Source organism: Lichenostomus cassidix, unplaced genomic scaffold (genome assembly GCF_008360975.1).
Source record: "Lichenostomus cassidix isolate B80296 unplaced genomic scaffold, HeHo_3.0 HiC_scaffold_751, whole genome shotgun sequence".
NCBI classification, from domain to species: Eukaryota; Metazoa; Chordata; class Aves; order Passeriformes; family Meliphagidae; genus Lichenostomus; species Lichenostomus cassidix.
In genome coordinates this window covers 7,363-74,904 of record NW_028147950.1, presented here as the reverse complement: position 1 = coordinate 74,904, position 67,542 = coordinate 7,363, and the positions used below count along the sequence as shown (strand labels likewise).

At 51.2% G+C, this 67,542-nt stretch overlaps 2 protein-coding genes across 2 annotated transcripts; one reads left to right on the top strand and one right to left on the bottom strand.

The window, feature by feature from the left end:
• The first annotated feature begins 8,329 nt into the window (after window positions 1-8,329).
• LOC146420520 (uncharacterized) lies at window positions 8,330-14,723 on the top strand. Its single transcript, XM_085048181.1, has 6 exons — window positions 8,330-8,337; window positions 9,308-9,510; window positions 10,412-10,653; window positions 13,190-13,268; window positions 13,456-14,272; window positions 14,439-14,723. The coding sequence occupies exons 1-6, from the start codon at window positions 8,330-8,332 to the stop codon at window positions 14,551-14,553; spliced, it is 1,464 nt and encodes a 487-aa protein (XP_084904307.1). The 3' UTR covers window positions 14,554-14,723.
• Window positions 14,724-28,226: 13,503 nt separating this feature from the next.
• On the bottom strand, window positions 28,227-44,311 carry LOC146420519 (PDZ domain-containing protein GIPC1-like). Its single transcript, XM_085048180.1, has 7 exons — window positions 44,256-44,311; window positions 39,339-39,516; window positions 37,478-37,663; window positions 34,345-34,525; window positions 31,811-31,920; window positions 31,611-31,692; window positions 28,227-28,459 (listed from the first exon to the last, which is right to left on the bottom strand). The coding sequence occupies exons 1-7, from the start codon at window positions 44,309-44,311 to the stop codon at window positions 28,308-28,310; spliced, it is 945 nt and encodes a 314-aa protein (XP_084904306.1). The 3' UTR covers window positions 28,227-28,307.
• Between the last annotated feature and the right edge of the window lie 23,231 nt (window positions 44,312-67,542).

Genomic DNA, 67,542 nt, shown 5'->3' with positions numbered 1-67,542 from the left:
CCACGTGTCTCCATGCTGCTAAGGAGCTGGCAGGTCACAGGCACTCACAGGGGCTCCATGGCGACATCCCTGCACTCTCCATCCTCCTAAAGAGCTGGGAAGTCACTGACAGTCACAGCTGCCCCCAGGCGTGTTCCAGCCACCTCCAGGCTGCCAAAGAGCCAAGAGATCACATGTCGGGGTTTGACCCTGACTAAATGCCAGGCACCCGTGCTCTCTCCTGCCGCAGGCATGCAGGAGAGGGGAAAGGAAAAAAAACTGTTAAACACACACCAAATTCATGAGTTAAGTGAGATAGGACATTGACAAGGGGATGCACGGAAGAAAAGGGCAAGCAGGCTTCAAACTTAAAGTTGCAAAGTGAGTTAATTACCTAACTGAGTCGGAGGATAAATGAGAGGTAAAAATAAGAACCCTCTTAAGAACCAATTTTCTATTCACTCCCCTCCCTCGTTCCAACCAACAGCTTGGGTAAGGGGCAGGGTTTGGGGTATTTTCTTAGTCCATAGAGCAAATCCATAAATCTGTTCTTTACCACAATTCTTCTACTAAGAATACTGTTTATCTCTGCTCATTCTCACTTAAGACAGTTTCTCCACTCTCAGCCCTTCCCTCTTAGGAAGCAGTTTCTCTGCTCACCCCCCTCCCTCTTTCCAAACCAATAGCACAGGCAGGGGGCAGGGGGCAGGGTAAGGGGTTTGTTCTCTGCTCAGTCCATCAGGGAGAGGGGTCCTCTCCTTAGCCACGGGGTCCTCCCATGAGAGACAGTCCTCTGGGAACTTCTTTGGCGTGGGTCTGATCTCACGAGCAACATCTCGCCCGAATTCTGCTGCAATATGAGTCTCTTTGTCCATAAGATGCAGATTTTCCCGAGCCGAGGCCAGGCTGCTTCCATCCCAGGAGCAAGAAAAAGGCCTTTCTCTCCCTTGCAAGGCCTTTGTAGCTTTAACTTTTTAAATGAGACTTTCTCTGGATCACATCTTCCTCCAGGCATCCACCTGCTCCTCTGGCATGGGCTGTGGGTGGATTTCTCCACTCCTGTGGACTCCATGGGCTGCCAGGGGGACAACCTGCTCCTCCCATGGCCTTCACCACAGCTAGCAGAGGGTTTTCAGCTCCTCCCTCACCTCCTCCACTGACCTAGGTGTCTCCTTGTTTTCTCCTCACATATTTTTACCTCCTCCTCCTCCTCCTCTAGCTAAAAAGAAGTGTGTGACTACTTTGTTTTAATTTTTTTCTTAAATATGTTTTCACAGAGGCATAACTAGCATCTTTAATTGGCCCAAACTTGGCCAGCAGCATGTCCATCACTTTCAGAGCTATCAGAGATTGGCTCTGCTGGACTTGGTGAAAAACTTCCAGAACTTTCACTCAGGACACACAGGAGCCATCTTTGTGCCTCTCCCCACCCCTCAGACACTTCTTCAGGCCTACTACAACAGCTTTTAGAGGGTTTAAATTTCTCCTAGGTGTTAAAGATACCTTGCTGATGTTCTGTTTTTTGATATTTGGCCAAATAGTCTAATATGATGTAAATTACCATTTATGAGACACAGAAAATGACAGACATAAAAACTGAGGACAAATTTACATACATACATACACAGTAGTAACATAATTGCATAAGCTATAAAATAGGTAAAATCTGCAATTATGGAATAAATGCTTGCAAAAAAAATTTAATAGCTAAAATTGCAATTTATAGAAAAGTACTTCTTCTTATTATTAATAGCTAGCAAGAATAATAAAAACTTAAGAATTCTGTGTATCTTACTTGCCAATTGGTGGTGGAAAATATGTCAAAATTCTTACACTCAGTTCCCAGGAAAGTAACCACAGAGTCTGTGTTCACACTCTGAGAAGTTCTCCACACATCTTCAGAGTGTGTGTAAGAAACTTCTACCTCTGGTGTATTTCCATGAATCTTTATAGTTGTAAAGGTGTGCCTTGTGTGGTCAGAAAGCATTGTTTTCCCACATTCTCTCTTCATCCCAACATATGGGCTGCATCTGGAATGTGCCTTGGCTTTTCCAGGTGGAGCTCAATATCTGGGTTCTTTCAGCTGTGTTAATATAGAGTAAGCTAGAACTGGACAAAGTCAATTTTGATAGACCTTTACTTGCCATGAATTTCAAAAACAAAATGTGAATTTGAATGCTCAAGTACTTCTAATGAATTTTTAAAGCTTTGATGCCTACATAACTTGGGTCAAAGTGACAAGATGCTTATAGAGCTTGATTTATAAGATATCAATATAACCTGAACCATAAGTTTCTATACTAATATAACCCAAATCATAACTTTCTATACAATGTAATAACTAGTATATGGTTAACTAGTTGCTTAATGCTTGGATAGACAAAAAAAAGAAAACCAAAAAACCAAACTTGCTAAGTGGATAGTTTCAAAAATGGACAAGTATAGTTTCAAAAATACATGTATAGCTATATTGGTAAGCAGCAGGATGTACTAATGAGAAATTGGCATATGTAAAGCAAATTAGCCACAAAATAAATAATTGAGACTGGTTAGATCCAGAAAGACCAAGAAACACCATAACTGCTCATGCTCTGAAAACAAAGTTGGAAAGTTCAGATGTGAGGAAGACCTTGAGCCTTCATCGAGAAAGACCCCCAAGACGACCTAAATTGGGAAGGTGCAAGAACAGTGCAAAAGAACTATTTATAACCATGAGATAGCATTATGTAAATTAGTTCCAGCACGTATATGACGATGTCATAATGACAGAGCAATATTAGGAAATACTTACTGTAGAAATATAGCAATTGACAAGGGTGGGTGAGTTAGGGGGAGAGATCCCTCTCACCTCAGGCGCTGCAATAAACAAATACCTGCTCTGTTTACTGCTGTATCATTTACAGCTCAAGCTCGACAACTTTTCCCAGCAGTGTCATCGAAAATCGGTTAGAAAATAAAAACCCTCTAACACTCATTTGAAGTGATTGAGAATCAGGCATTACTTTATTTTCTGGCCAGGATGTGCCCAGGAAAATATTCCAAGAACACATCCTTTCAGAGGATTTTTCCCCAAACTTTATACAGTCAAAACCCCATAGAGATGCACTGTTTCAAAGTTCATTGGACCAGAGCTGAGTAACCTCTGGTATTCAGTTTCCCATTGGATTGAATCTGCTCTAATTAATCAGGATTAATTAGATTTAATCTAATTAGATTTTTCATTCTCCAGTTTTCCTATCAGTCCTTTCCGGACCAGATGTCTTCACCCCTGCTGGAGGTGATCTGGTGTAGACGTTTGTAGATAGCCACTGATGTCCCTGCAGATAGCCACTGATGTCCCTGCAGATAGCCACTGATGTCCCTGCAGATAGCCACTGATGTCCCGCTGATGTTCTGCTGATGGCATTTTATCTCTCTGGTTGTCTTTGCAGTTGCTCCCAGTCTGTCAATTATGTTAATCCCATCTCCTTAGGGTGATATTATATCTCCTAAAAAACTATAGAAAATTCCTTTCCCCAAGGCAAAGTCAAGTCAAGCCTAACTAGAGAGACAAAATAGAAATTTAAAAGTTAATATTGTTTCCAACACCAGGATTCCAGGTGGAGTCTCACCTGTGTGAGAGACAGGGAGACAATCCCTGCCCTGATCCTGCTGGACACAGCATTCCTGATCCAAACCAGGAGCCACTGACCACCCGGACATTCCTGGAGATGTGCATACATGTGTGACACACCTGGGCACACCTGGAGATGTGCATACATGTGTGACACACCTGGGCACACCTGGAGATGTGCAGACACATGTGACACACCTGGACACTCCTGGAGATGTGCAGACACATGTGACACACCTGTGCACACCTGGAGATGTGCAGACACATGTGACACACCTGGGCACACCTGGAGATGTGCAGACACATGTGACACACCTGGGCACACCTGGCTGGCAGCCAGCCACTGTCCCCAGCACCCCAGCTCCTTTCCCAGTTTTCCAGCCGCTCTTCCCCCACCCTGGAACATCCCATGGGGTTATTGTGACCCTCACACTGTCCTCAGGTCATCCCATGCCATCATTCCCACAGATCGCCAGCCTGTCCCAATCCCTCTGCAGAGCTTCCTGCCCTCCAGCAGATCCTCATCCCACCCAGCCTGGTCTCATCTATGAATACACTGAGGCAGCCCTCAATCCCCTCATCCAGACCATCAGCAGAGGCAAGGAACAGGATCATCCTGGAGGATTCCAGGCGTTCCATGGAGCCAAATTTCAGGCTTATGGCTCTTTCATCTCTGGGTGTCCCAGAGACCATGGGTGTCCCGATGGATCTGATTTTCTCCCTGACCCCAAATTCTCCTGTTCTGGATTCTGTTCATGGGTAAATGGGCTCCTCTGGCTGATTCCTGTGGCTGTGTGTGGTGTGATGATCCTGGCTGGCTCCCTGGTGTCCCCAAATCTGTCACATCTCTCTCCCCTCCACCCCTGGGTGGGGAAAAATACAAGGAACTGCTCCTGAGTTGGGATAAGGGCAGGGAGAGATCCTTGATGGATTCTGGGCGAAGGGGACTTAACTGGGGATAATAATTGGATTTATTCCCAGTCAGAATCAGAGCAGGAAAAACAAGAAGTAAAACAAATCCTAAACCACCTTTTCCCAACGCCTCCCTCCCTGCTGGGTCTCACTTTATTCCTGATTCTCTTCCCTCCCAGTGGCTCAGGGAGACAGGAATGGGGATCATGGTCCACCTCAGACAAAGCTCCTCACAGAAGGTTTTGTTGAGTCACAAGGTGCAGAAATGACCCTCAACACCCCACAGATCCCCAAACCCACCAGAACCCCCCAGACTTTCCAAACTCCTCCAAGAGGAGCCTGGGAGGGGCTGGATCCAATCCCAACCCCTGACTTTGTCAAGATGTAAAGGATTGTAAAAGTGTAATTGAACCTTTATCTAACTTTGTCCCACAGGGTTAAGGATGGAAAACACAATATATTTATATAAATGTATGTAATAATGCCTAGACATAGAGATCTTAATGAGAATTATTTACTACACACCATAGGAGCTATAACAACTATTACAATATACATACTGTGCAGCAATATTGAAGCAATTGTGTTAAAGCAATTAGAGTAAAGCAAACCCAATTATTAAGCAGATGGATGTCACTCCCCCAGAACAACGACCATGGGAAAATCTCTGGCTCAGCCTCAAGGAGTGACCTTGAGGGGTGCCCCAATGCAAGGAGGACTCTCCACACTCCCCAAGAAGGGAAATGTCACTTTTACAGCCTGAAGTGCTGCCCTGTCAGTCGGATGTGCCCAGGCTGTGCCAGCTCAGCAGCTCTGGAGAAGTTCCCAGTGGTGTCACTTGGTTGTTCCTTTCTCCAGGGATTCTTCCAGCTCTGCCACAGCTTCAGCTCCCTCTCAGGATGTTGAACTTTGGGATGGAGGAGTCAGGCTGCTTTCAGCATTACTCACCCCAAAAGCAGTGTGACTCCCTTTCTTCATTTCCAACTGGGAGCTTTGCAAACAGGGAATTGCTGGAGTTGTTTGACCTCATTCCAGGCTCAGCATCTTTCCACAGGACACCCTCAGGAGATGTCCCTGCCAGCTCTCCCACCCCTTTTCCTCCCTCTCTCACCTCCTTCCCATTGTCCCCACAACCCCTGCTTCCCCCACAGCTTGTTTGGAAGTGTCCCCCCCACCACGCTGCTGATTTTGGGGTCTCAGCCCTTTCCTGCTCAGTTTGAGGGTCCAAAGCCCTCTCTTTTCCCCCCTCTCCTCCACCTTTCCCACTGTGACCTGAATCCCCAGCCTGAACCCCCTGATCTTGGTTTGGGGGATCCCAACCCTCTTTTCCTCTCTCTCCCCCCATGTTTCCCATCGTGGCCCCCATCCCATGCTCCCTGCTCACCCAAGTTCCCTTGGCTCCCAGCAGCACCCTACAGCCCCAGCTACCCCCACAGGCCCCATCCCCAGCTCTGGGCAGCTGCTGACACCCCAAAAGCAGCTGTGCTGTGGTGTGCCGTGGGGCTCCATGGTCATCCAGCGCTGCTTGATGCCATCAGAAGAAATGACTGGACAGAGCAGGTGAGATTTTTTTGAGTCTAAAGTCAGCAAATCTTCCCTCTTCCCAATGAATTTCTGATGTTAGTCTCCATCCTGATGGATGTTCCTGCTCCTGCATTCATCTAGGTGCCCATGGGGAAGACACCACCAGCCAGGTGTCTTCCCAACGTGGGCCACCAGGAATGTGAGTCACCAGGTCTCTGCCAAGTGTCGTTCCTCCCATGGGGGACAGAGTTGGAGAAGCCCACAAAGCACTTCCTGCAGTCGGGGCACTCGCAGGGCTTCCCTCACTGGTGGATCTGTTGGTGTCTGGTCAAGTCAGAGCTCCAGGAGAAGCTCTTCCCACACTAGGGACACTCGTAGGGCTTCTCCCCGGTGTGGATGCGCCGGTGGGTGACGAGGTTGCACTTGTGCTTGAAGCGGTTCCCGCAGTCGGGGCAGCGGAAAGACTTCTCCTCCGTGTGTGTCTGCTGGTGGCTGACGAGATCTGAGCTGCTCTGAAGCATCTCCCCACACTCAGAGCACTCGCAGCGCCTCTTCCTGGTGTGGCTGATGGTGGGTGGTGAGGCTGAAGTTGCGGGTGAAGCGGTTCCCGCAGTCGGGGCAGAGGAAATGCTTCTCCCCCGTGTGTGTCCGCTGATGCTTGAGGAGATCTGAACTGCTCCGGAACTTCTTCCCACACTGGGAACACTCATAGGGCCGTTCCCTGGTGTGGATCTTCTGGTGGGAGACCAGAGTGGACCTAATGGTGAAGCTCTTCCCACACTCCAAGCAGGTGAAAGGCCTTTCCCCTGTGTGCACAGGCCGGTGGGTGATGAGGGAGGAGCTGTCTCTGAAGGTTTTCTCACAATCCCCGCAGTTGTGGGGCTGTTGCAGTTCCCCTCTGTGGGCCTTCTGGTGCAAGACCAGGCAGGAATTGATGGTGAAGCTCTTCCCACATTCTGAACACTCATAGGGCCGCTCGCCCGTGTGCACCCACTGGTGGTAGAGGAGATGGGAGGCATGGTTGTAGCTCTTCCCACATTCCCCACACTCAAAGGGCTGTTCCCCCGTGTGCGTCCGACGGTGGGCGAGGAGGCCGGAGAACGACCTGAAGCCCTTCCCACACTCCACACACTTGTAGGGCTTCTCCTCCCCATCCTGAAGCTGCTCATGAACCCCAAGCTTCGGTCCTTGCCTGGATCTCTGTCCACCTTTCCTGCACAGGGTTGGTCTTTCCTTCTCAGAGCAACCTGGGCTGGGTTTGGAGCCTCTCCTTGTATGGGATCTGCAGGGCTTTTCCTCCCCCTTGGATTCCTGCGCTGTGGAGCTGCACAAAACAGCCTCTTCCACAAGGTTCTGCTGCGTAGATTTATCCTCCTTGGTCTCCAACCTCAGCTCACTGCCTGGGGGAGGAAGGACAAGGAGAGGATTTGGGATTTGTCTCCATGCCAGAGGAAAGGGGAAGGAGATCCCCTAGTCTGTCCCTGGCAGGATGGTGGTGGCTGTGGGGTTGTCCTGCAGCTGGGACCAATGCTGGGCTGGGAGATGGAGGAGAAGAGAGGGGGAAAGGGGCAGTGACTTCCTCCTCACCTGCCTGGTTGTCCTGGGGCACCTTCCTCTTCCTCACAGGCCTCTCCTCCATCTGGCCAAGGTTTGGGAGTGAGAAATCCTGTTGTGGGGAAAAGTACAAGGTATGAGCACCTTGGGTTCCTCCTGCCCAAGTCCACATCTGGAAATCACTGGGCATCAGGTGTCCACAAAAACTGCCAAAACACCAAGATTCAGTCGCCCAAAATACACAAATCACCAAGATGCAGCAAAAACACCCAACCAGGAGTTTCCCCTCTCTGGTGTGTCCATGCTGGGCTTTAGGGGGTCCCTCTTCTCTGAGCCACTGCAGGTCAAGCATGTATTGGTGTTCCCCCTTTCTGGGCTGCTGGGGGTCCTGGGAATCCCAGAGATCCCCCTCTTCTGGGCACCCCAGTTTGGTGTAACAGGTCTCCCAGGGGTCACCCCCATCTGGGGTCCTGTTTCAGGGACACAGGGTACCCGTGGGTCTCCTTTGTCCATGATCCCAACATCACCAGGCTGCCAGAGGTCCCTGCTCTGGTCAGGCATCTGACAGTGGTCAAGAATCCTGCTGGGAGTGGTCAAGGACACCCAAAACCTGCTGCTGAGGGGAATTTTGGAGACCCCCAAAGGGAGGAGACCACCTAAGGGGTCATGAGCACTTTTCAAGGGCATCTCCACCCCCTCAAAGGAACTGGGGGACAAAACCTCATCAACCCCAGCAACGGGGGTGCCATGCCGAGGTGAACCAATTCACCAATTGCATGAAATCCATCCCCAGCTGCATTCAAGAGCCCGAGGCAAGTGTTGCCAGTGCCCAGCTCAGCAGCACAGTGATGCCACAGAGAGCTCAGAATCAGCAGGGCTGGAGCTGGCAGGGAGCGGCCGAAGAGCTTGGGCTCTGTGCCCAGGGGCTGCAGGGCCTGTGAGTGACAGAAAGAGCCCAGAGGAAGCTCCTTGTCCCCCACGCAGGGACCCCCACGTCCCCCCCAGCCCACGCTCCTCACTCCCCACTGCGGATCTCATCCAGCGGCTCTATGCTCTGCTCTCTTGGCAGCCACGCCCAGCCCTGGGCAAGAGCTCTGCCAGCTCCTGCTTTTCTCTCTCACAACCCCCCAGCTCCCCCCAGCCCCCAGCTCCACATAAATAGTTTTGGGGTTATTTTTCTTTGGATTGATTGATTTTGCATTTTTGTTTGCTTTTGCTCACGGTGATTTACCCATCCAGTTAGTGGCAGAATGTCCCTTGAGAAGGAACTCTGTCGTGCTGTCCCTTTTTCTGAAGTCTTGAAACACTAGATCCCGAGAGAGGAACAGCTCTGCAGACACCCAGGGCAGTGCAGGAGGAGGGGCTCCAGGCCCCGAGCTGTACTCAGCATCCCAGTCCCTCCCAGTCCACTCCCAGACGTGCCCCCTCTCTCCCAGACCCTCCCAGCAAACACCCAGTCCTCTCCCTTTGCCCTCCAGTCCCTCCCAGTACATTCCCAGTACCTCTCAATGCCACCCCGCGCTCCATCCCAGTGCCTCCCAGTTCATCCCAGTGTCTGCCCGCTCTATCCCAGTGCCTCCCCAGTTCATCCCAGTGTCTGCCCGCTCTATCCCAGTGCCTCCCCAGTTCATCCCAGTGTCTGCTCGCTCTCTCCCAGTGGCTCCCCAGTTCATCCCAGTGTCTGCCCGCTCTATCCTAGTGCCTCCCAGCGTGTCCACCTCGCAGGTGCCATCGAGTTCCCAGCTGGCCCCGGCCACCAGCTCTGCTCCGCGATGATTTCTACCCTGCGCAGCTGCAGCTGAGGTGGTTCCAGGGCCAGCAGGAGCTCTCGGGGCAAGTGGTGGCCACCAGCCTGGTCCCCAGCGAGGACTGGAACCACCAGCTTCTGGTGCTGCTGGAAACACCCCCGGCGTGGGACTGGGGGGACTGTGAGGGGTTTTGGAGGTCTTGGGTTAACTGGGGCGCCACGCTGGTACCCCTTTCTCGCTCTCCCACCTGCCCTTATTCCCCCTCTCCCACCCCTTTCCCATCGCTATCCCCAAACTCAGCTCGGTTTGGGGCTGATCCACCCCTTTCCCATCGTGTCCCTGCCCGGCCCCGCTCTCCCGAGAGCTCTCGCCCGCAGCCGCAGGGATGGAGGAGGAGGAGCGGGAGGAAGAGGAGGGACAGAGGAGGAGGAAGAGGAGGGATGAAGGAGGAGCAGCGGGAAAAGGAAACAAGCAGGGACAGGAGCACCACGTGCGCTCACCTGTATCCGCAGTACCTTCGCCCCAGGAGCATCGCTCTCCCCGCATTCCGCAGGTAGCCGCAGGGAAGGGGGAGCTCGTCCCAAATATCCTGGGCCGTTTTTTTGAAGCGGGCAGGGACATTTGGAGCTCGCACGAAATGTATTTGGGGCTCCCTGTTTCATTCTTTCTGCAGGAGTCAGGCTGTCTGGGTTCTGCCACACACCTGCTGCCCAAAGTCAATAGACACATTAAAACCCATTTTAAAGACCTTAACACCCATACCGTCACCCAGCGAGTTGTTTGTAAAGACTTTAGCTTTCCTCTCACTCCCCGCTCCCTGCTGATGAGGAGCTGCAAACTGCTGCTGCCTTGGCTTCTCCTGCAAAGCAGGGATTCCATCCGAGTGAGTCCGGGAGGGAGCCGGAGGTGCCACCAGCCCCCAGCGAGGCCGGGGCGCTGCAGGAGCGAGGGGCCACCGGGGGATTGTCGGGGTGAGGAGCTTTGCTCTGAGCCAGCGCTGTCCTTGCCCCTCCCTGGCTGTGCCCATGCCCCGCGGTTTAAAGGCGTGTGGGTGAGGAGCGCTGACCTGGCGCTGACCTAGCCCTGGGCGGGCTGGGGGAGCTGGAGCGGCTACCGAGCCCGGAGCCGCTGCCTTTGGCCGGGAGCCCCCCGGGCAAAGCTCTCCGCTCGGGGCCGACATTCCCCGGAGCCCCCCGGGCAGGGGTCAGTGTGGCCGGGCCGGGGCCGTGTCCGCAGCGGCTCCGAGGGGAACAGCCCGGCCCGGCTGATGCTCGGGGAACTGGGCTGAGCCGTGCTCGTGGGGCAAAGGCTGAGGGAGAGAGGGTGAAGCGACGGCAAAGCGGCCTCGGGCTCCCCGTGCCCCCCTGTCCCCGCAGCTGGGCTCGGTGGCCGCCTTGCTCAGAGGCTGTGGGGAATCCCTGGAAAAATCCATCGCGGAGCAGAGCAGGCGGCCCGGACCAGCTGGGAGCTCGATGGCACCAGCGAGATGGACACGCTGGGAGGCACAGGGAGAGAGCGGGCAGACACTGGGATGAACTGAGGAGGCACAGGGAGAGAGCGGGCAGACACTGGGATGAACTGGGGAGGCACAGGGAGAGAGCGGGCAGACACTGGGATGAACTGGGAGGCACTGGGATAGAGCGGGTGGAGGGCGGGGTGGCATTGAGAGGTACTGGGAATGTACTGGGAGGGACTGGAGGGCAAAGGGAGAGGACTGGGGGTTTGCTGGGAGGGTCTGGGAGAGAGGGGGCACGTCTGGGAGTGGACTGGGAGGGACTGGGAGGGACTGGGATGCTGAGTACAGCTCGGGGCCTGGAGCCCCTCCTCCTGCACTGCCCTGGGTGTCTGCAGAGCTGTTCCTCTCTCGGGATCTAGTGTTTCAAGACTTCAGAAAAAGGGACAGCACGACAGAGTTCTTTCTCAAGGGACATTCTGCCACTAACTGGATGGGTAAAGCACCGTGAGCAAAAGCAAACAAAAACGTAAAATCAATCAATCCAAAGGGAAATAACCCCAAAACTATTTATGTGGAGGATGAGGGGTGGGGGGAGCTGGGGGGTTGTGAGAGAGAAAAGCAGGAGCTGGCAGAGCTCTTGCCCAGGGCTGGGCGTGGCTGCCGAGAGAGCAGAGCATAGAGCCGCTGGATGAGATCCGCAGTGGGGAGCGTGGGCTGGGGGGGACGTGGGGGTCCCTGCGTGGGGGACAAGGAGCTTCCTCTTGTTATAAATATATCCTAATATAGTGTTGGCTTTTCACAGATATCCATTGTGTGTATGGTTTTATTCTTTTTACAGAAGTAGTCTTGTCATAAAGATAGAGGCATATAACCAATGTTTTAATTTCTGTTATGAACTAGATTTCGATATTATAGTGAAAACTAACAAAAGTAGTTTATAGAACTTTCCTTTACTAACCCCACCACCTGCTTGACTGGATAACACCCAAAAAGAAGACCTGCCACTGATACCTGACTATCAGCCTGTAACCAGATGCAAGGACTACAGAACCAAGCCCAAGCTGGGAGGCGATAACCAAGACTGGAAGAAACCACAGCTTTGATAACCAAGACTGGAAGAAACCACAGCTTTGATAAACCAAGACTGGTAGAAACCACAGCTTTGATAAACCAAGACTGGTAGAAACCACAGCTTTGATAAACCAAGACTGGAAGAAACCACAGCTTTGATAACCAAGACTGGAAGAAACCACAGCTTTGATAACCAAGACTGGAAGAAACCACAGCCGAAAAAGCGAATGCTCTAAAAAGGCGGGACCAAGGAGGAGCCATGTAAAATAGTTCTTGGAACATGCAAAGTAGTTTTAAGAAAAGTTTGAATATGCATAAGGCTGATACAATACAAAGAGTATTTAAGACGACTCCCTCACTGGCAGGTGTGCTTCTTGGCTTGGAGCCAAGCACCCAGCGCTGTTTCTTTGCTTTATTGGTGTCCCCTATTGTCTTTTATTAAACCCTTTAAATTTCAACAGGAGAGTGAAGCGTGTTTTTCACACTCTGGGCTCTTTCTGTCGCTCACGGCCCTGCAGCCCCTGGGCACAGAGCCCAAGCTCTTCGGCCGCTCCCTGCCAGCTCCAGCCCTGCTGATTCTGAGCTCTCTGTGGCATCACTGTGCTGCCGAGCTGGGCACAGGCAACATTTGCCTCGGGCTCTTGAATGCAGCTGGGGATGGATTTCATGCAATTGGTGAATTGGTTCACCTCGGCATGGCACCCCCGTTGCTGGGGTTGATGAGGTTTTGTCCCCCAGTTCCTTTGAGGGGGTGGAGACGCCCTTGAAAAGTGCTCATGACCCCTTAGGTGGTCTCTTTCCTTTGGGGGTCTCCTAAATCCCCCTCAGCAGCAGGTTTTGGGTGTCCTTGACCACTCCCAGCAGGATTCTTGACCACTGTCAGATGCCTGACCAGAGCAGGGACCTCTGGCAGCCTGGAGATGTTGGGAGCATGGACAAAGGAGACCCATGGGTACCCTGTGTCCCTGAAACAGGACCCCAGATGAGGGTGACCCCTGGGAGACCTGTTACACCAAACTGGGGTGCCCAGAAGAGGGGGATCTCTGGGATTCCCAGGACCCCCAGCAGCCCAGAAAGGGGGAACACCAATACATGCTTGACCTGCAGTGGCTCAGAGAAGAGGGACCCCCTAAAGCCCAGCATGGACACACCAGAGAGGGGAAACTCCAGGTTGGGTGTTTTAGCTGCATCTTGGTGATTTGTGTATTTTGGGCGACTGAATCTTGGTGTTTTGGCAGTTTTTGTGGACACCTGATGCCCAGTGATTTCCAGATGTGGACTTGGGCAGGAGGAACCCAAGGTGCTCATACCTTGTACTTTTCCCCACCACAGGATTTCTCACTTCCAAACCTTGGCCAGATGGAGGAGAGGACTGTGAGGAAGAGGAAGATGCCCCAGGACAGCCAGGCAGGTGAGGAGGAAGTCACTGCCCCTTTCCCCCTCTCTTCTCCTCCATCTCCCAGCCCAGCATTGGTCCCAGCTGCAGGACAACCCCACAGCCACCACCATCCTGCCAGGGACAGACTGGGGGATCTCCTTCCCCTTTCCTCTGGCATGGAGACAAATCCCAAATCCTCTCCTTGTCCTTCCTCCCCCAGGCAGTGAGCTGAGGTTGGAGACCAAGGAGGATAAATCTACGCAGCAGAACCTTGTGGAAGAGGCTGTTTTGAGCAGCTCCACAGCGCAGGAATCCAAGGGGGAGGAAAAGCCCTGCAGATCCCATACAAGGAGAGGCTCCAAACCCAGCCCAGGTTGCTCTGAGAAGGAAAGACCAACCCTGTGCAGGAAAGGCGGACAGAGATCCAGGCAAGGACCGAAGCTTGGGGTTCATGAGCAGCTTCAGGATGGGGAGGAGAAGCCCTACAAGTGTGTGGAGTGTGGGAAGGGCTTCAGGCCGTTCTCCGGCCTCCTCGCCCACCGTCGGACGCACACGGGGGAACAGCCCTTTGAGTGTGGGGAATGTGGGAAGAGCTACAACCATGGCTCCCACCTCCTCTACCACCAGCGGGTGCACACGGGCGAGCAGCCCTATGAGTGTTCAGAATGTGGGAAGAGCTTCACCGTCAATGCCCGCCTGGTCTTGCACCAGAAGGCCCACAGAGGGGAACTGCAACGGCCCTACAACTGCGGGGATTGTGAGAAAACCTTCAGAGACAGCTCCTCCCTCATCGCCCACCGGCGTGTGCACACAGGGGAAAGGCCTTTCACCTGCTTGGAGTGTGGGAAGAGCTTCACCATTAGGTCCACTCTGGTCTCCCACCAGAAGATCCACACCAGGGAACGGCCCTATGAGTGTTCCCAGTGTGGGAAGAAGTTCTGGAGCAGTTCAGATCTCCTCAAGCATCAGCAGACACACACGGGGAAGAAGCATTTCCGCTGCCCCGACTGCGGGAACCGCTTCACCCGCAACTTCAGCCTCACCACCCACCATCAGCCACACCAGGAAGAGGCGCTGCGAGTGCTCTGAGTGTGGGGAGATGCTTCAGAGCAGCTCAGATCTCGTCAGCCACCAGCAGACACACACGGGGAAGAAGCATTTCCGCTGCCCCGACTGCGGGAACCGCTTCAAGCACAAGTGCAACCTCATCACCCACCGGCGCATCCACACCGGGGAGAAGCCCTACAAGTGTCCCCAGTGTGGGAAGAGCTTCTCCTGGAGCTCTAACTTGACCAGACACCAAGAGATCCACCAGTGAGGGAAGCTCTGCGAGTGCCCCGACTGCAGGAAGAGCTTTGTGGGCTTCTCCAACTCCGTCCCACATGGGAGGACCCACACTGGGCAGAGACCTGGTGACTCACATTCCTGGTGGCCCACGTTGGGAAGACACCTGGCTGGTGGTGTCTTCCCCATGGGCACCTAGATGAATGCAGGAGCAGGAACATCCATCAGGATGGAGACTAACATCAGAAATTCATTGGGAAGAGGGAAGATTTGCTGACTTTAAACTCCAAAAAGTCTCACCTGCTCTGTCCAGTCATTTCTTCTGATGGCATCCAGCAGTGCTGGATGACCATGGAGCCCCACGGCACACCACAGCACAGCTGCTTTTGGGGTGTCAGCAGCTGCCCAGAGCTGGGGATGGGGCCTGTGGGGGTAGCTGGGGCTGTAGGGTGCTGCTGGGAGCCAAGGGAACTTGGGTGAGCAGGGAGCATGGGATGGGGGCCACGATGGGAAACATGGGGGGAGAGAGAGGAAAAGAGGGTTGGGATCCCCCAAACCAAGATCAGAGGGTTCAGGCTGGGGATTCAGGTCACAGTGGGAAAGGTGGAGGAGAGGGGGGAAAAGAGAGGGCTTTGGACATTCAAACTGAACAGGAAAGGGCTGAGACCCCAAAATCAGCAGCGTGGTGGGGGGGACACTTCTAAACAAGCTGTGGGGGAAGCAGGGGTTGTGGGGACAATGGGAAGGAGGTGAGAGAGGGAGGAAAAGGGGTGGGAGAGCTGGCAGGGACATCTCCTGAGGGTGTCCTGTGGAAAGATGCTGAGCCTGGAATGAGGTCAAACAACTCCAGCAATTCCCTGTTTGCAAAGCTCCCAGTTGGAAATGAAGAAAGGGAGTCACACTGCTTTTGGGGTGAGTAATGCTGAAAGCAGCCTGACTCCTCCATCCCAAAGTTCAACATCCTGAGAGGGAGCTGAAGCTGTGGCAGAGCTGGAAGAATCCCTGGAGAAAGGAACAACCAAGTGACACCACTGGGAACTTCTCCAGAGCTGCTGAGCTGGCACAGCCTGGGCACATCCGACTGACAGGGCAGCACTTCAGGCTGTAAAAGTGACATTTCCCTTCTTGGGGAGTGTGGAGAGTCCTCTCTGCAGTGGGGACACCCCTCAAGGTCACTCCTTGAGGCTGAGCCAGAGATTTTCCCATGGTCGTTGTTCTGGGGGAGTGACATCCATCTGCTTAATAATTGGGTTTGCTTTACTCTAATTGCTTTAACACAATTGCTTCAATATTGCTGCACAGTATGTATATTGTAATAGTTGTTATAGCTCCTATGGTGTGTAGTAAATAATTCTCATTAAGATCTCTATGTCTAGGCATTATCATATATATTTATATAAATATATTGTGTTTTCCATCCTTAACCCTGTGGGACAAAGTTAGATAAAGGTTCAATTACACTTTTACAATCCTTTACATCGTGACAAAGTCAGGGGTTGGGATTGGATCCAGCCCCTCCCAGGCTCCTCTTGGAGGAGTTTGGAAAGCCTGGGGGGTTCTGGTGGGTTTGGGGGTCTGTGGGGTGTTCAGGGTCATTTCTGCACCTTGTGACTCAACAAGACCTTCTGTGAGGAGCTTTGTCTGAGGTGGACCATGATCCCCATTCCTGTCTCCCTGAGCCACTGGGAGGGAAGAGAATCAGGAATAAAGTGAGACCCAGGAGGGAGGGAGGGGTTGGGAAAAGGTGGTTTAGGATTTGTTTTACTTCTCATTTTTCCTGCTTTGATTCTGACTGGGAATAAATCCAATTAGTATCCCCAGTTAAGTCCCCTTCGCCCAGAATCCATCAAGGATCTCTCCCTGCCCTTATCCCAACTCAGGAGCAGTTCCTTGTATTTTATCCCCACCCAGGGGTGGAGGGGAGAGAGATGTGACAGATTTGGGGACACCAGGGATCCAGCCAGGATCATCACACCACACACAGCCACAGGAATCAGCCAGAGGAGCCCATTTACCCATGAACAGAATCCAGAACAGGAGAATTTGGGGTCAGGGAGAAAATCAGATCCATCGGGACACCCATGGTCTCTGGGACACCCTGAGATGAAACAGCCATAAGCCTGAAATTTGGCTCCATGGAACGCCTGGAATCCTCCAGGATGATCCTGTTCCTTGCCTCTGCTGATGGTCTGGATGAGGGGATTGAGGGCTGCCTCAGTGCATTCATAGATGAGACCAGGCTGGGTGGGATGAGGATCTGCTGGAGGGCAGGAAGCTCTGCAGAGGGATTGGGACAGGCTGGCGATCTGTGGGAATGATGGCATGGGATGGGCTGAGGACAGTGTGAGGGTCACAATAACCCCATGGGATGTTCCAGGCTGGGGGAAGAGCAGCTGGAAAACTGGGAAAGGAGCTGGGGTGCTGGGGACAGTGGCTGGCTGCCAGCCAGGTGTGCCCAGGTGTGTCACATATGTCTGCACATCTCCAGGTGTGCCCAGGTGTGTCACATGTGTATGCACATCTCCAGGTGTGCCCAGGTGTGTCACACGTGTATGCACATCTCCAGGTGTGCCCAGGTGTGTCACATGTGTCTGCACATCTCCAGGTGTGCCCAGGTGTGTCACACGTGTATGCACATCTCCAGGTGTGCCCAGGTGTGTCACATGTGTCTGCACATCTCCAGGTGTGCCCAGGTGTGTCACATGTATGCACATCTCCAGGTGTGCCCAGGTGTGTCACATGGATGCACATCTCCAGGTGTGCCCAGGTGTGTCACACATGTCTGCACATCTCCAGGAATGTCCAGGTGGTCAGTGGCTCCTGGTTTGGATCAGGAATGCTGTGTCCAGCAGGATCAGGGCAGGGATTGTCTCCCTGTCTCTCACACAGGTGAGACTCCACCTGGAATCCTGGTGTTGGAAACAATATTAACTTTTAAATTTCTATTTTGTCTCTCTAGTTAGCCTTGTCTTGACTTTGCCTGGGGGAAAGGAATTTTCTATAGTTTTTTAGGAGATATAATATCACCCTAAGGAGATGGGATTAACATAACCGACAGATTGGGAGCAACTGCAAAGACAACCAGAGAGATAAAATGCCATCAGCAGAACATCAGCGGGACATCAGTGGCTATCTACAGGGACATCAGTGGCTATCTGCAGGGACATCAGTGGCTATCTGCAGGGACATCAGTGGCTATCTGCAGGGACATCAGTGGCTATCTACAGGGACAACAGTGGCTATCTACAAATGTCTACCCCAGATCACCTCCAGCAGGGGTGAAGACATCTGGTCCGGAAAGGACTGATAGGAAAATTGAAGAATGAAAAATCTAATTAGATTAAATCTAATTAATCATAGGCGAGCAGATTCAGATCCAATGGGAAACTGAATACCAGAGGTTACTCAGCTCTGGTCCAATGAACTTTGAAACAGTGCAACTCTATGGGGTTTTGACTGTATAAAGTTTGGGGAAAATCCTCTGAAAGGATGTGTTCTTGGAATATTTTCCTGGGCACATCCTGGCCAGAAAATAAAGTAATGCCTGATTCTCTATCACTTCAAATAGTGTGTTAGAGGGTTTTTATTTTCTAACCAATTTTCAGTGACACTGGGGCCAGCTGTGGGTCCTTCACAAGGACACTGAGGGGCTGGAAGCGTCCAGAGCTGGGGAAAGGCTGGAGAACTTCTGAGGATGCTGAGGGAGGACATCAGGAGGATTTTTTTCCCTATAAAGACTTGCTAAATATTGGGATGGAGCAGGAAGGGGTTGGAGTTCTGAGCCCTGGAGGTGTCCTGGGAACCCCTGGATGTGACACTCGAGGTCTGATGAGGTGGGATGTGGCACAGGGTGGACTCGACGATCTCGGAGGGATTTCCCAGCCTGGCTGGTTTCAGCTGGGATGGAGTTAATTCCTTCCCAGAAGCTGTTCCAGTGCTGTGGTTTGGATTTGGAATGAGAGTGGTGTTGATAACACAGCAGTGGTTTGGTTTTTGCCAGCTCAGCTTTATCCTCACTCAAGGAATTTTTCTCCTTTTCTCCTGCTCTGCCACTGGGAGGTTCCCACAGGAAACTGGGAAGGAGCACAGTAGGTGACCAAAGAATTTCCACACCAGAATGTCCTTTATATAGCTTCTCCCAGTATATAAACTGTGGAAAGTTACTCAGACTGGCAAATCTGATCACGAAGGAGGGTCTGGCATCGATCACTATTAAAAAGTAATAAAATAACTGTATCAGACATGAACCTGACCAGGGAATGGCTTTTCCTTTAAGCTCCCAAACGACTGTTGAGAAATTGCGAGGATGGTCAACTGGTGCTGGCTGATCGTTTGCATATTTGAAAGATCTTCCACTATCCAATTTTTTTCCACTTCCCAACTATTTCTGCCATGAAACCACATTTTCCCTGAAAATCAGAAACCCCTGGCTGTGCCCAGTTCCAGGATGGGGATGTTCAGCCTGTACCTGTTGGAAAATTTACCGGTTTAAAAATGTTTTAATCGGGGTTTTTGTTCTCCTTTGCCCTCGAGGGAGGGAATTAAAGTTTCTTTCCAAGGCGTTGTTCCTCTAGGTGAGGCCTGATGAGCTTAGCAGCTCAACAGACAGAAGATACACAGGAGATAAAAGCTCTCAGTGGTCATTAACAGACCATCGACTCCAAAAACCACCCCTGGCTAGTCGGACACACCTGGTCTGGAAAAAGAGGAATAAGAAAAAACACCTAATTAACATCGAAGGCGAAGAAATCCGGATCCAATAGAAAACCAAATACTAGAAACTGTGCAACTTAGGATCGATGAACGCTGATCCAATTAATTTCTATGAGTTTTGAATGTTTAAAATATCTGAAAAATCTAGTAAAAGCCATTTGTCATGGAATGATTCTCTCTGCACACCTGGGCTAGGTGTGGATGAGATGATTTCTGTGGCAGAACAACATCCTGAGCAGATAATAAAGCAATGCCTTGACTCTAACATTGAAAATATTGCAGAGTTTTTGTTTTTCCCACAATTTCCATTACATTCCACTTGCAATCCACAGATTTGGCATCATTTGGTTTTGAGAGCTCCTCACCCATCGGGGCAGGAAATATCCTTTGCATGAAGAGGAAAGACAAAGTAACTTCCCTTTACAAACACTGCTCGGGATTTGTAACAAATGTGAAAATTGGGGAAAAAACTCTTCACAAATCACTCAAAATCTGGCATCTGAGGTCATCTAAGCACAAAGTTTTCCACTTTTTTTCCTTTTTCACAATGAAATGATTAAACAAAGAATTTTGAATTTTTGCCTAGTTTGGTAGGTTGTTTTTACTTGGTTTTGCAGTTTGCCTAAATTTTGTAACTTTCATTTTATAATTTAGTTTTATTTCCTTGATTTTGCTCAAACTTTGTAACTTTGCAATTCACAGTTCAGTTTTACCACCTAACCGACATTGGTAGCTTTAAATGCTATTTTAGTTCTACTGGCGACTTTTAAAATATTTAATTTAATAATTAATAATTTAAATATGAGCTAGCAGTAGAACGTTGATAACGAGGGACTGAGGAAATGAGCAAAGTCAGCACAGGTGGATTGTGGAGACTTTAAAACCTGCCAGGATGACAAAGAACATGGTGAGGATGATGATGGAATTGTATAAAATGGAAATAAAAGCCCCAAAACCCCAAAATAAACGCTGCTGTTCCAGCGAGCAGCAGATGGCAATCTTGCTCCACGAAAACATAAAGTACCAAAATCCAAGGAATCCTGAAATTACTCATCGATTACATACTGAGGCGGACAAACTTCGGGCATGATTTGGGGATTCCTTTGAACATTAAAATGTATTTTTTGTTCTTTGTGTAAAACAAATGTATTTTAATGTTCTTTGAATATTAAAATAATGAACATTAAAATAATTTAATTAAATCATTAACATTAAAATAATAAGAAATATAATAATAATAATAAAATAATGAACATTAAAATAATTTGAACATTAAAATAATGTTCTTTGAACGTTAAAATGTGTATAAACCCGAGGGAACAATGCCTAATTTAACCTGTTAATGGATGGACAAACCTAACATGTTCCTGATATTGCAATAAATGATATATTTATTTATATATAAATATAAAAATGCAATCCAGCAAATTCTGTTTCTCCAGCCTGTCACAACAAGCTGCTGTCCCGACGGAGTGACAAAAAACCCACAGGAAAATGAGTGCAAAAGGGAAAAAAGTTTTAATTTAATATCACATTGAATGCTAAAGTGGAAGGCATCAGAACAGCTTCAGTCCTTTATACCCTGCAGAGGTTTTATTCGAGCACATTCTAAGAATTTTAATTAGAATTATCCTAAGATATAAAAACTACACAATCACTCACAGCCAAATGGAAAAGGTGAGATAGAAAGACCTGCAGCTGTTCAGTCAAATTTCCACACTGTGTTTTGTCTAACAAACTGGGCTACAGGTAAACATGAATTATCACGATGGGATAAATACCTTGCTGTAAAATTTCATTACACCCCCAGTCAGAGGAAATATCCTCCAGGTCTCCAACGCACTGCAATAAAGAAAGCCTGGTTTCTAATAAATATTTACTTATTTTATTTTATTCTATTTTATTCTATTTTATTCTATTCTATTTTATTCTATTCTATTCTATTCTATTCTATTCTATTCTATCTTATTTTATTTTATTCTTTTCTATTTTATTTTTTAATTTATTATTTTCTATAATAATTTATTTTCTATATAATTCCTGTATTCTAATACATCAATAAAATGGTGTTAGAAAGCTTCTTCCCCAGCCAACTTCAGCGCCAGGAGAAGGGAGTGAGCACACGAGGGGCTGCTGAGTGTCACCCCAGTGTCACTGCTGTCACCAGCTGTGTGTCACCAGCGCAGGAAGGTGGAGAGTGTGATAAATACATATCATAATATTGGCTTTTCACAAACATTAAAATGGATGCTTCGTGTATGATTTTAATTTTTACAAAGGTAGCCTTGCTGTGAAAATACAGTTGTGTGATGATGATTAATGACTCTCTTTTTGTTGCTAGCTAAGCTCAGACATAGCAGTGAAATATCAGCAAAATATCAGTGAAATATCAGTGAAATAGCTGATTTTTAGCTTATTTTAGAATGCTTGGATTTCCTGCTTGATTGCATAACATCCAACAAACACTGACATTCCAACTATCATCCCCTGTCCTCTGCAGAAACTACAGTCTGGGAGTGAAAGCAGGACTAATTAACCTCATTAAAACCTCTAATTAAAACCACAACCAAGAGGAGGCGAATCCAAGGAGGAGCTGGGCTAAGCAGCTCCTGGAAGATGTAAACTCGTTTGGAGAAAAGTTTGAATATGCAGAATTGTTTATGAATATGCATTAGGCTGAAGGGTCTGTAAATGATGTCTCACCAGGAGTGCTTTTGGGCTGAATGTAAAGCACCCAGCGCTGAACTTTTGCTTTATCTCTGCCCCCTGTTGGCTTTTATTAAACTTTTAAATCCTATCAGGAAAGTGAACCTCGTTTTTCACAGCAACAAGGTTAGGGGGAATTGTAACTTCAAAATATTTGTGATATATTAGAAAATCACAGTAGTGAGAAATACATGGTAATAAATGTCTTTTAAGTTGATAAACCACCGAGCCAGGGATCAAGACACCGTAAAGAAATTTAAAAAAATAAACCTCAGGAATCCCAGGAAGTCTGTTATCTCCATTCCCACCTCCCTGAGAAGCTGTCAGCCACAAATTGAATTGGAGCTGAAGAAAAATCAAAAGGAGATTTCTGCCTTCAGTTCTGAGACAATCCAAGATGGCATTGAAGGGGAGAAATGAGTGAAGTGTAAATTATCTTCTGGGCTTAATGAATATGTAACAGCTGGAGAAAGTAATTAAGTTCACAGTAAAATTAATAGAATTGCATCTCTGGCAAAATTGCTGAGTGCCCAGCGCTGTGTTTTCACCTTTGCTCTCCTAATAAATGCTCAATGTTGCTAAAATTTCAGCTTGTGAATTCATTTATTGCACCCCAGACTCCCGAGGAGGGAAGAGCTGCACCCCGGGATAATTCACACTGGAAGGAGGAGAAACAACCAGCAAACTGGGATATCAATTAATCAAAATCGATTAATCAAAAGTTCTGGGGTCTGTAACCAATGAGCACTGATGCCTTTGCTCGTTAAAATGTCCCAGTCGTGCAAAGCTTTGCTGATGGGGAAGTGAGGATCTGACCTTTGGGGGAACCCGAGATCCTGCCCTGACCATCGGGGATCCAAATTTTGGGGGAACCCGCAGATCCTGCTCTGACCATCGGGGATCTGACCTTTGAGGGAACCCGAGATCCTGCTCTGACCATTGGGGATCCAAATTTTGGGGAAGCCCTGCCTCCTGCTCTGCCCCAACGAGAACAAAACCTGGAAATGCCTCTCCTCGGGGTGGGATTTGCCCTTGTCCCCCACCTCTGTCCTCTGAGCGGTTTGGAATGGCCCAGCATTCCCAAAACTTGGGGTTTGCTGGTGAGGAGCGCCCCGGGAGCTGCGGGGGATCCCACGGGAGGAGACTGGGGTCCCGTGGAAGAAGTCTGCTGGTTCTTGGGGTTCCCTTGTGATCAGACAAGGGGATTCCAGGGGAGGCAGGGTAGTGGGGGAAGGTGGTGCAGGAAGCTCCCAGCGCCAGAGGAGAGATTGGGGAGGGTCCCCGTGCCCGGGAATGGGCGGTTCGGGGGGTCCCGGTTCAGGATCTGGGGGTACAGCGGGATCCCGGTTCAGGATCTGGGGGTACAGCGGGGTCCCGGTTCAGGATCTGGGGGTACAGCGGGGTCCCGGTTCAGGATCTGGGGGTGCAGAGGTGTCCCGGTTCAGGATCTGGGGGTACGGGGGTGTCCCGGTTCAGGATCTGGGGGTACAGAGGGGTCCCGGTTCAGGATCTGGGGGTGCAGGGGTGTCCCGATTCAGGATCTGGGGGTACAGAGGGGTCCTGGTTCAGGATATAGGGGTACAGCGGGGTCCCGGCGGCGCACAAGGCAGCTCGGCGGGCCTCCGTGCCCGGGAGCAGAGGTTCAGGAGGGTCCCCGTGCCCGGGAATGGGCGGTTCGGGGTGTCCCGGTTCAGGATCTGGGGGTACGGGGGTGTCCCGGTGCCGGGGGATCCTGCTGCCCCCTCGCTGCCCCCCCAGGAGCCCCCGGAGCGCCCCCACACCCAGCGCTGCCTCGGCTCCGCCCCCGCCCGCGATTGGCGCCGCCAGCGCCCCTCAGCCAATGGCAGCCAGCGGCGTTCGTGACGTCACCGGTCACTGGGCAGATCCCGGAGGAGCGGCTTGGGAGGTGCGAAAGTGATCGAGGGGGCGTGGCGGGGGCGGGGCTGGGGAATCCCTGGGAACTCCCCCGGGAATCCCTGGGAACTCCCCCGGGAATCCCTGGGAACTCCCCCGGGAATCCCTGGGAACTCCCCCTGGATCCCCCGGGTCCCCCGTCCATCCCATTCCGGTGATCCCTCATTCCCGCGCCCCCCCAGCCCACCCCGAATCCCCACCTGGACGCCCCCTGCATCTCCCCCCGCCCAGCTGTCAATCAAACCCTCGCTGCTGGGGGCACCCGAAAATCGCGGGGAGCCCCCGACCCCTCCCCAGCTAGGGGCGAGCTGGACTGGAGCAACTGGGAGACATGATGGGGTGCCCAGTGACCCCAGCTCTCCCTGAGCCTCCTTCCAGTGCTCCCAGTGCCTCACCTCGGTGCTCCCACTTCCAACCAGTGCTCCCAGTATGACTCAGTGCTCCCAGTGCCTCACCTCGGTGCTCCCACTTCCAACCAGTGCTCCCAGTATGACTCAGTGCTCCCAGTATGACTCCCTGGTTCCAACCAGTGCTCCCAGTGTGACTCCTTGGTTCTCCTCAGTGTTCCCAGTTCCAACCAGTGTGACTCCCAGGTTCCCCTCCCTGCTCCCAGTTCCAACCAGTGCTCCTAGTAGAACTCCCTGGTTCCCTTCAGTGCTCCCAGTGCCTCACCTCGGTGCTCCCAGCTCCAACCAGTGCTCCCAGTGTGACTCCCTGGTTCCAACCAGTGCTCCCAGTCCCATCACATTCCCATTCGCATCCCCTGGCTCCCCCCAGTTCCCTCCAGCTGTTCCCAGTGAGACTCCCTGCTGCCCACCAGTGCTTCCAGTTCACTCCCAGTCCTCCCAGTGCCACCCCCTGGCTACCCCAGATGGTTTCAATGCCTCTCGTTCCAAAATGACCCCAACTCCTTCAGATGCAAGGAGGGCAGAGCGAGGGGGAATTTCCCTGGAAGCAGCAGAACCCGAAATTCTCGAGCTCAAACACCCCCCGGAATTTTCCTGACCAGTGTTTATCGATTGGATTTTTCCCAGTTTTCCTTTGTTTCCAGGAGAGATTTCTCCAGGGAATGAGTCATGAACGATCCACCTTTCTCCCACACCTCTGCTGTGATGTAAGAATTCATGCAGATGTGTCACAAATGAGCTCCACTCGCTGTCTCAGCTCTGCCACCGCCGCGTGTCCGGCTCAGCCTTTATCCCATCCCCTTCCCCTGGCGTTCCGGCAGGAAAAAAACCCAATTTGGGGCAGGAAAACCCAACCCGGGGGGGATGAACGCGGCCGGAGCTGAGCGAGACACGGCGAGGGGTGGGAGAAAGGCGGGAATGATTCATTCCGTGAGAAAACATGGAAAACAGCCATGGGAATGACTCGTTCTGTGCGGAAAAACTCCATAGAAAACTCGGGAAAATTCATCCGGTAACCACCGGAGAATCAGCACTTCTGGTACTCTCGAAGCTCCAGAGAGAGGAGCTTTTCCACTTTTTGGGATTTGCAAAGGGAATTTTGAGTTTTCATCTCGCAGATTGGGACGATGGGGTTGGGGAGGAGAGATTCCCGGGAATTTTGGGAATTTTGGGATGCAGCTGGAGCTCCTGGAGCTGCGGGAATTCCTGGTGTTTGTCCTGGAGCTGCTTTTGGTCCTGAGCTGCAGCAGGGTGACACAGCTGGGGGGACACGGCTGGTCTGGATGTCACATCCAGGGAATTGGGGTGACACATACAGAGGGACACGGCTGGTCTGTGTGGCACATTTAGAGGGGACATGGCTGGTGTGGGTGACACAGCCAGAGGGGACATGGCTGGTGTTGGTGACACAGCCAGGGGGGACATGGCTGGTGTTGGTGACACAGCCAGAGGGGACACAGCTCCTCCAGGTGTCACATCCAGGGGGACACGGCTGGTCTGGGTGTCACATCCAGGGAGGACACAGCTGCTCCTGGTGACACATCCCAGGAATGGAGGGGACACATCTCCCGCAGGTGACAAATCCAGGGAATGGGGGGGACACAGCTCCCCCAGGTGACACACCCAGGGAATAGAGGGGACACAGCTCCACCCAGGTGACACACCCGGGGGGACATGGCTGGTCCAGGTGTGACATCCAGGGGGGACACGGTTGGTCCTGGTGCCACATCCAGGGAATTGGGGTGACACATCCAGGGGGGACATGGCTGGTCTGGGTGTCACATCCAGAGGGGACATGGCTGGTCTAGGTGACACAGCCGGGGGGACACGGCAAGTCTGGGTGTGACAGCCAGGGAATTGGGGTGACACATCCAGGGGGGACATGGCTGGTCCAGGTGACAGCCGGGGGGACACGGCAGGTCTGGGTGTGACAGCCAGGGAATTGGGGTGACACATCCAGAGGGGACACGGCTGGTCTGGGTGGCAAATCCAGAGGGGACACAGCTGCTCCTGGTGTCACATCCAGGGGGGACATAGCTGGTGTTGGTGACACAGCCAGGGGGGACAAAGCTCCTGCAGGTGTCACATCCAGGGAGGACACGGCTGCTCCTGGTGGCACATCCCAGGAATGGGGGGGACACATCTCCCGCAGTGACAAATCCAGGGAACGGAGGGGACACAGCTGCACCCAGGTGACACACCCAGAGAGAGGGGACACAGCTCCACCCAGGTGACACATCCAGAGTGGCATGTGACACATCCAGGTGACACATCCAGGTGACACATCCAGGTGACACATCCAGGTGACACAGCTCCTCCAGGTGACACACCCAGCGGTCCCCTCCCCCTCCCTCACCACCCCCGGACTGGGGCACAGGAAGGGTGTATAAGGGGTGTGTAAAGGGGTTGCAAAGGGGTGTGCAAGGGGTGTGTAAAGGGTGTGTAAAGGGGGTGCAAAGGGGGTGTAAAGGGTGTGCAAGGGGTGTGTAAAGGGGTTGCAAAGGGGTGTGTAAGGGGTGTGTAAAGGGGTGTGTAAAAGGTGTGTAAGGAGTGTGTAAAGGGGCATGCGAAGGACAAATAAAGGGCACGTAAATCGTGTGTAAAAGGGCATGTAAGTGTGTAAAGGGGTTCATGAAGGGGTGTGTGAAAGTGTGCAAGGGGTGTGGAAAGAGTGTGCAAGGGGTGAGTAAGGATGCATGTGAAAGATGTGTGTAAAGGGTGTGTAAGGGGTGTGGAAAGGTTGTAAAAGGGTGTACAAGGGGCATGAAAAGGATGTGTAAGGGATGTGTAAAGGGTGTGTAAAGATTATATAACGGTGTGTAAGGGGTGTGTAAGGGGGGTGTGTGTAAAGGGTGTGTAGGAGGTGTGTAAGGGGTGTGGAAGGGCTGTGTAAAGATTATATAATGGTGTGTAAGGGGTGTGTAATGGCTATGTAAGGGGTGTGTAAAGGGTGTGTAAAGGGTGTGTAAGGGGTGTGTAAGGGGTGTGTAAAGGGTGTGTAAGGGTGTGTAAGGGTGGTGGGTGTGTGGTTGTGTTGTGGTGTGTGGGTGTGTAAGGGAGGTGTAAGGGGTGTGTAAGGGGCGTGTAAGGGGCGTGTAAGGCTGCACAACATCCCCCAATCACCATCAGCCACTCCCGATTTCTCTATTTTATGTTAAAATCATTTTCCATGAAAATACAAAAATATCCCAGGAGGGGCGGGGGGGAGGGGCACCCCCAGGACCCCCCGGTGACAGGGACAGGGCTGTGTCCCCCCCAAGATGGTCAGTGCGGGGGGGACAGGGGGGTGACAGTGTGTGACAGTGTGTGACAGGCTCAGATTGGCACCGGGGGGCACAACGGGGGGGCGTTAGTGTCATATTTTGGGGTCCTGTGGCATATTTTGGGGAGCTCAGGGTTGGCCCCGCCCCCCCAAAACAGCCCCTTGGGGACACCCTTGTCCCTCTCCCTGGGGGGGACATCAGTGCCATGGGGACACACCATAGTGGGGGTCTGGGGGGGTCCAGGAGTGCTTTTGGGGTCCCCTTTTGGGGGTGGTCCCTGCTTGAGAGGGGGTCCTAAAAACGGGGAGGGGTCCCCAGGCCACTTTGGGGGTCCCCAGATGGGGTGGTGGTCCCACGGTGGGGGGAACTGATTTGGGGGTTCTGGAGTTTTTGGGGGTGCAGAGGGGACACCAAATTTGGGTGGGTCCAGAATTGGGGGGGTCAGATAATTTGGGGAGGGGGAACCCAGGGGGTCCTGAGGGAAGGGGGAATAACGGGGGGGCTCCCCAGGGGGGGCTGAGGGCACTTTGGGGGTCCCCCACCTCCAGCAGATTTTGGGGAGGGGGTCCAGCTTTTGGGGGGATCCCCAATCACGGGGGCTCCCTGCCCAGGGGGTCATTGCTAGGGGGTCCCAACGCCAGGGGGTCCCCAGTTTTGGGGTTTCCCCGGTTTTGGGGTTTCCCTGGTCCTGGGGGGGTTCCCCAGTCCTGGGGGTCCCCAATTCCAGGGGTGTCCCCAACTCCAGGGGTGTCCCCAGCTCCAGGGTGTCCCCAGCTCCAGGGGGTCTAACAGCGCCCCACCTTGGCGTCCCCAATTGCCCCCCAGACGTCGAAGACAAACTCGTCAGGGAAGGCGAAGTCGCCGAGCTGAGAGTCCAGAGCCTCGGCCAGGGCGTCAGGGTCACGGGCGTCACGGCCCAGCTCCACCATGGTGGCGGCTGTGGGGACATCATCAGGGATGTCAGGGACATGGGGACATCATCGGGGACATGGGGACATCATCAGGGACATGGGGACATCAGGGACATGGGGACAGTGGGGTCAGGGTCATGGGCGTCACGGCCCAGCTCCACCATGGTGGCGGCTGTGGGGACATGGGGACATCAGGGACATCATCAGGGACATGGGGACAGCAGGGACATGGGGACATCAGGGACGTGGGGACATCATCAGGGACACGGGGACATCAGGGACGTGGGGACATCAGGGACATGGGGACATCAGGGACACCAAGGGCACCAAGGACATGGGGACAGTGGGGTCAGGGACATGGGGACCGTGGGGTCAGGGTCACGGGCGTCATGGCCCAGCTCCACCATGGTGGCGGCTGTGGGGACACGGGGACATCAGGGACATCATCAGGGACACGGGGACGTCAGGGACATGGGGACATCAGGGACATGGGGACATCAGGGACACCAAGGACATGGGGACCGTGGGGTCAGGGTCACGGGCATCACGGCCCAGCTCCACCATGGTGGCAGCTGTGGGGACACGGGGACATCAGGGACATGGGGACATCATCAGGGACATGGGGACATCATCAGGGACACGGGGACGTCAGGGACATGGGGACATCAGGGACATGGGGACAGTGGGGTCAGGGATATGGGGACAGTGGTGTCAGGGTCTCGGGCGTCACGGCCCAGCTCCACCATGGTGGCAGCTGCAGGGACATGAGGACATCAGGGACATGGGGACATCAGGGACGTGGGGCCAGTGGGGTCAGGGTCATGCAAGTCACAGCCCAGCTCCACCATGGTGGCTGCTGTGGGGACATGGGGACACTGGGGTCAGGGACACTGGGGTCAGGGGACATGGGGACGTCAGGGATAGGGGGACAGTGCTGTCAGGGACACAATGGGCGGTCAGGGACATGGGGGGGTCAGGGGACACAGGGACAGTGTCATCAGGGACACAGGGGGATCAGGGGACATGGAAGTGTCAGGGGACATGGGGACAGTGCTGCCAAGGACACAGGGATCAGGGAACACGGCAGGGTCAGGGACATGGGGACAGCACCTTCAGGGACATGGGGACAGCATGGTCAGGGACAGGAAGGGATCAGGGGACAGCAGGGGGGTCAGGGGACACAGGGACAGCATGGTCAGGGACACAGGGGGATTGGGGACATGGGGAGATCAGGGGACATGGCAGGGACAGGGACATGGGGACAGCACAGTCAGGGACTTGGGGACAGCACAGTCAGGGACATGAGAGGATTGGGGACACAGGGACAGTGCCATGGGGGACACAGGGATCAGGGGACATGGGGAAAGCACTGTCAGGGACACAGGGGACACGGGGACATCAGGGACATGGGGTGATCAGGGGACACAGGGGGGTCAGGGGACACAGGGACAACACCGTTGGGGACATGGAGGGGATTAGGGACACGGGGATCAGGGGACACGGCAGTGTCAGGGACACGGGGACTGGGGTCAGGGGACAGCAGGGGGATCAGGGGACATGGGGGGATCAGGGGACATGGGGACAGCACTGTCAGGGACACGGGAGGATCAGGGACATGGGGGGACTGGGGTCAGGGACACAGGGACAGCACCATCAGGGATACAGGGGACATGGGGACATCAGGAATATGGGGGAGTCAGGGACATGGAGACAGTGGGGTCAGGGACACAGGGGGATCGGGGACATGGGGACAGCACGGTCAGGGGACATGGGGACAGAACCATCAGGGGACACAGTGGGATCAGGGGACATGGGGGAGGCAGGGGACATGGGGACAGCGCGGTCAGGAGACATGGGGGGATCAGGGGCACTAAGGCCAATTTGGGGACAGGGGGACAGTGAGGTCAGGGGGTCCCAGTGGGCTCAGTGGGTTTGGGGGTCCCAGAGAGCTCCCTTAGGTGTCCTGGATGTCTGGGGGGTCCTGGTGGGTTTGGGGTGTCCTGGGGGGATTTGGGGTGTCCTGGTGGGTTTGGGGTGTCCCAGGAGGTCCCGGGGGATTTGGGGTCTCTGGGGAGGTCTTGGGGGATTTGGAGGGTCTCAAAGGGGTCCCAGGGGATTTGGGGGTTCCTAGGGGGGTCCTGGTGGGTTTTGGGGGATCCCAGGGGTGTCCCAGGGGATTTGGGCTCCCAGGAATGTCCCAGTGGGTTTGGGGGTGTCCCAGGAGTGTCCTGGTGGGTTTTGGGGTGTCCCAGGAGTGTCCCGGTGGGTTTTGGGGTGTCCCAGGGTGTCCCAGTGGGCTTTGGGGTGTCCCAGGGGGTCCCAGGGGTGTCCCAGTGGGTTTTGGGGTGTCCCAGAGTCTCCCCAAGTTCACCAGCCTGGATTCCCACAGAACTGTGTCAGAACCCATGAGCTTTTGGGGGATTGGGGGTGTTTGGGGAGGTCCAGAGGGGTTTGGGGTCACCAGGGGAAGTTTGGGACACTGGGGGAGGTTTTGGGGGGTCCTGTAAGGGTTTTGGAGGTCCCAGGGGGGTTTGGGGGCATGTAGAGGGTTTTGGGGTGGTTATGGGGTATTTTTGGGAGGTTTGGGGGCATGGGGAGAGTTTTGGGGTGGTTTTGGGATGGTTTAGGATGTTTTTGTTGTGTTTTTTGGGGTTTTGGGATGGTTTAGGATGTTTTTGGGGTGCTTTAGGATGTTTTTGGGGTGGTTTTTGGAGGTTTTGGGATGATTTAGGATATTTTTGGGATGGTTTAGGATATTTTTGGGATGGTTTAGGATGTTTTTGGGATGGTTTAGGATATTTTTGGGATGGTTTAGGATGTTTTTGGGGTGGTTTTTGGAGGTTTTGGGATGGTTTAGGATATTTTTGGGATGGTTTAGGATGTTTTTGGGATGGTTTAGGATATTTTTGGGATGGTTTAGGATGTTTTTGGGGTGGTTTAGGGTGTTTTTGGGGGGTTTTGGGGTGGTTCAGGATGTTTTTGGCATGGTTTTGGAGGTTTTGGGATGGTTTAGGATGTTTTTGGGGTGGTTCAGGATGTTTTTGGGGTGGTTTTTGGAGGTTTTGGGATGGTTTAGGATGTTTTTGGGATGGTTTAGGATGTTTTTGGGATGGTTTAGGATGTTTTTGGGGTGGTTCAGGGTGGTTTTGGGGTGTTTTTGGGGTCCCAGGGTCTCACCCAGCTCGCTATCCCGGATGCCCATGTAACTCTCCAGCAGATCATCCACCTTGGCCACTGCTCTCTCCTCGAACGCCGAGGGCTGTGGGGACAGTTGGGGACAGTTGGGGACACTCAGGGACACTCAGGGGGGTCCCGGCTGAATTCGGGGTGTCCCCGAGGGTCCCCCCACTGTCCCCCCGCCCCGGGATGTCCCCTACCTGCTCCTGGACGGTGGCAGGGCCCTTGGAGCGAAGCCGCAGTGTCCCCCGGCCGGAGCCCACCTGGGCTGCCCCGCCGCGGCCACCCGCCGAGCGAGGGGCGATCATGTCTGGGGACAGCGGGGACACCCGGGGTCACCTGGGGTCATCCTCAGACCCCCCGGGTTTGGGGTCACTCAGGGTCATCCTCAGACCACCCCAGGTTTGGGGTCACTCATGGTCATCCTCAGACCACCCCGGCGTTTGGGGTCACCCAGGGAGGGACACTCGGGGTCACCTGGGGTCACCCTCAGACCACCCCGGGTTTGGGGTCACCCAGGGAGGGACACTCGGGGTCACCTGGGGTCATCCTCGGACCACCCAGATTTGGGGTCACTTGGGGTCACCCTCAGACCCCCCCAGGTTTGGGGTCACTCAGGGAGGGACACTCGGGGACACTCATGGTCATCCTCAGACTCCCCCAGGTTTGGGGTCACTCAGGGTCACCATGGGTTTGGGGTCACTCACGGTCACCCTCAGACCCCCCAGGTTTGGGGTCACCCATGGGGCTCCAGGTCACTTGGGGGTCACCCTGTCCACCCAGTGTCCTCCCAGTGCCACCTCCCAGTGCTCCCAGTGTCCCCCCAGTGTCCTCCCAGTGCCCCCAGTGTCCCCCCAGTGTCCTCCCAGTGCCATTCCAGTGCCACATCCCAGTGTTCCCAATGCCACCCCGCTGTTCCCAGTGTCCCCCCAGTGCCCCCATTTCCCCTCAGGTGGCCTCCCAGTGCTCCCAGTGGCCTCCCAGTACCATCCCAGTATTCCCAGTGCTTCCCCAGTGCTCGTAATGTCACCTACCAGTGCCATCCCAGTGTCCCCTCAGGGCTCCCAATGCCAACCCTTCAGTGCTCCCAGTGCTCCCAGTGCTCCCAGTGCCATCTGTCCCCCACAAGTGTCCCTCCAGTGCCCTCCCAGTGCCTCCCCAGTGATCTCCCAGTGCTCCCAGTGCCCTCCCAGTCCCCCCAGTGCATCCCAGTCCCTCCCAGCACCATCCCAGTCCCCCCCAGAGCCATCCTAGTGCCCCCAAATGCCATCCCAGTCCTTCCCAGTGCCACCCCAGTGCCATACCAGTGCTCTCCAGTGACATCCCAGTCAGTCCCAGTGCCCTTCCAGTTCTCCCCAGTGCCATCCCAGTGCCCCCAGTGCCATCCCACTCATCTCCCACTCCTCTCCAGTCCCTCCCAGTCCCCCCAGAGCCATCCTAGTGCCCCCAAATATCATCCCAGTCCCTCCCAGTGCCATCCCAGTGTCCCCAGTGCCATCCCACTCCCCTCCAGCCCCCTTCCAGTGTCCTCCCGGTGTCCCCAACAGCCTCCCACTCTCCCTCAGTCCCCTCCCAGTCCCTCCCTGTCCCTTCTGGTGCCTTCCCAGTGTCCCCAGCACTCTCCCAGTCCCCCCCAGTGCCATCCCAGTGCCCTCCAGTGCCATCCCAGTTGGTCCCAGTGCCCTTCCAGTGCCCCCAGTGCCATCCCACTCACCTCCCACTCCTCTCCAGTCCCTCCCAGTGGCCCCAGTGCTCTCCCAGTCCCCTCCAATGCCCTCCCAGTGTTCCCCAATGCCCTTCCAGTCCCCCCCAGAACCATCCTAGTGCTCCCAAATGTCATCCCACTCCTTCCCAGCACCATCCCAGTCCCTCCCAGTGGCCTTCCACTCTCTTCCAGTGCCATCCCAGTGCCATCCCACTCCCCTACAGTCCCCTCCCAGTCCCTCCCAGTCCCCCGCAGTGTCCTCCCAGTGTCCCCAGCGCTGTCCCAGTCCCTCCCAATGCCCTCCCAGTCTCCCCTGAGTGCCATCCCAGTCCTCCCAGTGCTATCCCAGTGCCCCCAGCACCCTCACAATGCCCTCCCACTCCTCTCCAGTGCCATCCCAGTGCCCCCCAAACGCCATCCCAGTGCCCTCCAGTGCCATCCCAGTCCCTCCCAGTGTCCCCAGCGCTCTCCCAATCCCTCCCAATGCCCTCCCAGTCTCCCCTGAGTGCCATCCCAGTGCCATCCCAGTCCCTCCCAGTGTCATTTCACTCTCTCCCAGTGCCCTCCCAGTGTCCCCAGCACTCTCCCAGTCCCGCCCAATGCCATCCCAGCCCCCCCCAGTGCCCTCCCAAGTCTCCCCCGAATTCCATCCCTGTCCCCGCCAGTGCCATCCCAGTCCTCTCCAGTGCCATCCCAGTGCCTCCCAATGCTATCCCAGTGCCCTCCAGTGCCATCCCAGTGCCTCCCAGTGTCATTTCACTCCCTCCCAGTCCCTCCCAGTGCCCTCCCAGTGTCCCCAGCGCTCTCCCAATCCCTCCCAATGCCCTCCCAGTCTCCCCCGAGTGCCATCCCAGCCCCTCCCAGTCCCTCCCAGTCCTCTCCAGTGCCATCCCAGTCCCTCCCAGTGCCATCCCAGTCCCCCCCGAGTGCCATCCCAGTCCCTCCCAGTGCCATCCCAGTGCCCCCAAATGCCATCCCAGTCCCTCCCAGTGTCATTTCACTCCCTCCCAGTCCCCCCCAGTGGCTGACCGAAGGCCCTGCGTGGCTCGGTGAGGCGCAGGGCGAAGCTCTGTCCCCGGGGCAGCTCCTGCAGCAGCCGTGCCACCTCGAAGTGCCGCGCGCCCACCAGGCTGCGGCCATCGATGGCCTCGATCATGTCGCCCACGCCGATCAGCGGGATGCGGGCGATGACAGAGCCCTCGCGGATGCGCTGCGGGGACAGCGACACCTGCGTCACCTGGGGACAGCTGGGGGCACCTGGGGGCATCTGATGCTATCTGGGGACACCTGGGGACAGCTGGGGGCACCTGGGGACAGCTGGGGGCACCTGGGGACAGCTGGGAGTATCTGGGGCCACTTGAGCCACCTGAGACACCTGGGACCACCTGGGGTCATCTGGGCCCACCTGAGGCTACCTGGGGGCATCTGGGACCACCTGGGTCACCTGGGGCAACCTGGGGGCATCTGATGCTATCTGGGGCCACCTGGGTCACCTGGGGGCATCTGGGGGCATCTGGTGCTACCTGGGGCCACCTGGGGGTATCTGTGGCTACCTGGGGCCACCTGAGCCACCTGGGACTACCTGTGAGCATCTGGGCTACTTGAGCCACCTGGGACTACCTGGGGGCATCTGGATCCACCTGGGGCCACCTGAGCCACCTAGGGGCATCTGGGGCTACCTGGGCCTATCTGGGGGCATCTGGGGCCAGCTGGGGTCACCTGAGCCACCTGGGGCCACCTGGGGGCATCTGGGGCTACCTGGGGCCACCTGAGCCACCTGGGGCCACTTGAGCCACCTGGGACTACCTGTGAGCATCTGGGCTACTTGAGCCATGTGGGAACACCTGGGGCCACCTGGGACCACCTAGGGGCATCTGGGGGCCACTTGAGCCACCTAAGACACCTGGGACTACCTGTGAGCATCTGGGCTACTTGAGCCACCTGGGGCTACCTGGGGGCATCTGGATCCACCTGGGGCTACCTGAGCTACCGGGAGCTACCTGGGACCACCCGAGGCTACCTGGGACCACCTGAGGCTACCTGGGGCCACCTGGGAACATGTGGGGCCACTTGAGCCATCTGAGCCACTTGACCTGCCTGAGCCACCCAGGGCCATCTGAGGGCATCCAAGGCCACCTGGGGGCACCTGAGCCACCTAGGGGCATCTGGGGCCACCTGAGGCCATCTGGGGCTACCTCGGGGCATCTGGGGCCACCTGAGGCCATCTGGGGCCACCTAGGGGCATCTGGGGCCACCTGGGGGCATCTGGGGCCACCTGAGCCATCTGGGGCCACCTTGGGGCATCTGGGGCCACCTCGGGGCATCTGGGGCCACCTGAGCCACCTGGGGCCACTTGAGACACCTAAGAGACCTGGGACTACCTGTGGGCATCTGGGCTACTTGAGCCACTTGGGGCTACCTGGGAGCATCTGGAGCCACTTGACCCACCTGGGGCCACCTGAGCCACCCAGGGGCACCCGGGGGCATCTGGGGCCACCTGAGCCGCCTGGGGCTACCTGAGGTCATCTAGGGTCAGCTGGGGCCATCTGGGACCACCTCGGTCACCTGGGGCTACCTGGGGTCAGCTGGGGCTACCTGGGGTCATTTGGGGCCATCTGGGGGCCTGAGGCCACCTGAGTCCACTTGGGGGTCCTGGGGTCACCTGGGGCCACCTTGGTCACCTGGGGTCAGTTGGGGCCACCTAAGGCCACCTGGGGTAATCTGAGTCACCTGGATCACCTGGGGCTTCCTGTGGCCATCTGGGGCTACCTAGGGCCACCTGGCAGGCCTGGGGCCACCTGGGGTCACCAGGGGGACCTGGTGCCACCCCCAGGGTGACCCAGAACCATCCGAGGTGTCCCCATGTCCCCAGTGGGCTCAGGGATGTCCCCAAAGGCCCCACGGCAGCTCAGAGATCACCCAGGTGTCCCCTCAGGTGTCCCCACCCTGGGGCACTGCCTGTCCCTCTCCCTGCACCCCCAGGTGTCCCCAGGTGTCCCCCAGACTTGAGGCACCTCCAGCAGCTGTCCCCAGGTGTGTCCCCAGCTGTCACCAAGTGTGTCCCCAACTGTCACCAAGTGTGTCCCCACGTTTCCCCCATCCCTGGGGTGACTCTAGCCTGTGTCACGTTGCTCCCAGATGTGTCCCCAGTGGTCACCAGGTGTGTCCCCAGCTGTCCCCCTGTGTGTCCCTAACTGTCACCAAGTGTCCCCAGGTGTCCCCCAGCCCCGGGTGGCTCCAGCCCCTCTGCCATCACCCCCAGGTGGGGTGCCCTGCTGTCCCCAGCTGTGTCTAGGTGTCCTCAGAGTGTCCCCAGCTGTCCCCAATCCCTGGGGTGACCCCAGACTGTCTCCTATCACCCCCAGCTGTGTCCCCAGCTGTCCCCAGAGTGTCCCCAGAGTGTCCCCCAGCCCCAGGGTGACTCCAGCCCCTCTCCCATCACCCCAGCCCAGGTCCCCATGTGTCCCCATGTGTCCCCAGGTGTCCCCAGGTGTCCCCAGGTGTGTCACCTTGATGAAGGTGTAGCCAGCCCCGTTGTCAGTGATGTCCCCAGCTGTCCCCCAGCCCCAGGGTGACTCCAGCCCCTCTCCCACCCCCTCAGCCCAGGTCCCCAGCTGTCCCCAGAGTGTCCCCAGAGTGTCCCCCAGCCCCAGGGTGACTCCAGACTGTCTCACATCACCCCCAGCCCAGGTCCCCATGTGTCCCCAGGTGTCCCCAGGTGTCCCCAGGTGTGTCACCTTGATGAAGGCATAGCCAGCCCCATTGTCAGTGATGTCCCCAGCTGTCCCCAGAGTGTCCCCAGCTGTCCCCAGAGTGTCCCCAGCTGTCCCCAAGCCCCAGGGTGACTCCAGCCCCTCTCCCATCACCCCCAGCCCAGGTCCCCAGGTGTCCCCAGGTGTCCCCAACTGTCCCCGTGTGTCCCCAGGTGTGTCACCTTGATGAACGCATAGCCAGCCCCATTGTCAGTGATGTCCCCAGCTGTCCCCAAGCCCCAGACTGACTCCAGCTCCTCTCCCACCACCCCCAGCCCAGGTCCCCAGCTGTCCCCAGCTGTCCCCAGAGTGTCCCCAGCTGTCCCCAAGCCCCAGGGTGACCCCAGACTGTCTCACATCACCCCCAGCCCAGGTCCCCATGTGTCCCCAGGTGTCCCCAGGTGTGTCACCTTGATGAAGGCGTAGCCAGCCCCGTTGTCAGTGATGGTCAGTCCCAGGGCATCCTCAGACTTGAGCACCTGGACGTCCTTGCGGCGCCCCTTGGTGTGAGCGAAGATGAAATCCTCCAGGCCAATCTGCCCCCCCAGCAGCTTCTCCATGTCCACCTTGGGCGTGTTGAGCGTGCAGAACATCACCTGGGGACAGGGACAGCGTGCCAGGGGACAGGGGACACCTGGGGACACCTGGGGACACCTGGGGGACACGGGGGAGTCAGGGCAGGGGGGACAGGGGACACCTGGAGACACAGAGGGGACACCTGGGGACACAGGGGACACCTGGGGACACGGGGGAGTCAGGGCAGGGGGGACAGGGGACACCTGGGGGACAAGGATGGGGGGACAGAGGACACCTGGGGACACAGGGGACACCTGGGGACACCTGGGGACACAGGGGTGTCAGGGCAGGGGGGACAGGGGACACCTGGCGACACAGAGGGGACACCTGGGGACACCTGGGGACACAGGGGAGTCAGGGCAGCGGGGACAGGGGACACCTAGGGGACACAGGGGGGACATCTGGGGGGACAAGGGAGTCGGGGCAGGGGGGACAGCTGGGGACACGTGGGGACACAGCGGGGACAGCTGGGGGACACAGGGGAGTCAGGACAGGGGCAACAAGGGGAACAGAGTGGAAGGGACAGGGGACACCTGGGGGACACCTGGGGGACACCTGGGGGACACCTGGGGACACCTGAGGACACAGGGGGGACAGAGTGGGAGGGACAGGAGACACCTGGGGGACACCTGGGGACACAGGCAACACCTGGGGACACAGGGGAGTCAGGGCAGGGGGGACAGGGTGTGGGGGACAAGGGACACCGAGGGGATGTGGGGGGACAGCGTGGGAGGGACAGGAGACACCTAGGGGACATAGGGGGGACACGGTGGGGGGCACAGGGGACACCTGTGGGACACAGGGGGTAGCTGGGTGGTGACAAAGGGGACAACAGGCAACATCTGGGGTGGCACAAAGGGACACCTGGCAGGGCTGGTGCAACCCCACAGGGACACCTGGGAGGGGTTTGGGGACACCTGGGAGGGGTTTGGGGACACCTGGGAGGCGTCACAGGTCACAGGTGGGACCCTCTGCCTGGGGACAGCCAGGACACACCTGGGGACAGGTGGGGACCCCGCAGGGGACACCTGGGAGTCTCCCAAGGGGCACAAGGGACACTGGGGACACCATGACCCCCCCGTGGGACAGAGAGACACCCTGGGGTCCCCAATTCCTGCTGTCCCCTCAGTCACCCCCCCTGGGGTGTCCCACATCCCTCACGGTGTCCCCAATGTCCCCAATGTCCCCCAACCCCTCCTTGAGCCCCACATCCCCCAGCACCCAATGGGGACCCCAAACTGCCATCCCCAACCCCCTGTCCCCCTCCAGCACCCAGGGGTGTCCCCAAACCCCCTGGCTGTCCATTGCTCAGTGTCCCCAAACCCTCCTCAGTGTCCCCAAACCCCCCTGGCTGTCCACTCCTCAGTGTCCCCAAACCTTCCTCAGTGTCCCCAAACTCTCTTCAGTGTCCCCAAACCCTCCTCAGTGTCCCCAAACCCTCCTCAGTGTCCCCAAACCCCCTGGCTGTCCATTCCTCAGTGTCCCCAAACCCTCCTCAGTGTCCCCAAACTCTCTTCAGTGTCCCCAGGTCCCTGAGCACTCGGGGTGCCCCAAACCCCAATCCCGGTGTCCCCAGTCCCGGGCTGTCCCCAATCCTGGGGTGTCCCCAATCCCCAATCCCAGTGTCCCCAGTCCCGGTGTCCCCAACCCCGGGCTGTCCCCAGTCCCCACCCCGTTGTCCCCACCCCGCGGTACCTCGGCCGGGGGGATGCCGAAAGCCTCCCCGATCTTGCCGTAGAGCTCCCGCACGTTGCTGAAGCCCTCCACGCGGCCCGTGGGGCTGCCGTGGGCCAGCTGCGTGTGGAACACGAGCCGCGGCCGCAGCGCGGGGGGCGGAGGGCGCGACAGAAACGGCCAGAGAAAACCGAAGAGACTGGCAAAGAGTGAACGAGTGTGGGTCACATATAAACCTTTGGTTTGGAGTGTCTGGAAGGGGGCAGATTATATTGTTGAATGGAGGGATTTTGGCTGCTGAGTTGAGAACGCTCGGACCCCAACACCTTTCTAGTATTGCTCTATTTGATTTTGCGATTAAAATTCTGTGTTTTGTGTGTGGAAACCGTTGTGAAACTTAAACTCAGTGCGCGTGTATTAATTGTGAGAAGAAGTGATGTTGTCTATTTGCTCGGGTGCTTCTGAAATTTTTTAATGTGTGTGCATGTACTGTGTGTGCAAAATTTTACCTGTGTTAATTGGTATTTTTGCCGGCATATAAATTTATGCGGGGACGCCCGCAAGATAAAAATAACTAATTGAATCTAATAAGTACCTCTTTAGAGCTCCTGTGTGTAGCTGCTGAAATATGGTTGTATAGAATGTTGTAGTAGATGGAGCTTGCAATTAAATAAGAGTAAGGGGAAAGGAAAAAGAAGGAAGAGAGGTGTTTCGGGACCCTCCCCCATCTTGCCTAAAATTTTGGCAGCTAACCCAGGGCGAGCTGCAGTTCCCTGTACCCTCCCCTTTCGGCGTGGCAGTGGCGAGCTCGGAGGTGCGGGGCTGGATGCACAGGCTGGGGGCCTGAGGGGAGGTGCGGAGCCGAGCTGGAGCTGTGGGACAGCTGTGAGCTCAGCACCAGGCAGTCCCTGACCCTGCCAGCCCCTGGGGCAGGGCGGCTGTGGGACACACCGATCACCTGTGGTGCTGCTGGCCTTGCCTGCTGAGAGCCTCGGAGGGGGAAGGGCTGCGTTTGGATACAGCAGAGGGAATGTTTAGAAATGTAGATTGTCTGTTAAGAGTTCTGTCTAGGTCACCACAATGACTTTGTAGGACAATGAGCACCCCCAGGGAATAGTGCGGGTGGGGGCTGGAGAAGGGCTGGAGAAGGGCTGAATAAGCCCTGAAGAAACTGGTTAGAACGGTACTGCAAATGTATGTAAGAAAAGATAAAAGAAGGCAGGAGCAAAAATAATGCCAAAGAGACACTGAAAGCAAAAATGTCTGTAGAAAAGATATACCAAATTTTGTAATTAACTATTTCAAAGTTAAAATCTCCTGCCTGAGTTACTCTGAGTTGCTGCTTTGGTTTTTTTTGAACAAAAGTTTGCTTGAATGCTTGTAATTCAAATTCTTTACCCTTCAAGCAGCCAGCCAAATTGCCTTAGAGAAAATACAAATTAACTGCTGCAGAGGAAAAAATTTTAGAACTGCTGAGGAGAAGGTGGAGACAAGGTGTGTCTCTGGGCCACCATCCGGGCTGTTCAAGCAGCCAAAAACGTGACAATGTGTGCTTAATTCATGTCCCCAAGAGGGTCCAGTCCTTTCTGTATGGTTGGTTGTCATGGCAAGTAACTTTTGCAAAAAGGTGTTCTTCCCCATGCTTTGAGAATTTGACAGCCACTTTTGGAGAACACGGTGGCGTGATGCTAATTTTATAAGTTACCAAATCCAGTGGCTGGCAGCTATTGATTGTCTCAGAATGTAGCCAGAGGCTGGCCGTGCTGTCTGCAAGTTGTGCAGCCAAAGCTCTGATGGTAAATGAAGCCCGAAGGCTGACAATAGGAATATACCTCATAAGTTTCACACCAAGCTAAAGATTTATTAACTCAAAGAACATCTGAGTAGATGACCAGCGCAGTTATTGTACTGTGAATCTTGTCTAGTAAAACGAGAGTATTTAAGAAAAAAAAGAAAAAACCCAAAAACAAGGGGTTTGACTCAGCCTCCTTGAGGAAGTTGGGAAAAAAAAAATGTATTTAGTAGTGAGTCTTCAAAAGTACTAGAAGAGTAACAATTTGAAAAATACACTATCGTTAATAAAAGGAAGTTAAAATAAGTGAAACATTGCCTCTTACATAGTCAGCTCAAGCAGCAGAGCTGTAAGTACTTATAAAATCCTGCGAAATATATAAAGACAAAATAGTGAATATTTTTACTAATTCTAAATATGCATATAGAGTAATACATGCATTTAAGAAATTATAAGAAAAAAAGGGAAGTTTATTGAATTTTAATTTCTCACTTATTAAAAGAATTTCCAATAGAGAGTTAAATGAGGCAAGAATTCATCATTCTCCCACTCTAACATGTGTTATCACTGTGCAAGTTTGTTTTAACATCTTTCAGTGTGTCCTCATCAGACAAAAAGCTGTGTAAGACGAGGAACCACTCAAGCCACAGAAGCAAAAGAACTGCTAACTTCCCTCACGGCTGTGAGTTCTACAGCCAGAGACTCCTCTCCAGTGTAAAACCAAAATGAAACACATTAAATGGTTTTGTTTTTTTGTATTACCAGAACAGTGTTATCCACAGTCAGCTATCCTAGCAAAACCTTGTAATAATTGTAATGGCAAGTATGGCTTCAGATGCAAAGGGGTAAGTAAGCCAGGAAAAAAAAAAAAGGGAAAGCTATGTGAGCTTGAATCTAAATTTGTGAAATTGATATATAACAATAACAAAATAATTTCATTTTTAAAATGAAAAGGTTTCAAAAGGATGGCTGGCTATTTTACTAAGTATTTATAACTGTTGCTGTTTAATGCATATTTGTTTGTCCAGTGTTTAAGAATGCTAAGCCCCACAAAAGAAAATACTGCCTTTGAAAAATCGCTAAAAGTCATAGACTAATCTGCCAGGCTTTGGGCTCTGCAATTTAAAAGTTAATTTAAAATAGCAGTGAAAAATGCCATTCTTCAGTAGCACATTTGAAGTCCTAGAAAAAGCTCGCAAAATCGTATAAAAGATCCTGAACATCTGTTGATTTTGTGAGTAGCTAATATTTGTGAGCATATTTTTTTGTAAATTGAAAGATAATCTAGATTTACGAAGAGTAAAACAAAAGACTGAAAAGGTGAGAAAAGATAGCCTAATGGATCACAAGCAGAAAACTAACAGCATGAGAATCTTAGTCAGTTATCCTTTATGCTTTCCTCTTTCCTTTCTGCTCTGTTTGCTAGAAATTCTGCCAAGGTGAGGAAGAAAAGTACCCCATTTTACAAGCAAGAAAAGCTATCAGTGGTCCTGATCGCTGTCTAGAGCCATGATGTGAGCTGCCAAAACTGGAAAATTTAATGTCTCTACAACACTTCAAAATGCCTGTGTGTATGGTGTGTGGGAAAGGGACAGGTCAGGCCTTGCCCGGTGAGACAGTGAACTGCTCCTTAGCCCCAGAGAATCCCAGCCCTGCAGTGAGGTCCAGTCATGGACACAGCAGAGGCAGTGCTGCACAGAGCTCCAAGCCCAGCCCTATAGTGAGGCGAGTCATAGACACAGCAGAGGACAGTGCTCCAATCTCCCCATCCCTGACTCCAAAGAAACCTGCTAGGGGATGGAAGGCCCAAGAAAGCCAAAAGAATTAACATTCCTCTTAGAATTTCTATAGATTCTGTCTTTCTTCTTTTTCTTCAAAATAACTGCTCAACCAGTATCTCTCCACATTAGTGTTGTTCCTCAACTAACAAAGCTTACTCTGAATATATAAACCCACCAATTTTCAGTTTTGCCAGGTAGTTTATACCCTGGCCTAAAGTAAGTAAACTAAAGAAGAACCTTTCTACCATTGTAGAGGCCATAATAAGTGCCACTGCAGATGCCATAAAAGCACAGCAAATCAAGATAAAGAGCATCTTACAATTAACTATAGATTTGCTGTATGCCAAAAGAGAAAGAGTATGTACAGTTATAAATACAAGCTGTTGCAATTATGTTAATCCTAACTTAAACAAATGTATGTAATAGTTTTTGTGTTATTGCATTGTTATTTACTGTCTGCAATAGTAGTTATTGTTATATAATATTATGTACTTAGAACTGTGATGTTTATATCCAATAGCAAAAGTATAAACTTAGATATAAAATAGAGAAAAGTATTTACTTTCATGACATACAAGATTTGTAAAGAATTACAAATTACAAAAGAAAAGGGGGGATTGAGACTCTGAGCTTTTTGCCCCCTTCCACCAGCACAGGCGCCTGTCTGTGGCCGCCAGGGCTGAAGGCTGAACTCTTAATTCAAATTCAAATTGTAGGTAACAGCTCTGGCCTGATGGCTTATCGGCTAAGCATGCATTTGAAACCAGCACAGAAACCGCTGAATCATCCCATGGAGGACCTTCACCTTGGAGGGGGCTTTGGGGGTCTCCAAAGACCACCAGGATATACGGAGCATGTGTGGTGCACATGCTAATGATATTAATGACTTCCGAGAAATAATTTGTATAACCACTCCTATCCTGAAGAATGTAATTAATATTCATGATTTTACCTATAACTCTGTGTCTTTGGGGTACTGAGGTGTGTGTGTTTGGTGGAAACAATCCCCACACATCCGGTGCACCGAATAAAGCAAATACCCACTTCTCTGACTTGGTCTCTGAAGTGTCTCTGAGCTCAATTGGGGTGAATCACTATAGATAGATACATTTTAACTTTTAGGTCTGATTTCTGCATTCTTGCTGGCTATTCTACATTCTTCTTGACTTCAGCTATCCCAATGTTGCAGCAAGGGCATCATGTCCTTGCCGCTGATTGGGCATAGGGTTGCCATTCGGTCAATAGTTGCTTGCTGAGTCAGTTACACTAGCTGAGTACGACTGTTGCTAAAAGACAGGTTGTCTAATTCTATATGTCCCTTTTCTATTGACCATTCTTCAACAACATCTCCCCCGTTTTCTTTACGGGTCTGCGCAAGCCAAAGCTGGTTTACTGTCTGCGACAACGATTTCTTTAAACATTGCAAAGTGCAAGGTAAGCTGACAGCTATGCCAACAAAAATAAGTAAGGCCACTAATATTTTGCTATTTTATTTTTACAATAATTATAAATTTACTTAAGGAAATATCACTAGTTATTTAGTTATGTTGCCACGGTTCAGGAACTGCTATTGCTGAAAACATTCACTTCACAGGCAAAGCTTGGAGAACTTTTCCCGGGTAAGGATTCCAAGTTTACTTGGAAGAAAATTTAGCTTTTATAAACTCAATTTGGCAAGTCAAAATTATTTGATCACATTTTGGTGCAGAACACTTGGGACTCATGGCATGTTTTCCAGCTAGTTAGGACTGAGGCTTGGCCAGAGCCTAGGCCCTAAGTAGGAGGGTTTTCTTAGAACAACAAGCTTTGATTAATATCAATAAGGAGAGTGTCTTAACATGTTACTAATTTTGTAGATAGCTATATGAGGTGAGATGAAATATTTGAAAACAGTGGATATTATTATTTGACTTTAACTAAGGAGGATAAAACTGCAAAGGTTTTTGTGAATAATAATATAAACTAACAAATTTAAAACTTGAAATCAATATCACTGAAAATGAATAAAGCTTGATCTTAATAAATTTGATTTAAAATTAACAAATAGGACTTAACTATAATGGAATTTAAAGTTGATATCACTTTAACAACTTTAACAGAATTTAAAACTTAACAGAATTTAAAATTAACATCACTTAACATTACCCAATAGAATTTTAACCTTAACAGAACTTAAAACTTAATAGAATTTAAATTCAATATTACTTAACTTTAACAGAATCTATACTTAACCAAAGGCATTCAACAGGTAACTTAAACTATTCAGTAGAACTTTACTCATAAGTTTCATTCACACATCAAAACTCTCAAGAAATCAAAACCACACTCTCAGCAGTCACAGGTTTCATCTAACACATTAAAACACTCGAAAATTAAACAACACTTTCAGTAGTTTAACACTTTCAGCAGTTCAACACTTTCAGCAGTTCTGCAACATACACACAAACACTATCTTAAGCAACACTTTAGCAAAATTCAGCTTTCGTTCAGGCTTTAGCAATCAAGGTGTTATTTTTTATCAAGATAATATTTTGTTACAATGCTTCTTTATTAGTAAAATGCTGGAAACAAGTACAAACTATAACTTGTTTGCACTAATTAACAGGGTACTCTGAAAACATGGATGCAGTTGGTGTTAGTTTGTAGAAGGTGCTGACAACTGGTAATAGGTGTTTCATCTGGCAAAGCAAATAATTAGAGGTCTTGGAGAGAACAGCTGGAGAATGTGTTCAAAGATCTGCATCTGCCGCTCTGATTCCGGTATCAGACTGTTGTTTCTGCTGGCAACGCTGTTGGTTAGTTCTGATTCGCTGCTGAAGCTGTCAATCATTTCTTCATCGGGGCCGTCGCTGCTGCGCGGCCGCCGGTCTTGCTTTTACAAGCCTCTGTGCCGTGAGTATCCCTGTTGCAGCGGGAACACCAAACTTTCTCGTTACAATTTTTTCGTATGTGTTTTTCACTGCCACATCAATAACACCAGGGTGATTTTTGGCTACTTTGGCGCTTTACCCACGATATTTGAGCTCTCTCTAGCATCGTATTCAGTTGTTCTGGCAAAAATTCAACGGTGGCACTCTAAAACAAAGCAGCTAAGATGTTTTTCGTTGTAAAGTTGCTAAGTTCTATGATACATTGACACAGGAATAGTTTTTCCATCCAATCGGGTAACTTTGTATTCTCGGCTGCTAGCAGCGGCGCAGAGAGCCCTCCCCTTGCTAGTGCTGGGAGCGATAGAGGGCTACGATTCTCCCTCCCCCCTGGCGGGGGGGGGGGCTTCCCCAGCTGCGCTACGGCTGCCGGAGTTCTTTGCATGTTAAAAACAAAATGGCAACTCTCAGGTTTTTCTCTGCTCTCTGCGGCTGCTTTAGCAAGTTCTCGCTCTGCTGGATGCTGCTATAAGCAGGCTATGACTTTACTCCATGGTTTACCAAGCTTTTTTGCAATTTTATCACCTTCCAGAAGTAAACTAGCTCCATAATTTAACCACTCTTTTACGTCGAATACTGTAACAGGATTTGTAAAAAATCCATAGGCTTGTCCCACCACCATTAGACCAGCTAACTGCGATAGAGTGCCTTTACTGAGTCCGTGCTTTTCTAAAAAGCATAATAATAAATCTAGAGCAGCTTGCCTCTCCATTCCAATTTATGGAACTGCGCACTTACACCCTCTCGAGGTCTCTGCTGCGTCTCCTCCTTGGTGCGGGTGGGATTCCACCCCGCAGGTCTGGCGGTGCCTGGATCCCACCTATACGGTCATCCGGTGCGCTTCTGCGCCGCTTTGACCCTCCTGGGTGTCTGGAGCCAAGTGCCTGGGGTCTCAGCCGTGGCTGCACCACTACCCAAGCGGGGAGCGGGACCCTATCACGTCAGGGGTCACCATTTGCCGAGAAATGGAAGACTTGAACGCCCAATATGAGTGTATAACAAGCTTCGTTTATTGGAGTTTCAGCATACATACTTACAGTGTGATTAATTAGATAATGCATATTCTGTAACCGCGTATCACTATTGGTTATTTGTTTCAACGCCCTAAGTTTGGCTGTTAGCCCTATAGATAGATACATTTTAACTTTTAGGTCTGATTTCTGCATTCTTGCTGGCTATTCTACATTCTTCTTGACTTCAGCTATCCTAATGTTGCAGCAAGGGCATCATGTCCTTGCCGCTGATTGGGCATAGGGTTGCCATTCGGTTAATAGTTGCTTGCTGAGTCAGTTACACTAGCTGAGTACGACTGTTGCTAAAAGACAGCTTGTCTAACTCTATATGTCCCTTTTCTATTAACCATTCTTCAACAACCGGCTGGTGCTCTGGGCAGAGGGACCTGCCTCCTCCTCGGGCTGGTGCTGCTCTGGGCACACGGGCACAGCTGGGGGTGGCTGTGACCCCTGGCGGGGGTGGCCCCTGTAGTGGCAGCTTCCTCTTCTGCCTCCAAGGAGACTTCGGGAGTGTTGGCTAGAGTCCCTGTCCAAGAGCTGGAGGAGCTGGAGGAGCTGGAGCTGGGGCTGTTGGGGTGGGGCAAGCTGGGGCTGTTGGGGCTGGAGCTGCTGGAGCTGCTGCTGGCTGCTGGGCTATCATCCTCATCCACTACACCGTGGGAGTGCAGAAGCCTCTGGGCCTCCTCTCTGCACTGCCTCACATGATGTCGATGGTGCCCTGGACCAGTGGCACTGTGTGTTCCTCAAAGATGTCCTGCAAGCTCTGGGTCATGATCTCCTGGTCTGGCCCATACATACAGAGAGTGTGCAGGATGCAGCTCTGTGAGATCTCTGCAAGCCACCACTGCTCCCCGTAGATGGTCTCCATCCTGCTGCACAGCCAAGTCTGCACAGGGTCCAGGAGATCTTTTGTTGACAAAAAAGTTGTGCCCAGACCTGAGGCAGGACACCGCCAACAGCTCAGGCTGGTGTCTCCAGAGGAGAAGAGGGATGGGGTGGCACAGGGGGATGGGGGCTGTTCCTGTCCTGGCTGTCTGGAGCTCTCCCTGCCTGGCTGGTGGCCGCTGGCAGCTTCTCAGGGGCTGTGATGATTATCTCCAGATAGTCATCTGCATCATCATAAAACCTGACAGTCTCTATTGCTCCTCTGCACAGCGGGCACACGGGATTTATGTGTGTCCACCACTGGCTGCAGCCCCAGCAGAAACGGTAGGCACAAGTCAGAGCAGAAACCACATCATCAAAAGTGTCCTGGCAGATGGCACAGTTGCCACCTGTCTCTGTGGGCATATTTGGCCTCTGCAGCACGTTGGGGAGGGCTGAGGATCAGGAGCAGCCCTCCTTCGCTGGGGTCACACCCTGCAGGAGAGGGGAGGAAGGAGAAGGACACCCTCCCGCCTCCCTACAGCCCTGTCACCTGCCCCGTGTCCAACGCAGGGGACGATTCTCGTCAGTGCTGCAAGCACACGCAGTGCCCAGCTGCCCCAGCCAGGCAGGGCTGAGCAAACACTGCTGGTTGCTCTGGGTCTGGCACTGGCACGTGCCAGGAACAGGCACCACTCAGCACCACAGAAACCTGGCTCAATCCTCCACACCTCGCAGTCGGTAGGAGCTCAGAACGGAGCCAGCCTGGCCCTGGCTCTGCCCACACCCATATAAGCAGTGAGGGCTGAGATGTCACAATCCAGCACTCGGTGATGTCACAGTCTGCTTCTCGCTGACATCGCCCTTAATCAGCAGGTGATGTCACAATGTCCCTGCCTGTGCACATTGTCAGGAGAATGAAGAAAATATTTTTCTTCTTGTTTTCAGCTTCAGCATTGTGATGTTGCTCTCCCTTGTACACCTGTGTCACGTGTACATGTACACCTGCTCCTGACCACAGCCAAGGTTTTCTCTGAGAAGCAGTGTGGTGTACTTATATTTGTGTGTATGCATACATTTCTACAGCAATATAGTTACATTGATGTAGTCAGAGGTATCTGGATATTTAGAATAGTAGATTGCTATCTGTAGATTTGTACATAGCAGTATTTTATATATATTTGTATGTGTTATGTATTGTATCCTACATATAATTACACTTATGCCTGTATTTTTATTTTGTTATTAAGTGTATACAGCTATATGTAAATATATAGAGAGTTACATAATTTTATGATTGTATTTATATAGTTCTAGGTGTAGGGTTATTTAGACAGGTATATCTGGTTTTTGTAGTTGTAATCAGACTCCATCGATGTAACTATCTGGACTAAATTAGTTTTGTAAAAATGATATTTGTATATCAATTAGCAGTGTGTTTGTAGAAATTTGTAATAAATCTAATTTTGTAACTCAAGACTTACTTATTTTTGTGTATTTGTGTATCAGAAGTGCAAGTGTAACAATCTTCGATAAATTTAATTTTTGAACTGAAATAAGCATGAAGTTGTGTTTTTCAAAGCAATGAGCAGATGTAAACACGATGATGCAGGAGGATTTTGGCAGTGAGTGAAGGGGACTGGAGGAAATTCTCCAGCCATGCCCAGCAGCTTCCCCAGTCTCAGTCAGGCTGGGCAGTGAAACCGCAGATTTGGGATGGCAGCAGAGCCACACGCTGGGGAATAACTCGCTGCAAAGGCCTGCTGAGCAAACTCCACTGAGTGGAGAGCTGCAAGCAGGAGCCACCCGGGGAGGAGAAATCCACAGCCCATCCCACCGGGAGTTTTTTGGGAAGCGCTCCAGGTGTCCCTCTGAGCATCATCCTGGAGACCAAAAGCAAGCAGGGCCTCTGGGACAGCTCTGCTGCCTCTGGCAGCACTTGGGCAAAGGATGTGGAGCAGGAAGTTTCAGGGAATTTTCAGGGAAGTTTCAGGGAAGTTTCAGGGAAGGAACATCCCACTACAGCCCCATCCCACCCCGGAAAAACTCTCACACCCCCAGGGGTCACAACAGGGGAAATCCCCTCAAGCTGTGCACCCCCTCCCCATATCCCTGTGTCTCTGCGATGTCTCCTCCTGTGCCCCCCAACAGTGACCCTGCTTTTTTTTTTTTTTTTTTTAGTTTAAAGAGCGGGTTTCTACCCTGGCTCAGAGTAAGTGAACTAGAGAAATCAATAGTTCATCTTTCTGCCACTATAGATACCATAATGAATGCTGCTGCAGATGCCAGAAGAGCACAGCAAATTGAGATTAAGAGCATCTCACAATTAGCTATACGAAATAGACTTGCAGTAGATTTGCTGTACTCCTCCAAAGAAGGAGGACTATGTACAGTTATAAATACAAGCTGTTGCAGTCATGTTGACTTAACTAAACTAATAGATTTGCAGACAATTCTGGACAGAAAACAAGCATGAAATCAGATCACCTTAGATGACACTTCCTGGGGGTTTAAAGAGGTTTGGGACAAACTTACAGCATGGTTACCCAACTTATCCTTACTTAAACAATTGGTTGTAATAGTTATTTGAATTATTGCATTGTTATTCACTGTCTCTACTAGTAGTTATTGTTGTATGATATTATGTACTTGGAATCGCCTTATGCTCAATGGCAAAAGTACAAACTTAGAAATAAGATAGAGAAAGGTATTTACTTTCGCCACATACTGGATTTGTAAAGAATTACAAATTACCACAAAAAAAAGGGGGGGTGGGGATTGAGAAAAGAGTGGTCAATAGGTAACTCAAGTTAACTATTGAAAGACAGAATATGTGAATTCCAAACCTAGAAAAACAGGATTCCCTTAATGTTATCAGGGTAAGAGGGAGAAGAATCTGTTTGAAGCCAGCACAGGAAACACTGAATCATCCCATGAAGGACTGTGCACACTCCAGAGAGAAAGGTGAGGAGTGCATTGTGATGAAGACTACTGGGACCTTCATCCTAGAGGGGTCTTTGGGGGTCTCCAAACACCACTGGGACATACAGAGCATGTGTGGTGCACATGCTAATGATATTAATGACTTCTGAGACATTGTTTGTATAACCACTCCCATCCCAGGGAATGGGATGAATATTCTTGAAATTTACCTATAATTTTGTGTTGTTGGAAGTGCCGGTGTGTGTGTCTGGAGGAGTGAATCCCCCACACCCAGGGCACCAAATAAAGCAAATACCCACTTCTCTGACTTTGTCTCTGAAGTGTCTCTGGGCCTGTTTGGGGCCAATCAACAGAGAAAAACACCCACACAAACATGGAGACAGGGCTTAGCTTTGCTGAGGGTGTTCATCAGTCATTCAAGGGAAATGGGCCTGGGCTCACAGGGGATCAGGGGCATCCTCCAGAGATGATCATCTCCTCCAGCCTATGGAGGGGGACAGCACAGAGGTGTCACCAACACTTGCAATCCCATAAGACAAGGCCAAACATGACCCTCCAGCGTGCACTGAGCCAGGAGAATGGCCTTGTCCCCACACCTCTCTCTGCAGGCACTGCTCACCTAGTCACCCAGAGAGGCAGCCAGGCACATGTGACCCACCAGCTTTTCAGCCCCAGGGGGCTGGGGACATTAGAGATACCCAGGGGGGCACTGGGGTTGGACTGTGTTGACCTGGTGTCCACAAGGGCAGGGAGTCGACCCCCCCGACTGATAAATTGCTAGACCTGATGTCCAGAAATTCACAATCTGCCCCACCATGATTTGGTGGAAAATTAAACAGAGCTGGTGAGATTGGAATTTTATAATGGGAACTTTATAATAATCACAGAATTTTATAATAAGCACAGGTGTTTCCCATGAGAACTTCTTCTGTGTTTTATAAACAAAGATAAAGTTTGGATGTTGTTAGAACAGTGTCTCGAGATTTGGACAGTTCAGGCCTGGCCAATCAGGCCTAGGGGGAGGTTTCTGACTGACCAGTCTGGGTGACGTCTGAAAAGTCTATATAGGTTGCATTCAAAATAATGAAGTTCCTATTTTCTATGCCACGCTGAGAATCCGGGTTTCTTCTCTGCTAGTGGCTCAACAGTGACAGGGATTGTTTTGTTTGACTAATGAGAATGTACATTTTACCCACGCTGTGGAAGGATATGGCCAGGCTGCTGGAGGTATATGAAGATCTTCCACCTAAACACGACGTGGGAAGGAACAGTTGCCTCCAGAGTACCAGAGAGAACAGCAGCAGAAGAAACAGCAAAGAACCAAAGGGTGGCACACCGAGAGCATCCCACCCTGGACCGGCAAACAGCACAGATTCAGCACGAGAAGACCTCCAAATGATAAAGATCCCCAACAAAAATTCAGCCTGTCCATGCTGTGGGACCCAGATGGACTGGCTGTTGGGCTTGACTGAACACCTGAAAAGAGCCCACAGGAAAAGCAGGATTTGGTTTCAGTGTGCTAAGTGTGGTAAGCAAAACACTAATTTTCATAGTATTGCTTGTCACTATCCCAAGTGCAAGGGATCTCCAGCTGGGGGGATGGATCTGTCACATGTGTGGTAGGAATTTTTGACCAAGATCAGCCTTGGTTAACACAAGAGACATTATTCATCCTGTTCTCAGGAAGCAGGAAAGGATGGCTGCATCCCGTCCCAGAGAGATCTCTGCCCGAGGAGCACACAAAAGAGTGTGGACAAAAGAGGAGTAACAGCTTTTGATTAAACTGGAGCCACAGTTTGAAGGAAAGAGAAACATCAATAAATTAATTGTGGAACACATTCCTTCAAAAACACCAAAGCAAGTAAGTGACAAAAGGAGACTGTTATGCAAGGGACCAGGGAAAAGAGGCAGAGATGACTTCTGAATCAGAAGATGATGAGGAACAGCTGGGGAACATTGACCCCAGGAGGGGCAATTAATAGTAGGGAGGGTGACAGGAAGCCTCATTCAGAGTCACCATTTGTAGGTGCCACAGGTGTAAAGATTTTCAGATTCCAGTATTTAATTTCAGATGAATTTCCTTCTATTCCACGGCAATGACAAAGTGCTAACATATGCAAATACATCCCATGTTGTCCTTTGGATCTCTAAGCAGGACGGACTTGACTTCTCCACACTGATGCTGAAGCTTTCTCAGTGGTTTGCAGAACCAGAGAATCATGGAATCGTGCAGGGCTTTGGGTTGGCAGGGACCTTAAAGAGATGGAGCACCAAACAGCATGTCAAACAGTTTCAGCTTGAGGAAGTTGTGCCCTGAGGACAGCTGGAATCTTTTCAGCAGTGTGTGCTGTTCCATCCCTTGCTTAGGGTGAGGATGTTGGACCTTTCAGCAGGCTCTGCTCTCCCGGGGGGTTTCTCTTCACAGGCAGGTTCTAAAAGCAGAATAAAACAGCAGCGTAAGGCAGAGCACAAAGGAAGCACTGGGCTGATCACATTAAAACTGCCCTTGCAGTGACATTTCACGGCTGACCCTCAGCCCCCCGGGCTGCAAACAAACCCCGCTCAGGGCAAGCACAAGATCCCCACAGAGCCCTGAGCAACAGCTGGAGCCCAGCAGGGCCTTGGAGGAGGCAGGGTGAGCCCCGGGCCGGGTTCCAAAGGGGCTGCGGGGCTGGGGGTGATGGTGCCCTACTCTGTGTTAGAGTTGGGATCCACCTGCCTTTGGCTGCCCAGCCCCTTGGTGCCCAGAGGTACCTGAGCCCTTCCAGGGGCAGCTGTCCCATGGAGGAGGCTGGAGAGATGCCAGGGAAGGGGCTGGATCTCTGCCCCAGGTGGGATGAACTCTGTGCCATGGCTGGGCTTCTGGCCAGGGCTGTGGCCTGTGCCAAGCCAGGCTTTTGCCTGGGGGCTGATGGAGAGGGAGCAGGGAGGAGTACTCCTGCCCTTTATCCTGCCCTCCTGCAGCACCCAGCCCTGCCCTGCGGGAGAGGAAGATGAAGGTGGCTGTGCTCAGCATGACCCTGCTCTTCTCCATCCTGCTGTGCCCCCCAGCCAAGGTGAGGCCCCGATGTCGTGGTGTCCCCACATGCTGCCCTTTCTGGCCTCACATCCCATCCTTTTGGCCTCCTCAGACATCCCCTCAGGTTCTCCTCTTTGTTGCATTGCCCAAAAGCCCTCCCACTGATCATTCTCAATGCCTTTCCTTCCTTTTTTACCTCAGTTGTTTTCCTTTCTCCCCGGCCATGCAGCTTTGCCTCCTGATCCCATTCCTGGACTCACTGCCCACCTCCAAACTGTTTTCCAGTCCTGTTGGTTTTGTCCTCATCTGTTCTCTTTCTTCTGTCCCCACCAAGCACTTCCTTGCAATCCCATGTCCCTGCACCAGAAATCCTTTCTCCTTCCCTGCATCCCACACAGGGCCCCTTCCACACCTCCAGCCCAGTCCCTTGGGCTCTCCAGGTCACCCCAGTCCAATGGCTTTGATCCTCCTTAGATCACACTCCAGGCCATCCCAGTCTGTCCAAGCACAGTGCAGTGCACTCCTGCTGACACCCCAGGCAACCCCACACCCAGAATCTCCCCTGATGCCTGGAATTTTCCCAGGGAAGCCCCTTGCCCAGGACCCCCTTTGCATTCCCATCCCTGCAACCCCAGCACCTCCCCAGATGGCCTAGGATGCAGCCCCTGGCCCAGCTGTGCCTCTTGGCCAGGACCCCAGTGCTTCTGGGCAGGAGCACAGCAGCTCCTGCAGCCCATTGCTCTCTGCAGGGCTCTTCCCCAAGGAGCCCCTTTGCTTTCCTCTGGTCAGGTTGCCAGTCGTTCCCTGGAATAAACATATTGACTGCCCCGTTTTACAGCTCCAGAAAATTTTAGGAAAGATGAAGTTGGAGGGAGGATTCAGTCTGCAGCAGACCCCCCAACCACTTGCCCACCTTGCTCAGCACAAGCCTGTGGCCGAGGTTTAGAGTAAAAAGCTACACAGCCCTTACCTTAAGCTTGTTTCACCCTTTGAACAATACCATTGGCTGGGGAATCCAAGAGTGTTTTGCCAGTCCATCCTGTCCATCAACCAATTTCCTGAGTGCCTGCAGAAAGGTGTGAAGTCTCCCTGCTAAGAGCCACTCCCTGAGAGCTCTCTGACCATAGGCCTCTGACATTATATCACTCCTCTTATAATTGGCCCACAGTTACCCCTCCCTCAGGCAGCTCCATGTATCCCAGCTGTTCCTTGTCTGATTGATAACTCATCCCAGGTGCTTTCCCACACCCACAGCCAGTCCCCTGGGCTGAAAATCTTTTCTCATTGATTTGTTTGGCTATTTAGTATGGAGTGTATTCTTCAGTAAGTTGATTGATAATTTTGTTGCCCCTGAACTGTTCTCTGCAGGAACACTGACAGCACACACAACCCCAGTGACTCCACAGGGACATCCCAGGAGTCTCCCACTTGCCGAGCCACCTGCACGGAGATTACAGTCTACAACAGGGTCTCAGGGGTGACATGCTGTGGCTAGCACAAGTCTTTCTCATGAGAATTCCTTTTGTGTTTTATAAATAAAGATAAAGTTTAGATGGTATTAAAAACAGTGTCCCAAGATCTGGACGGTGCAGGCCTGGCCAATCAGGCCTAGGGGGAGGTTTCTAACTGACCAATCTGAGTGACTTTTGAAAACTCTATATATATGATGAAATCAAAACAATAAAGGTCTTTCCTTCTTGCCACTGAGAACTGAGTTCTTTACTCTGCTAGCGGCTCAACAGCGACATCATGCCACGTGTCTCCATGCTGCTAAGGAGCTGGCAGGTCACAGGCACTCACAGGGGCTCCATGGCGACATCCCTGCACTCTCCATCCTCCTAAAGAGCTGGGAAGTCACTGACAGTCACAGCTGCCCCTGGGCGTGTTCCAGCCACCTCCAGGCTGCCAAAGAGACCACATCTTGTCACAGGAACTCCGTGGGGAACTGCCCGAGCTATCCATGTTTCAAAAGAACACTGAGCTCCCAGGTGGTCCCAGGAGAACCACAGGCACACCCCAGGAGTCTGCATGCTGCCGAGAAGCCCTCGTGTCACAGGCACTCACTCACAGAGCCTCGGTGCTGACATCCCAGGCTGCTCACTGCTGCTCGAGAGATGTGATGGCAGAGGCACCTTCAAATCACTCAAAGAATCACTGGAAAACTATCAGGAAACAAAGATTTCAGAGCAAAGCCACAGCACGACTAGGTTCCTTGGTATGCTTCGCTCTGCTACTTATGTTGGAAAATATACCAATTTTAAAATTTTGTATAACTTTACTCAAAGGTTTTGTTTGTCTTCACCCCGGGAAAAAGAATTTTCAGTTTCTTTCCAGCACATTGTTCCTCAGGTGAGGTCTGAGGAACTCATCATATCAACAGACAGGGCATAACTCAAAAGATAAAGAGCTATCAGCGGCCATTAATGGAACATCAGCTCCAAACAACACCCCTGCCTAACACCAGAGGCCAGGACATTCAGATTCTATGGGAAACTGAATACAGGGGGCCTGCTCAACTCTGGACCAATGAACTGTAAAACAGTCCATCTCTGCGTATTTTTACTCTATAAAATATCTAAAGAATCTAGCAAATGCAATGTGTCATGGAATGATTCTCCCCGCACATTCTCCCTGGCTATGTGTGGATGAGATGATTTCTGTGGTACATCCTGGCCAGAAAAACATCCTGGCCAGATAATAAAGTAATGCCTTGACTCTCTAACATTAAAAATATTGTTGCAGGGTTTTTGCTTTTCCCACAATTTCTACTTCGGTTAAATGAAATTGCAGAGTATTTTGGAGTTAAAGTCTCCTGCCTGAGTTACTGTGAGAAGCTTTTTTTGAGCAGAGTTTGCTCAGGCGCTTTTGATTTTTTTTATTTTTTCTTTTAATATGTGTGTGTGTACTGTGTGTGTGGAAATTACCTGTGTTAATTTGTGTTTTGCTGGCATATCAATAATCCATGCGGGGATGCCCGTGAGATCAATGTAACTAGTTGAGTGTTGAAACATGTTTTGAATGTCTGTTGAATTTTTGCATCTATGCTGTTTCTCTGCATGTGCTAATAAATATCCCTTTGGGTCTCCTGTGTGTGTGTGTGTGTGTGTAGATGATATTTGTGAGCATATTTGTTCTGGGAATTGATGGAAGGGTCAGTTACTGTTAATGTGCCATTTTTCAGTAGCAAATTTGAGGTGCTGGAAAGAGCTCACAAATTCATATGGAGAAGATCCTGAAAAAGTAGCTCACATTTTTGAAACATGACTTTGGAGTGTCTGTTTGATTTTAGTATGTGTCAGTTGAACATGGTTTTGGATGCTTGTTGTGTGCTTGCTTAGCCGAGTCTTCAAGGAGCCAGAAGAGATGCAAACTGACACTGCTGAGGGGAAAGTGTGAACGATGTCTTCACCTCAAAACCAAGTTCTGCCTGCTTGCAGAAAAGGTCAACACAACAGGTGATGTTGCAAAACAAAACTAACTAGCAGAAAATAGAAGAATTTCCAAAGGGGTGTGAAGGAAGCAGGAATTCATCCTTCTCCCCGTTCTAACATGTGTTATCACTGTGCAAGTTTGTTTCAATAGCATAAACAACTTTGAATACTCAAGTGTGTCCTCATCAGATTAAAAGCCAAGTGTGTCCAGACAGGAGACAAGGAGCCACTAAAGCCACAGAAGCAAAAAGAACTGCTGAATATCCCCACAACTGTGAGATCTACGGCCAGACACTCCTCTCTTATGTGAATAAAATTAACTCCAAAGAGGAACACGAAAGGACCATATTAGACAATATAATAAAGAGTTAATCCATTAAAAGCTGCCTTTGAGAAATCACTGGATATCATGAACCAATCTGCCAGGCTTTGGGCTCTCTAACTGAAAGATGCTTTTAAATTTAAATTAGCAGTTACCATTCATATGAATTCCAGTATGCTTTCCTCTTTCCTTTCTAATTTTTCTGCTAAAATTCCCACCAAAAGAGGGGAAGGGCAGGGGGAGAAGATAGTCTAATTAGATCACAAGCAGGGAAAACTAACCATACAAGAGTCCTAGTCAGTTAACTAAATTACAAATGAGAAAAGCTATCAGTGGTCCTGATCAATGTCCGGAGCCAAGAAGTGGGCTGCCAAAAACTGAAAAGATTATTGTCTCTGAGACACTTCAGGATGCCTCTGTGTGTATGTGGGGAGGGGGCAGGTCAGGCCTTGCCCTGGTGAGACAGTGAACTGCTCCTCACCCACCCCCAGAGCATCCCAGCCCTGCAGTGGGGCAATCATGGACACAGCAGAGGCAGTGCTGCACAGAGCTCCCATCCCAGCCATGCAGTGGTGCTCTCAGCCATGCACACAGCAGAGGCAGTGCTCCATTCTCCCCATCCCAGCCATGCAGCGGTGCTCTCAGTCATGCACACAGCAAAGGCAGTGCTCCATTCTCCCCATCCCTGACTCCACAGAAACCCAGAAAGCAAATCCTGCTGGGGATGGAAGGCCCAAGAAGGCCAAGGGCATTAACATTCCTCTTAGAATTTATATATATATCTGTCTTTCTTCATTTTCTTCAAAATATTAAGACAAAACTCCTTTGAAATTAAGTGCTCAGAATTCTGGACCTATGGGGAGGGGGGCTAATATGTAGAATGAAAGGAATAAGCGTGTGTCTTTACAAAGGGCTGGTAAGATAAGACCAATACTGAGAGATAGGAGAAACAATGGAAAGGATTTCCATACGAATTCCACTGATTGACTTACCCAAGGCTGTGTTAATAAACTACAAGAACAGAGACATAAGAAACAGAAGAAGGGGGGATTATGTATTAAGAGAGTCTCCATTAGACATTCTGGGAAGCTTGTTCCTCTCGAGTACCTCAGCCAGTGGGGAAAGACAGAGGGAACCTGCAGCCAGGAAAGTAAAAGAGGCTGCGTCCTCTAGCAATTAATGAGAGACCCTATGGGAAATGCCCATGACCTCTCCCTTTATTCATGAATAAAGTTACAGGACTCTGTCTCCTTTTTGGACATAAACCTCTGGCATTTGAGGATTAACTTTCCTGTCAAGAATAAGAATCAAACTAGGCAAGGACCAAAGCCCAAGGATTGGCCAGTGCCCCCAGGCTGGGGTTGATATTGGATATGTGGACACAGTGCCTATAAAGTTTTACCCTTGGGCTGGCAAGGTCACTGTGCAATAGGACAAGTATTTCCCCACATCAGTGCTGTTCCTCAACTACAAGGCTTACTCTGAACTTTTATACGAAGGACTGATGGGCCCACAGGATTTCTCAGCTTTGCCAGGTGGTTTCTACACTGGCTCAGAGTAAGTGAACTAGAGAAATCAATAGTTCATCTTTCTGCTACTATAGAGACCATAATGAATGCTGCTGCAGATGCCAGAAGAGCACAGCAAATTGAGATTAAGAGCATCTCACAATTAGCTATACAAAATAGACTTGCAGTAGATTTGCTGTACTCCTCCAAAGAAGGAGTATGTACAGTTATAAATACAAGCTGTTGCAGTCATGTTGACTTAACTAAACTAATGGAAACAGATTTGCAGACAATTCTGGACAGAAAACAAGCATGAAATCAGATCACCTTAGATGACACTTCCTGGGGGTTTAAAGAGGTTTGGGACAAACTTACAGCATGGTTACCCAACTTATCCTTACTTAAACAATTGGTTGTAATAGTTATTTGAATTATTGCATTGTTATTCACTGTCTCTACTAGTAGTTATTGTTGTATGATATTATGTACTTGGAATCGCCTTATGCTCAATGGCAAAAGTACAAACTTAGAAATAAGATAGAGAAAGGTATTTACTTTCGCCACATACTGGATTTGTAAAGAATTACAAATTACCACAAAAAAAGGGGGGGTGGGGATTGAGAAAAGAGTGGTCAATAGGTAACTCAAGTTAACTATTGAAAGACAGAATATGTGAATTCCAAACCTAGAAAAACAGGATTCCCTTAATGTTATCAGGGTAAGAGGGAGAAGAATCTGTTTGAAGCCAGCACAGGAAACACTGAATCATCCCATGAAGGACTGTGCACACTCCAGAGAGAAAGGTGAGGAGTGCATTGTGATGAAGACTACTGGGACCTTCATCCTGGAGGGGTCTTTGGGGGTCTCCAAACACCACTGGGACATACAGAGCATGTGTGGTGCACATGCTAATGATATTATTGACTTCTGAGACATTGTTTGTATAACCACTCCCATCCCAGGGAATGGGATGAATATTCTTGAAATTTACCTATAATTTTGTGTTGTTGGAAGTGCACAGTGTGTGTGTCTGGAGGAGTGAATCCCCCACACCCAGGGCACCAAATAAAGCAAATACCCACTTCTCTGACTTTGTCTCTGAAGTGTCTCTGGGCCTGTTTGGGGCCAATCAACAGAGAAAAACACCCACACAAACATGGAGACAGGGCTTAGCTTTGCTGAGGGTGTTCATCAGTCATTCAAGGGAAATGGGCCTGGGCTCACAGGGGATCAGGGGCATCCTCCAGAGATGATCATCTCCTCCAACCTATGGAGGGGGACAGCACAGAGGTGTCACCAACACTTGCAATCCCATAAGACAAGGCCAAACATGACCCTCCAGCGTGCACTGAGCCAGGAGAATGGCCTTGTCCCCACACCTCTCTCTGCAGCCACTGCTCACCTAGTCACCCAGAGAGACAGCCAGGCACATGTGACCCACCAGCTTTTCAGGCCCAGGGGGCTGGGGACATTAGAGATATCCAGGGGGGCACTGGGGTTGGACTGTGTTGACCTGGTGTCCACAAGGGCAGGGGGTCGACCCCCCTGACTGATGAACTGCTAGACCTGATGTCCAGAAATTCACAATCTGCCCCACCATGATTTGGTGGAAAATGAAACAGAGCTGGTGAGATTGGAATTTTATAACTCGGGATTTGTGGCTAGCACAGGTCTTTGCCATAAGAACTTCTTTTGTGTTTTATAAACAAAGATAAAGTTTGGATGTTGTTAGAACAGTGTCTCGAGATTTGGACAGTTCAGGCCTGGCCAATGAGGCCTAGGGGGAGGTTTCTGACTGACCAATCTGGGTGACCTCTGAAAAGTCTATATAGGTTGGATTCAAAATAATAAAGTTCCTTTTGTCTATGCCACGCTGAGAATCCGGGTTTCTTCTCTGCTAGTGGCTCAACAGCGACAGGGATTGTTTTGTTTGACTAATGAGAATGCACATTTTACCCACACTGTGGAAGGATATGGCCAGGCTGCTGGAGGTACACTAAGATCTTCCACCTAAACACAACATGGGAAGGAACAGCTGCCTCCAGAGTACCAGAGAGAACAGCAGCAGAAGAAACAGCAAAGAACCAAAGGGTGGCACACCGAGAGCATCCCACCCTGGACCAGCAAACAGCACAGATTCAGCACGAGAAGACCTCCAAATGGTAAAGATCCCCAACAAAAATTCAGCCTGTCCATGCTGTGGGACCCAGATGGACTGGCTGTTGGGCTTGACTGAACACCTGAAAAGAGCCCACGGGAAAAGCAGGATTTGGTTTCAGTGTGCTAAGTGTGGTAAGCAAAACACTAACTCTCATAGTATTGCTTGTCACTACCCCAAGTGCAAGGGATCTCCAGCTGGTGGGTGGATCTGTCACATGTGTGGTAGGAATTTTTGACCAAGATTGGCCTTGGTTAACACAAGAGACATTATTCATCCTGTTCTCAGGAAGCAGGAAAGGATGGCTGCATTCTGCCCCAAAGAGATCTCTGCCCGAGGAGCACACAAAAGAGTGTGGACAAAAGAGGAGTAACAGCTTTTGATTAAACTGGAGCCACAGTTTGAAGGAAAGAGAAACATCAATAAATTGTGGAACACATTCCTTCAAAAACACCAAAGCAAGTAAGTGACAAAAGGAGACTGTTATGCAAGGGACCAGGGAAAAGAGGCAGAGATGACTTCTGAATCAGAAGATGATGAGGAGCAGCTGGGGAACATTGATCCCAGGAGGGACAATTAATAGTAGGGAGGGTGACAGGCAGCCTCATTCAGAGTCATCATTTGTAGGTGCCACAGGTGAAAAGATTTTCAGATTCCAGTATTTAATTTCAGATGAATTTCCTTCTGTTCCACGGCAATGACAAAGTGCTAACATATGCAAATACATCCCATGTTGTCCTTTGGATCTCTAAGCAGGACGGACTTGACTTCTCCACACTGATGCTGAAGCTATCTCAGTGGTTTGCAGAACCAGAGAATCATGGAATCGTGCAGGGCTTTGGGTTGGCAGGGACCTTAAAGAGATGGAACACCAAATAGCATGTCAAACAGTTTCAGCTTGAGGAAGTTGTGCCCTGAGGACAGCTGGAATCTTTTCAGCAGTGTGTGCTGTTCCATCCCTTGCTTAGGGTGAGGATGTTGGATCTTTCAGCAGGCTCTGCTCTCCCGGGGGGTTTCTCTTCACAGGCAGGTTCTAAAAGCAGAATAAAACAGCAGCGTAAGGCAGAGCACAAAGGAAGCACTGGGCTGATCCCATTAAAACTGCCCTGCAATGACATTTCACAGCTGACCCTCAGCTCCCCGGGCTGCAAACAAAGCCCGCTCAGGGCGAGCACAAGATCCCCACAGAGCCCTGAGCAACAGCTGGAGCCCAGCAGGGCCTTGAAGGAGGCAGGGTGAGCCCCGGGCCGGGTTCCAAAGGGGCTGTGGGGCTGGGGGTGATGGTGCCCTACTCTGTGTTAGAGTTGGGATCCACCTGCCTTTGGCTGCCCAAGCCCTTGGTGCCCAGAGGTACCTGGGCCCTTCCAGGGGCAGCTGTCCCATGGAGGAGGCTGGAGAGATGCCAGGGAAGGGGCTGGATCTCTGCCCCAGGTGGGATGGACTCCTGCTGACACCTCAGGGAACCCCACACCCAGAATCTCCCCTGATGGCCTGGAATTTTCCCAGGGAAGCCCCTTGCCCAGGACCCCCTTTGCATTCCCATCCCTGCAACCCCAGCACCTCCCCAGATGGCCTAGGATGCAGCCCCTGGCCCAGCTGTGCCTCTTGGCCAGGACCCCAGTGCTTCTGGGCAGGAGCACAGCAGCTCCTGCAGCCCATTGCTCTCTGCAGGGCTCTTCCCCAAGGAGCCCCTTTGCTTTCCTCTGGTCAGGTTGCCAGTCATTGCCTTGAATAAATGTATCGACTGCCCCGTTTTACAGCTCCAGAAAATTTTAGGAAAGATGAAGTTGGAGGGAGGATTCAGTCAGCAGAGGACCCCCCTACCACTTGACCACCTTGCTCAGCACAAGCCTGTGGCCTAGGTTTAGAGTAAAAAGCTACACAGCCCTTACCTTAAGCTTGTTTCACCCTTTGAACAATACCATTGGCTGGGGAATCCAAGAGTGTTTTGCCAGTCCATCCTGTCCATCAACCAATTTCCTGAGTGCCTGCAGAAAGGTGTGAAGTCTCCCTGCTAAGAGCCACTCCCTGAGAGCTCTCTGACCCTGAGCCTCTGACGTTATATCACTCCTCTGATAATTGGCCCACAGTTACCCCTCCCTCAGGCAGCTCCATGTATCCCAGCTGTTCCTTGTCTGATTGATAACTCATCCCAGGTGCTTTCCCACACCCACAGCCAGTCCCCTGGGCAGAAAATCTTTTATCATTGATTGTTTGGCTGTTTAGTATGGAATGTATTCTTCAGTAAGTTGATTGATAATTTTGTTGCCCCTGAACTGTTCTCTGCAGGAACACTGACAGCACACACAACCCCAGTGACTCCACAGGGACATCCCAGGAGTCTCCCACTTGCCAAGCCACCTGGACGGAGATTGCAGTCTACAACAGGGTCTCAGGGGTGACCCACGTGTCTCCATGCTGCTAAGGAGCTGGCAGGTCACAGGCACTCACAGGGGCTCCATGGCGACATCCCTGCACTCTCCATCCTCCTAAAGAGCTGGGAAGTCACTGACAGTCACAGCTGCCCCCAGGCGTGTTCCAGCCACCTCCAGGCTGCCAAAGAGCCAAGAGATCACATGTCGGGGTTTGACCCTGACTAAATGCCAGGCACCCGTGCTCTCTCCTGCCGCAGGCATGCAGGAGAGGGGAAAGGAAAAAAAACTGTTAAACACACACCAAATTCATGAGTTAAGTGAGATAGGACATTGACAAGGGGATGCACGGAAGAAAAGGGCAAGCAGGCTTCAAACTTAAAGTTGCAAAGTGAGTTAATTACCTAACTGAGTCGGAGGATAAATGAGAGGTAAAAATAAGAACCCTCTTAAGAACCAATTTTCTATTCACTCCCCTCCCTCGTTCCAACCAACAGCTTGGGTAAGGGGCAGGGTTTGGGGTATTTTCTTAGTCCATAGAGCAAATCCATAAATCTGTTCTTTACCACAATTCTTCTACTAAGAATACTGTTTATCTCTGCTCATTCTCACTTAAGACAGTTTCTCCACTCTCAGCCCTTCCCTCTTAGGAAGCAGTTTCTCTGCTCACCCCCCTCCCTCTTTCCAAACCAATAGCACAGGCAGGGGGCAGGGGGCAGGGTAAGGGGTTTGTTCTCTGCTCAGTCCATCAGGGAGAGGGGTCCTCTCCTTAGCCACGGGGTCCTCCCATGAGAGACAGTCCTCTGGGAACTTCTTTGGCGTGGGTCTGATCTCACGAGCAACATCTCGCCCGAATTCTGCTGCAATATGAGTCTCTTTGTCCATAAGATGCAGATTTTCCCGAGCCGAGGCCAGGCTGCTTCCATCCCAGGAGCAAGAAAAAGGCCTTTCTCTCCCTTGCAAGGCCTTTGTAGCTTTAACTTTTTAAATGAGACTTTCTCTGGATCACATCTTCCTCCAGGCATCCACCTGCTCCTCTGGCATGGGCTGTGGGTGGATTTCTCCACTCCTGTGGACTCCATGGGCTGCCAGGGGGACAACCTGCTCCTCCCATGGCCTTCACCACAGCTAGCAGAGGGTTTTCAGCTCCTCCCTCACCTCCTCCACTGACCTAGGTGTCTCCTTGTTTTCTCCTCACATATTTTTACCTCCTCCTCCTCCTCCTCTAGCTAAAAAGAAGTGTGTGACTACTTTGTTTTAATTTTTTTCTTAAATATGTTTTCACAGAGGCATAACTAGCATCTTTAATTGGCCCAAACTTGGCCAGCAGCATGTCCATCACTTTCAGAGCTATCAGAGATTGGCTCTGCTGGACTTGGTGAAAAACTTCCAGAACTTTCACTCAGGACACACAGGAGCCATCTTTGTGCCTCTCCCCACCCCTCAGACACTTCTTCAGGCCTACTACAACAGCTTTTAGAGGGTTTAAATTTCTCGTAGGTGTTAAAGATACCTTGCTGATGTTCTGTTTTTTGATATTTGGCCAAATAGTCTAATATGATGTAAATTACCATTTATGAGACACAGAAAATGACAGACATAAAAACTGAGGACAAATTTACATACATACATACACAGTAGTAACATAATTGCATAAGCTATAAAATAGGTAAAATCTGCAATTATGGAATAAATGCTTGCAAAAAAAATTTAATAGCTAAAATTGCAATTTATAGAAAAGTACTTCTTCTTATTATTAATAGCTAGCAAGAATAATAAAAACTTAAGAATTCTGTGTATCTTACTTGCCAATTGGTGGTGGAAAATATGTCAAAATTCTTACACTCAGTTCCCAGGAAAGTAACCACAGAGTCTGTGTTCACACTCTGAGAAGTTCTCCACACATCTTCAGAGTGTGTGTAAGAAACTTCTACCTCTGGTGTATTTCCATGAATCTTTATAGTTGTAAAGGTGTGCCTTGTGTGGTCAGAAAGCATTGTTTTCCCACATTCTCTCTTCATCCCAACATATGGGCTGCATCTGGAATGTGCCTTGGCTTTTCCAGGTGGAGCTCAATATCTGGGTTCTTTCAGCTGTGTTAATATAGAGTAAGCTAGAACTGGACAAAGTCAATTTTGATAGACCTTTACTTGCCATGAATTTCAAAAACAAAATGTGAATTTGAATGCTCAAGTACTTCTAATGAATTTTTAAAGCTTTGATGCCTACATAACTTGGGTCAAAGTGACAAGATGCTTATAGAGCTTGATTTATAAGATATCAATATAACCTGAACCATAAGTTTCTATACTAATATAACCCAAATCATAACTTTCTATACAATGTAATAACTAGTATATGGTTAACTAGTTGCTTAATGCTTGGATAGACAAAAAAAAGAAAACCAAAAAACCAAACTTGCTAAGTGGATAGTTTCAAAAATGGACAAGTATAGTTTCAAAAATACATGTATAGCTATATTGGTAAGCAGCAGGATGTACTAATGAGAAATTGGCATATGTAAAGCAAATTAGCCACAAAATAAATAATTGAGACTGGTTAGATCCAGAAAGACCAAGAAACACCATAACTGCTCATGCTCTGAAAACAAAGTTGGAAAGTTCAGATGTGAGGAAGACCTTGAGCCTTCATCGAGAAAGACCCCCAAGACGACCTAAATTGGGAAGGTGCAAGAACAGTGCAAAAGAACTATTTATAACCATGAGATAGCATTATGTAAATTAGTTCCAGCACGTATATGACGATGTCATAATGACAGAGCAATATTAGGAAATACTTACTGTAGAAATATAGCAATTGACAAGGGTGGGTGAGTTAGGGGGAGAGATCCCTCTCACCTCAGGCGCTGCAATAAACAAATACCTGCTCTGTTTACTGCTGTATCATTTACAGCTCAAGCTCGACAACTTTTCCCAGCAGTGTCATCGAAAATCGGTTAGAAAATAAAAACCCTCTAACACTCATTTGAAGTGATTGAGAATCAGGCATTACTTTATTTTCTGGCCAGGATGTGCCCAGGAAAATATTCCAAGAACACATCCTTTCAGAGGATTTTTCCCCAAACTTTATACAGTCAAAACCCCATAGAGATGCACTGTTTCAAAGTTCATTGGACCAGAGCTGAGTAACCTCTGGTATTCAGTTTCCCATTGGATTGAATCTGCTCTAATTAATCAGGATTAATTAGATTTAATCTAATTAGATTTTTCATTCTCCAGTTTTCCTATCAGTCCTTTCCGGACCAGATGTCTTCACCCCTGCTGGAGGTGATCTGGTGTAGACGTTTGTAGATAGCCACTGATGTCCCTGCAGATAGCCACTGATGTCCCTGCAGATAGCCACTGATGTCCCTGCAGATAGCCACTGATGTCCCGCTGATGTTCTGCTGATGGCATTTTATCTCTCTGGTTGTCTTTGCAGTTGCTCCCAGTCTGTCAATTATGTTAATCCCATCTCCTTAGGGTGATATTATATCTCCTAAAAAACTATAGAAAATTCCTTTCCCCCAGGCAAAGTCAAGTCAAGGCTAACTAGAGAGACAAAATAGAAATTTAAAAGTTAATATTGTTTCCAACACCAGGATTCCAGGTGGAGTCTCACCTGTGTGAGAGACAGGGAGACAATCCCTGCCCTGATCCTGCTGGACACAGCATTCCTGATCCAAACCAGGAGCCACTGACCACCCGGACATTCCTGGAGATGTGCATACATGTGTGACACACCTGGGCACACCTGGAGATGTGCATACATGTGTGACACACCTGGGCACACCTGGAGATGTGCAGACACATGTGACACACCTGGACACTCCTGGAGATGTGCAGACACATGTGACACACCTGTGCACACCTGGAGATGTGCAGACACATGTGACACACCTGGGCACACCTGGAGATGTGCAGACACATGTGACACACCTGGGCACACCTGGCTGGCAGCCAGCCACTGTCCCCAGCACCCCAGCTCCTTTCCCAGTTTTCCAGCCGCTCTTCCCCCACCCTGGAACATCCCATGGGGTTATTGTGACCCTCACACTGTCCTCAGGTCATCCCATGCCATCATTCCCACAGATCG

Excerpts from the sequence above, each read along its gene's own strand:
- LOC146420520 (XM_085048181.1), top strand. Across the intron at positions 9,511-10,411 it reads GGCGTGGGACTGGGGGGACT|CCCTGGGCGGGCTGGGGGAG; the intron begins GTGAGGGGTTTT and ends GCGCTGACCTAG. Across the intron at positions 14,273-14,438 it reads CGCTTCACCCGCAACTTCAG|CCTCATCACCCACCGGCGCA; the intron begins CCTCACCACCCA and ends GCACAAGTGCAA.
- LOC146420519 (XM_085048180.1), bottom strand. The coding sequence starts at position 44,311 with ATGTTTAAAGAAATCGTTGTCGCAGACAGTAAACCAGCTTTGGCTTGC. Across the intron at positions 31,693-31,810 it reads CTGCCACCGTCCAGGAGCAG|CCCTCGGCGTTCGAGGAGAG; the intron begins GTAGGGGACATC and ends CTGTCCCCACAG. Across the intron at positions 28,460-31,610 it reads CATCCGGGATAGCGAGCTGG|CCGCCACCATGGTGGAGCTG; the intron begins GTGAGACCCTGG and ends ATGTCCCCACAG.